Raw genomic sequence first — 72,089 nt, 5'->3', positions numbered from 1 at the left:
TAAACTCTTTTGAGGTGGCGCACATGAGTCCACAAATTCACCATACCAATACACCACTATGGATCCGCTCCCGTCTCCCTGCGAGAACGCCATCCATAGCACTCACGCTTATCTTGCGAGTTTTAGAGTATCCACTTTCACTTGTCTATGAACTATGCAAGGGGTCCAAGTTTCCATATCCAAGGAATCCGACTATTCGAATAGATAATGATAACCCTGCAGGGGTGTACTTCTTCACACACGCTCTCGTCACTTATCGCCCTGTACACGTCATGTACCTCAGAAACCTTCAAGCGGAAGCCGGGCGAGGGTGTCGGCCACGACCTGACTAACCACACAAGTCTCTCGTCCAGGTTTATCGCCTATTCGGGTTCCATCCGCAAGGAGATCCGGCCGGGGTGTCGCTCATGGCCCCAAATGATGTGTGTAGGGTTCCCAAGCCCACCATCCGGGTGCCACTTGGTACACCGTGCCACTGTGCCTAGTCTGTCCCAAGCCCACCTGTACCAGGTGCCACTTGGTAGACTACTAACACTACCTACAAACATCAGAAACTAGTTGCAACTCCTAGACAGAGATCGAGTTGATTAATAAGCCAAGAGGGGCCGAGTTATCGGAACCCAATGTCTGGTAGTAACTGTTCATGGATCACAAACACAGAACTCAGTTCCTGAGAACGACTGCAATGAGACAACCCACCATGTACTCCTACATGGCCTCTCACCGCTACCTTTACCAAATCATGTTCACACACTTAGCTCTCAACGGTAGGACATGTTCACCACGTTCCAATTCATTCCCGATGAATCAGACCTGACTCAACTCTAAGCAGTAGCAGGCATGACAACAAGCATGAATGAGTAGGCACATCAGGGCTCAAACAATTCCTACTCATGCTAGCGGGTTTCATCTATTTACTGTGGCAATGACAGGTCATGCAGAGGAAAGGGGTTCAGCTACCGCAGCATGTAACAGTTGAAACGTTGTTGTCCTAATGCAGTAAAAGAGAGCAGGAGCGAGAGAGTGGGATTGTATCGGAATGACCAAGGGGGTTTTGCTTGCCTGGCACTTCTGAAGATAGTATAGTTCTTCATCGGTGTCATCGATCAAATCGTCGGAACATCGTCTACTAAGAGGGGACAAACACCGGCAACAGAGAGGAAACACAATCAATGCAATGCAACAATATGATGCATGAATGTGACATGGCAATAATGTTATGATTTGCACTAATGCATCTACCAACAATTTAAATGAAGTCCATATGGACCAAGGGTTCATATGCAAACTCCATATTTAGCATTTAAAATGCCGCTATCATGTTTTCACTTATACAGTGGGTATAAGTTGGTTGATCATGCATGAAAGTAGCATAAATGGATAGATTGGATTTTTCTGATAATTTTTCATATCTAAATTATTTCATTTGGAGTTACGGTTGATTTTCTATGATTTTTAGAAGTTTTAGCTATTTTCTGGAATTTCTAAATCATTTCTAAATAAGAAAAACCAGAAAATCATTTACTACGTCAGCATGACGTTGGTGTGATGTCAGCAAGTCAACATGACCGTTCTTGGTCAAATCTGAGCAGTGGGTCCCGCGTGTCACTGTCTAGGCTAATTAACAAAGTTAGTTAACACTAAACTAATCCTAAACCCAGGTTAATTAGGGGCCTGGGCCCACACGTGGGTGACTCAGGGGAGTCAAACCCCGGGTCAAAGGTCAAACGCGCCGGCGGCTTGACGCTGGCGATGCTAGGCGCAGCGGAGTGCTGCGGAATCGCTGCTCCAGCCACGGTTTGATGCGTGGAGGGGTGCTACGCAGACCTGGAACCCGTCTGCGTCGTTTGGTGCAGGTGGCGTCGCCGTAGGTGACCTAGAACGACGGCGGCGTCCTCAAATGCGGCGGTCGGAGTTCGGGCGATGATGCAAACGTCGCTATGGTGCACGGCAGGAGCAACGGGTGGTTGCTCTGGGCCCGTGGAGCTGTGCTGAGCACGGTGACACGCTCGGTTTTGAGCCTGAGCGGCTGCGGCGACGGTGGTGACATGGCCGGCGGGTGGAAGCTTTCGGCTGTTGGGGAATGTAGTAATTTCAAAATTTTCCTACGCACACGCAAGATCATGGTGATGCATAGCAACGAGAGGGGAGAGTGTTGTCTACGTACCCTCGTAGACCGAAAGAGGAAGCGTTAGCACAACGCGGTTGATGTAGTCGTACATCTTCATGATCCGACCGATTCAAGTACCGAACGCACGACACCTCCGAGTTCAGCACACGTTCAGCTCGATGACGTCCCGCGAACTCCGATCCAGCAGAGCTTCACGGGAGAGTTCCGTCAGCACGACGGCGTGGTGACGGTGATGATGTTGCTACCGACGCAGGGCTTCGCCTAAGCACCGCTACGATATGACCAAGGTGGAATATGGTGGAGGGGGGCACCGCACACGGCTGGGAGAGATCAACTGATCAACTTGTGTGTCTATGGGGTGCCCCTGGCCACGTATATAAAGGAGTGGAGGAGGGGAGGGCCGGCCCTCTCTATGGCGCGCCCTAGGGGAGTCCTACTCCCACCGGGAGTAGGATTCCCCCTTTCCTAGTAGAACTAGGAGCCCTTCCAAGTAGTAGGAGTAGGAGGGAAGGAAAGGGAAGGAAAAAGGATAAGGAAGGAAGGGGGCGCGCCCCCTCCCTAGTCCAATTCGGACCAGCCCATGGGGAGAGGTGCGGCCACCCTTTGAGGCCTTTCTCTCCTTTCCCGTATGGCCCATTAAGGCCCAATACGAATTCCCGTAACTGTTGGAAATATTCCCTAGAGGCAATAATAAAAGCATTATTATTATATTTCCTTGTTCATGATAATTGTCTTTATTCATGCTATAATTGTGTTATCCGGAAATCGTAATACATGTGTGAATAACAGACACCAACATGTCCCTAGTAAGCCTCTAGTTGACTGGCTCGTTGATCAACAGATAGTCATGGTTTCCTGACTATGGACATTGGATGTCATTGATAACGAGATCACATCATTAGGAGAATGATGTGATGGACAAGACCCAATCCTAAACATAGCACAAGATCGTATAGTTCGTTTGCTAGAGTTTTCCAATGTCAAGTATCTTTTCCTTAGACCATGAGATCGTGTAACTCCCGGATACCGTAGGAGTGCTTTGGGTATGACAAACGTCACAACGTAACTGGGTGACTATAAAGGTAGACTACGGGTATCTCCGAAAGTGTCTGTTGGGTGACATGGATCAAGACTGGGATTTGTCACTCCGTATGACGGAGAGGTATCACTGGGCCCACTCGGTAATGCATCATCGTATTGAGCTCAAAGTGACCAAGTGTCTGGTCACGGGATCATGCATTACGGTACGAGTAAAGTGACTTACCGGTAACGAGATTGAACGAGGTATTGGGATACCGACGATCGAATCTCGGGCAAGTAACATATCGATTGACAAAGGGAATTGCATACGGGGTTGATTGAATCCTCGACATCGTGGTTCATCCGATGAAATCATCGTGGAGCATGTGGGAGCCAACATGGGTATCCAGATCCCGCTGTTGGTTATTGACCGGAGAGTCGTCTCGGTCATGTCTGCTTGTCTCCCGAACCCGTAGGGTCTACACACTTAAGGTTTGGTGACGCTAGGGTTGTGAAGATATGTATATGCAGAAACCCGAATGTTGTTCTAAGTCCCGGATGAGATCCCGGACGTCACGAGGAGTTCCGGAATGGTCCGGAGGTAAAGAATTATATATAGGAAGTGCTGTTTCGGGCATCGGGACAAGTTTCGGGGTTGTCGGTATTGTACCGGGACCACCGGAAGGGTCCCGGGGGTCCACCGGGTGGGGCCACCTATCCCGGAGGGCCCCATGGGCTGAAATAGGATGGAACCCAGCCCATAGTGGGCTGGGGCGCCAGCCCCTATAGGCCCATGCGCCTAGGGTTCCACCATGGAAGAGTCCATGTGGTGGAAGGCACCCCTAGGTGCCTTGGGGGGGAGGGAATCCTCCCCTTGGCCGCCGCCCCCCCTAGTAGATCTCATCTACTAGGGCCGGCACCCCCCCCCCATGGCACCCCTATATATAGTTGGGGGGAGAGGAGGGATTTTTACACCAGCCCCTGGCGCCTCCCTCTCTCCCCGTTACGTCTCTCCCTCGTAGTCTTGGCGAAGCCCTGCTTCTGTGACGCCCTGCATCCACCACCACGCCGTCGTGCTGCTGGATCTTCATCAACCTCTCCTCCCCCCTTGCTGGATCAAGAAGGAGGAGACGTCTCCCGTCCCGTACGTGTGTTGAACGCGGAGGTGCCGTCCGTTCGGCGCTGGTCATCGGTGATTTGGATCACGTCGAGTACGACTACATCATCACCGTTCTTTTGAACGCTTCCGTGCGCCATCTACAAAGGTATGTAGATGCATCCGATGACTCGTTGCTAGATGAACTCCTAGATGATCTTGGTGAAACGAGTAGGAAAATTTTTGTTTTCTGCAACGTTCCCCAACAGTAACTCCCCGGTACTCTCGAAAATACCCGAATCACTCGGAACCTTTCCGACGTCCGAATATAGTCGTCCAATATATCGATCTTTACGTCTCAACCATTTCGAGACTCCTTGTCATGTCCCCGATCTCATCCGGGATTCCGAACTACCTTCGGTACATCAAATCGCATAACCTCATAATACAATCGTCACCGAAACTTTAAGCGTGCGGACCCTACGGGTTCGAGAACTATGTAGACATGACCGATACACGTCTCCGGTCAATAACCAATAGCGAAACCTGGATGCTCATATTGGCTCCTACATATTCTACGAAGATCTTTATCGGTCAAACCTCATAACAACATACGTTGTTCCCTTTGTCATCGGTATGTTACTTGTTCGAGATTCGATCGTCGGTATCTCAATACCTAGTTCAATCTCGTTACCGGCAAGTCTCTTTACTCGTTCTGTAACCCATCATCCCGCAACTAACTCATTAGTTGCAATGCTTGCAAGGCTTATAGTGATGTGCATTACCAAGTGGGCCCAGAGATACCTCTCCGACAATCGGAGTGACAAATCCTAATCTCGAAATACGCCAACCCAACAAGTACCTTCGGAGACACCTGTAGAGCACCTTTATAATCACCCAGTTACGTTGTGACGTTTGGTAGCACACAAAGTGTTCCTCCGATAAATGGGAGTTGCATAATCTCATAGTCATAGGAACATGTATAAGTCATGAAGAAAGCAATAGCAACAAACTAAACGATCAAGTTCTATGCTAACGGAATGGGTCAAGTCAATCACGCCATTCTCTAATGATGTGATCCCGTTAATCAAATGACAACTCATGTCTATGGCTAGGAAACTTAACCATCTTTGATTCAACGAGCTAGTCAAGTAGAGGCATACTAGTGACATAATGTTTGTCTATGTATTCACACATGTATTATGTTTCTGGTTAATACAATTCTAGCATGAATAATAAACATTTATCATGATATAAGGAAATAAATAATAACTTTATTATTGCCTCTAGGGAATATTTCCTTAAGTCTCCCACTTGCACTAGAGTTAATAATCTAGTTCACATCGCCATGTGATTTAACATCAATAGTTCACATCACCATGTGATTAACACCCATAGTTCACATCGTCATGTGACCAACACCCAAAGGGTTTACTAGAGTCAATAATCTAGTTCACATCGCTATGTGATTAATACCCAATGAGTACTAAGGTGTGATCATGTTTTGCTTGTGAGGGAAGTTTAGTCAACGGGTCTGCTACATTCAGATCTGTATGTATTTTGCAAATTTCTATGTCAACAATGCTCTGCACGGAGCTACTCTAGCTAATTGCTCCCACTTTAAATATGTATCCAGATTGAGACTTTGAGTCATCTGAATCAGTGTCAAAACTTGCATCGACGTAACCCTTTACGACGAACCTTTTGTCACCTCCATAATCGAGAAACATATCCTTATTCCACTAAGGATAATTTTGACCAATGTCCAGTGATCTACTCCTAGATCACTATTGTACTCCCTTGCCAAACTCAGGGCAGGGTATACAATAGGTCTGGTACACAGCATGGCATACTTTATAGAACCTATGGCTAAGGCATAGGGAATGACTTTCATTCTCTCTCCATCTTCTGGCGTGGTCGGGTTTTGAGTCTTACTCAGCTTCACACCTTGTAACACAGGCAAGAACTTCTTCTTTGACTGTTCCATTTTGAACTACTTCAAAATCTTATCAAGGTATGTACTCATTGAAGAACTTATCAAGCATCTTGATCTATCTCTATAGATCTTGATGCTCAATATGTAAGTAGCTTCACCGAGGTCTTTCTTTGAAAAACTCCTTTCAAACATTCCTTTATGCTTTGTAGAATAATTCTACATTATCTCCGATCAACAATATGTCATTCACATATACTTATCAGAAATGCTGTAGTGCTCCCACTCACTTTCTTGTAAATACAGGCTTCACCGCAAGTCTGTATAAAACTATATGCTTTGATCAACTTATCAAAGCATATATTCCAACTCCGAGATGCTTGCACCAGTCCATAGATGGATCACTGGAGCTTGCATATTTTGTTAGTACCTTTAGGATTGACAAAACCTTCTGGTTGCATCATATACAACTCTTCTTTAATAAATCCATTAAGGAATGCAGTTTTGTTTATCCATTTGCCAGATTTCATAAAATGCGGCAATTGCTAACATGATTCGGACAGACTTAAGCATAGATACGAGTGAGAAACTCTCATCGTAGTCAACACCTTGAACTTGTCGAAAACCTTTTTGCGACAATTCTAGCTTTGTAGATAGTAACACTACTATCAGCGTCCGTCTTCCTCTTGAAGATCCATTTAATCTCAATGGCTCGCTGATCAATGGGCAAGTCAATCAAAGTCCATATTTGCTCTCATACATGGATCTCATCTCAGGTTTCATGGCTTCTAGCCATTTTCGGAATCTGGGCTCACCATCATTTCTTCATAGTTCGTAGGTTCATCATGATCTAGTAGCATGACTTCCAAAACAGGATTACCGTACCACTCTGGTGCGGATCTTACTCTGGTTGATCTACGAGGTTCGGTAGTAACTTGATCTGAAGTTACATGATCATCATCATTAGGTATCTCACTAATTGGTGTAGGTGTCACAGAAACCGGTTTCTGTGATGTACTACTTTCCAATAAGGGAGCAGGCACAGTTACCTCATAAAGTTCTACTTTTCTCCCACTCACTTCTTTCGAGAGAAACTCCTTCTCTAGAAAGGATCCATTCTTAGCAACGAAAGTCTTGCCTTCGGATCTGTGATAGAAGGTGTACCCAACAATTTCCTTTGGGTATCCTATGAAGACACATTTCTCCGATTTGGGTTCGAGCTTATCAGGTTGAAGCTTTTTCACATAAGCATCGCAGCCCCAAACTTTCAGAAACGACAACTTTGGTTTCTTGCCAAACCACAGTTCATAAGGTGTCATCTCAATGGATTTCGATGGTGCCCTATTTAACGTGAATGCAGCCGTCTCTAAAGCATAACCCCAAAACGATAGCGGTAAATCTGTAAGAGACATCATAGATCGCACCATATCTAGTAAAGTACGACTTCGACGTTCGGACACACCATTACGCTGTGGTGTTCCGGGTGGCATGAGTTGCGAAACTATTCCGCATTGTTTCAAATGCAGACCAAACTCGTAACTCAAATATTCTCCTCCACGATCAGATCGTAGAAACTTTATTTTCTTGTTACGATGATTTTCAACTTCACTCTGAAATTCTTTGAACTTTTCAAATGTTTCAGACTTATGTTTCATTAAGTTGATATACCCATATCTGCTTAAATCATCTGTGAAGGTGAGAAAATAACGATATCCGCCATGAGCCTCAATATTCATCGGAACACATACATCTGTATGTATGATTTCCAACAAATCCGTTGCTCTCTCCATAGTACCGGAGAACGGTGTTTTAGTCATCTTGCCCATAAGGCACGGTTCGCAAGTACCAAGTGATTCGTAATCAAGTGATTCCAAAAGTCCATCAGTATGGAGTTTCTTCATGCGCTTTACACCAATATGACCTAAACAACAGTGCCACAAATAAGTTGCACTATCATTATTAACTTTGCTTCTTTTGTCTTCAATATTATAAAAATGTGTATCACCACGATTGAGATCCAAAAAACCATTTTCATCGGGTGTATGACCATAGAAGGTTTTATTCATGTAAATAGAACAACAATTATTCTCTAACTTACATGAATAACCGTATTGCAATAAACATGATCCAATCATATTCATGCTCAACGCAAACAATAAATAACATTTATTTTAGGTTTAACACTAATCCTGAAAGTATAGGGAGTGTGCGATGATGATCATATCAATCTTGGAACCATTTCCAATACACATCGTCACTTCACCCTTAACTAGTCTCTGTTTATTCTGCAACTCCCGTTTCGAGTTACTGTTCTTAGCAACTGAACTATTATAAAATACCGAGGGGTTGCTATAAACACTAGTAAAGTACACATCAATAACATGTATATCAAATATACCTATGTTTACTTTGCCATCCTTCTTATCCGCCAATTACTTGGGGTAGTTCCGCTTCCAGTGACCAGTCCCTTTGCAGTAGAAGCACTTAGTCTCAGGCTTAGGACCAGACTTGGGCTTCTTCACTTGAGCAGCAACTTGCTTGCCGTTCTTCTTGAAGTTCCCCTTCTTCCCTTTGCCCTTTTCTTGAAACTAGTGGTCTTGTTAATCATCAACACTTGATGCTCTTTCTTGATTTCTACCTTCATTGATTTCATCATCATGAAAAGCTTGGGAATCGTTTTCATCATCCCTTGCATACTATAGTTCATCACGAAGTTCTACTAACTTGGTGATGGTGACTAGAGAATTCTGTCAATCACTATTTTATCTGGAAGATTAACTCCCACTTGATTCAAGCGATTGTAGTACCCAGAAAATCTGAACACATGCTCACTGCTTGAGCTATTCTCCTCCATCTTTTAGCTATAGAACTTGTTGGAGACTTCATATCTCTCAACTCGGGTATTTGCTTGAAATATTAACTTCAACTCCTGGAACATCCATATGATCCATGACATTCAAAACGTCTTTGAAGTCCTGATTCTAAGCTGTTAAGCATGGTGCACTAAACTATCAAGTAGTCATCATATTGAGCTAGCCAAACGTTCATGACATCTGCATCTGCTCCTGCAATAGGTCTGTCACCTAGCGGTGCATTAAGGACATAATTCTTCTGTGCAGCAATGAGGATAAACCTCAGATCACGGATCCAATCTGCATCATAGCTACTAACATCTTTCAACTTAGTTTTCTCTAGGAACATATCAAAAATAAAACAGGGGAGCTAAATGCGAGCTATTGATCTACAACATAGATATGCTAATACTACCAGGACTAAGTTCATGATAAATTAAAGTTCAATTAATCTAAGTGATCACGTGATCCAAATCAACTAAACCATAACCGATCATCACGTGAAATGGAGTAGCTTTCAATGGTGAACATCAATATGTTGATCATATCTACTATATGATTCACGCTCGACCTTTCGGTCTCAGTGTTCCGAGGCCATATCTGCATATGCTAGGCTCGTCAAGTTTAACCTGAGTATTCTGCGTGTGCAAAACAGGCTTGCACCCGTTGTAGATGGACGTATTCTGCGTGTGCAAAACTGGCTTGCACCCATTGTAGATGGATGTAGAGCTTATCACACCCGATCATCACGTGGTGTCTGGGCACGACGAACTTTGGCAACGGTGCATACTCAGGGAGAACACTTTTATCTTGAAATTTAGTGAGAGATCATCTTATAATGCTACCATCAATCAAAGCAAGATAAGATGCATAAAAGATAAACATCACATGCAATCAAAATAAGTGATATGATATGGCCATCATCATCTTGTGCTTGTGATCTTCATCTCCGAAGCACCGTCATGATCACCATCGTCACCGGCGCGACACCTTGATCACCATCGTAGCATTGTTGTCGTCTCGCCAATCTTATGATTCCATGACTATCGCTACCGCTTAGTGATAAAGTAAATCATTACAGTGCAATTGCATTGCATACAATAAAGCGACAACCATATGGCTCCTGCCAGTTGCCGATAAATCGGTTACAAAACATGATCATCTCATACAATAAAATTTAGCATCATGTCTTGACCATATCACATCACAACATGCCCTACAAAACCAAGTTAGACGTCCTCTACTTTGTTCTTGCAAGTTTTACGTGGCTGCTACAGGCTTAGCAAGAATCGTTCTTACCTACGCATCGAAAACCACAACGATAGTTTGTCAAGTTAGTGTTGTTTTAACCTTCTCAAGGACCGGGCGTAGCCACACTCGGTTCAACTAAAGTTGGAGAAACTGACACCCGCTAGTCACCTGTGTGCATAGCACGGCGGTAAAACCAGTCTCGCGTAAGCGTACGTGTAATGTCGGTCCGGGCTGCTTCATCCAACAATACCGCCGAACCAAAGTGTGACATGCTGGTAAGCAATATGACTTATATCGCCCACAACTCACTTATGTTCTACTCGTGCACATGACATCTACGCATAAAACCTGGCTCGGATGCCACTGTTGGGGAACGTAGTAATTTCAAAATTTTCCTACGCACACGCAAGATCATGGTGATGCATAGCAACGAGAGGGGAGAGTGTGGTCTACGTACCCTCGTAGACCGAAAGCGGAAGCGTTAGCACAACGCGGTTGATGTAGTCGTACGTCTTCACGATCCGACCGATCCAAGTACCGAACGCACGGCACCTTCGAGTTCAGCACACGTTCAGCTCGATGACGTCCCGCGAACTCCGATCCAGTAGAGCTTCACGGGAGAGTTCTGTCAGCACGACGGCGTGGTGACGGTGATGATGTTGCTACCGACGCAGGGCTTCGCCTAAGCACCGCTATGATATGACCGAGGTGGAATATAGTGGAGGGGGCACCGCACACGGCTGGGAGAGATCAACTGATCAACTTGTGTGTCTATGGGGTGCCCCCTGGCCACGTATATAAAGGAGTGGAGGAGCGGAGGGCCGGCCCTCTCTATGGCGCGCCCTAGGGGAGTCCTACTCCCACCGGGAGTAGGATTCCCCCTTTCCTAGTAGAACTAGGAGCCCTTCCAAGTAGTAGGAGTAGGAGGGAAGGAAAGGGAAGGGAAAAGGAGAAGGAAGGAAGGGGCGCCCCCCCTCCCTAGTCCAATTCGGACCAGCCCATGGGGAGGGGTGCGGCCACCCTTTGAGGCCTTTCTCTATTTTCCCGTATGGCCCATTAAGGCCCAATACGAATTCCCGTAACTCCCCGGTACTCCCAAAAATACCCGAATCACTCGAAACCTTTCCGACGTCCGAATATAGTCGTCCAATATATCGATCTTTACGTCTCGACCATTTCGAGACTCCTCGTCATGTCCCCGATCTCATCCGGGACTACGAACTACCTTCGGTACATCAAATCACATAAACTCATAATACAATCGTCACCGAAACTTTAAGCGTGCGGACCCTACGGGTTCGAGAACTATGTAGACATGACCGAGACACGTCTCCGGTCAATAACCAATAGTCGAACCTGGATGCTCATATTGGCTCCTACACATTCTACGAAGATCTTTATCTGTCAAACCGCATAACAACATACGTTGTTCCCTTTGTCATCGGTATGTTACTTGCCCGAGATTCGATCGTCAGTATCTCAATACCTAGTTCAATATCGTTACCGACAAGTCTCTTTACTCGTTCCGTAACCCATCATCCCGCAACTAACTCATTAGTTGCAATGCTTGCAAGGCTTATAGTGATGTGCATTACCGAGTGGGCCCAGAGATACCTCTCCGACAATTGAGTGACAAATCCTAATCTCGAAATACGCCAACCCAACAAGTACCTTCGGAGACACCTGTAGAGCACCTTTATAATCACCTCGTTACGTTGTGACGTTTGGTGGCACACAAAGTGTTCCTCCGGTAAATGGGAGTTGCATAATCTCATAGTCATAGGGACATGTATAAGTCATGAAGAAAGCAATAGCAACAAACTAAACGATCAAGTGCTATGCTAACGGAATGGGTCAAGTCAATCACATCATATCTAATGATGTGATCCCGTTAATCAAATGACAACTCATGTCTATGGTAGGAAACTTAACCATCTTTGATTCAACGTGCTAGTCAAGTAGAGGCATACTAGTGACATACTGTTTGTCTATGTATTCACACATGTATTATGTTTCCGGTTAACACAACTCTAGCATGAATAATAAACATTTATCATGATATAAGGAAATAAATAATAACTTTATTATTGCCTCTAGGGCATATTTCCTTCATCGGCTCCGGTGAAGAGCATGGTTAGGGGATGCGTTCGGCAGGGAGAAGAGAGGGGAAAAACGGCGGAGCTCATTGGGGGTCAGAGGAGAAGGTCAGCGGGCTCGGGCGCGCGCCAGACGTCGCGAATCGACGGCGGTGATCGGTGGCGCCCGAGGTGGAAGACGAGCTCGAAGGAGTCACCACGGTGCTCTTGGGTTCGGGATCTTCCGTGTGGAGGAGCTGTGCATCGTCACAGAGCTTTTGGACACGGGGAAGGGGCGAGAATACCACGGTGGTCACGGTGGCAGCGAACGGCGGCGACAGACCTGTTCGGGTGAGTGAGAGGGAGAGGTCCAGGGGAGGGGAGAGGCCACGGGTGAGGGAGAGGGGAGAGAGGCCTCTGGGCGTCTCCTTGGCGCGTCCAGAAGAGTCGGCGTCGCGGTGGAAGCAGGAGCTGGCGCGCGCGCAGCGACCACGCGCCCCTGCTCCTACTGGCAGGAGGTAGAGGACGCGGTGAGGAGGTGGGCTGGGCCCTTTACAGCGATGGGCTGCAGCTAGGCTGCTAGATGGCCTGCGTCAGGTAAGTCCACTATCTCTCTCTCTTTACTAATTTGTTCTGCTTTTCTTTTTTTTGTTATTTTGTTTTGATTTAGTTTATAACCCAAATCATTTTAATAAATCCTGAAAATAATTGTGGGCATTAAATGAATTATTACAGAGCCCCTTAACTATTTTCAGAATTATTGGGGCATTTAAAAATATTAATAGTATTTAAATCCCCCAATTCAAATACAATATGGGTTATTAAAAAATCCAGAATGGCCTAAAAAATATGTGCATCATTTTTGGCAGAGGTTTTCACCTTTATCAAAAAATGAACTTTTCTAAAGGGCATTCTGGGTTCATTGGAAATATTTTTATTTTGATCCTAATTGCATTTCATTTAGTGCTAGGGTTTGTCATCCCTATTTCAAATTTCAAACAAATATAGACATGATGCATGGATGCTTATGAAACTAATTGCAATCAAATTCTAGGGCTGTGACAACTCACCCCCACTAAACAAGAATCTCGTCCCGAGATTCAAGACGTGAGGTAAGAAGACAGAGGGAACACAAAGCTAATAACACGATCTTCATGATCCAACTGCCCTTCTCGTAGATGTTGATCCACTACATCATATTGATTGTGACATCCTTTCCTTCGAGAACTTCATCCAACATGGCGACAAGAGAGCAAGACAACCTCACAAGAATGGATTGTCGATCTTAATGAACACAAGATCAACTCACGGAATGAGGCGTAGAAGCATCCCTTGAGCTGAGATGCAAAACACACATCAGAGATGATGGATGAGAAACATATGACAAAGGTTCAAATTGGTAGGCAACAATTCAACGCTTAAATAGATGGTGAGGGGGGGTTTCAAAGTAGCGAGGAGTTAAGTTGCCCATGATACCATAACGGAACACCTCGGGGAAGGTGACTCATAGAATTATTCCATTAAGTGGCAAAAAGAATTACTTTTGATACAGAGATTATTGAAACTCTCTATAGCAGCCTGAGGTAATCACAATCGATCGTTAGAAGGGGTTCAAAAGAATGGCATACTCCGACTAGGATGGATGATGTGGACTACCTTGTTGAAGCCAACGTAATGGATGAATTTGCTTGCGCGTGCTCTCAAGAACTTGAGCATTTCCATATTCATCAAGGTTCTACCAACATCCGAGTCGAGGATCCTGGCAACACATCTTACTACCTTGCACTTGATGCTCCTTCTTGATTTCTACCTCCGCAGCCTTGAGCATTGCGAAGATCTCAGGAATCATCTTATCCATCCCTTGCATGTTATAGTTCATCACGAATCTCTTATAGCTTGGTGGCAGTGATTGGAGAATTTTGTCAATGACGCTATCATCCGGAAGATTAACTCCCAGTTGAATCAAGTGATTGTTATACCCAGACATTTTGAGTATATGCTCATTGGCAGAACTATTCTCCTCCATCTTGCAACTGTAGAACTTATTGGAGACTTCATATCTCTCAATCCGGGCATTTGCTTGAAATATTAACTTCAACTCCTGGAACATCTCATATGCTCCATGATGTTCAAAACGTCATTGAAGTCACGGTTCTAAGACGTAAAGCATGGCACACTGAACTATCGAGTAGTCATTAGCTTTGCTCTGCCAGACATTCATAACATCTGGTGTTGCTCCTACAGCAGGTTTTGGCACCTAGCGGTGCTTCCAGAACGTAATTCTTCTGTGCAGCAATGAGGATAATCCTCAAGTTACGGACCCAGTCCGTGTAATTGCTACCAACATCTTTCAACTTTGCTTTCTCAAGGAACACATTAAAATTCGACGGAACAATAGCACGGGCCATCTATCTACAATCAACATAGACAAGCAAGATACTATCAGGTACTAAGTTCAAGATAAATTTAAGTTCAATTAATCATATTACTTAAGAACTCCCACTTAGATAGACATCCCTCTAATCCTCTAAGTGATCACGTGATCCAACTCAACTAAACCATAACCGATCATCACGTGAAATGAAGTAGCTTTCAATGGTGAACATCACTATGTTGATCATATCAATTATATGATTCACGCTCGACCTTTCGGTCTCAGTGTTCCGAGGCCATATCTGCATATGCTAGGCTCGTCAAGTTTAACCTGAGTATTCTGTGTGTGCAAAACTGGCTTGCACCCGTTGTAGATGGACGTAGAGCTTATCACACCCGATCATCACGTGGTGTCTGGGCACGACGAACTTTGGCAACAGTGCATACTCAGGGAGAACACTTTTATCTTGAAATTTAGTGAGAGATCATCTTATAATGCTACCATCAATCAAAGCAAGATAAGATGCATAAAAGATAAACATCACATGCAATCAAAATAAGTGATATGATATGTCCATCATCATCTTGTGCTTGTGATCTTCATCTCCGAAGCACCGTCATGATCACAATCGTCACCGGCGCGACACCTTGATCACCATCGTAGCATTGTTGTTGTCTCGCCAATCTTATGCTTCCACGACTATCGCTACCGCTTAGTGATTAAGTAAAGCATTACAGCGCAATTGCATTGCATACAATAAAGCGACAACCATATGGCTCCTGCCAGTTGCCGATAAATAGGTTACAAAAAATGATCATCTCATACAATAAAATTTAGCATCATGTCTTGACCATATCACATCACAACATGCCCTGCAAAAACAAGTTAGACGTCCTCTACTTTGTTGTTGCAAGTTTTACGTGGCTGCTACGGGCTTAGCAAGAACCGTTCTTACCTACGCATCGAAAACCACAACGATAGTTTGTCAAGTTAGTGTTGTTTTAACCTTCTCAAGGACCGGGCATAGCCACACTCGGTTCAACTAAAGTTGGAGAAACTGACACCCGCTAGTCACCTGTGTGCACAGCATGTCGGTAAAACCTGTCTCGCGTAAGCGTACGTGTAATGTCGGTCTGGGCCGCTTCATCCAACAATACCGCCGAACCAAAGTGTGACATGCTGGTAAGCAATATGACTTATATCGCCCACAACTCACTTATGTTCTACTCGTGCATATGACATCTACGCATAAAACCTGGCTCGGATGCCACTGTTGGGGAACGTAGTAATTTCAAAATTTTCCTACGCACACGCAAGATCATGGTGATGCATAGCAACGAGAGGGGAGAGTGTTGTCTACGTACCCTCGTAGACCGAAAGCGGAAGCATTAGCACAATGCGGTTGATGTAGTCGTACGTCTTCACGATCCGACCGATCTAAGTACCGAACGCACGGCACCTCCGAGTTCAGCACACGTTCAACTCGATAACGTCCCGCGAACTCCGATCCAGCAGAGCTTCACGGGAGAGTTCTGTCAGCACGACGGCGTGGTGACGGTGATGATGTTGCTACCGACGCAGGGCTTCGCCTAAGCACCGCTACGATATGACCGAGGTGGAATATGGTGGAGGGGGGCACCGCACACGGCTGGGAGAGATCAACTGATCAACTTGTGTGTCTATGGGGTGCCCCCTGGCCACGTATATAAAGGAGTGGAGGAGGGGAGGGCCGGCCCTCTCTATGGCGTGCCCTACGGGAGTCCTACTTCCACCGGGAGTAGGATTCGCCCTTTCCTAGTGGAACTAGGAGCCCTTCCAAGTAGTAGGAGTAGGAGGGAAGGAAAGGGAAGGGAAAAGGAGAAGGAAGGAAGGGGAGGCCCCCCTCCCTAGTCCAATTCGGACCAGCCCATGGGGAGGGGTGCGGCCACCCTTTGAGGCCTTTCTCTCCTTTCCCGTATGGCCCATTAAGGCCCAATACGAATTCTCGTAACTCCCCGGTACTCCCGAAATACCCGAATCACTCGGAACCTTTCCGACGTCCGAATATAGTCGTCCAATATATCGATCTTTATGTCTCGACCATTTCGAGACTCCTTGTCATGTCCCCGATCTCATCCGGGACTACGAACTACCTTCGGTACATCAAATCACATAAACTCATAATACAATCGTCACCGAAACTTTAAGCGTGCGGACCCTACGGGTTCGAGAACTATGTAGACATGACCGAGACACGTCTCCGGTCAATAACCAGTAGCGGAACCTGGATGATCATATTGGCTCCTACATATTCTACGAAGATCTTTATTTGTCAAACTGCATAACAACATACGTTGTTCCCTTTGTCATCGGTATGTTACTTGCCCGAGACTCGATCGTCGGTATCTCAATACCTAGTTCAATATCGTTACCAGCAAGTCTCTTTACTCGTTTTGTAACCCATCATCCTGCAACTAACTCATTAGTTGCAATGCTTGCAAGGCTTATAGTGATGTGCATTACCGAGTGGGCCCAGAGATACCTCTCCGACAATCGGAGTGACAAATCCTAATCTCGAAATATGCCAACCCAACAAGTAACTTCGGAGACACCTATAGAGCACCTTTATAATCACCCAGTTACGTTGTGACGTTTGATAGCACACAAAGTGTTCCTCCGGTAAATGGGAGTTTCATAATCTCATAGTCATAGGAACATGTATAAGTCATGAAGAAAGCAATAGCAACAAACTAAACGATCAAGTGCTATGCTAACGGAATGGGTCAAGTCAATCACATCATATCTAATGATGTGATCCCGTTAATCAAATGACAACTCATGTCTATGGTAGGAAACTTAACCATCTTTGATTCAACGAGCTAGTCAAGTAGAGGCATACTAGTGACATACTGTTTGTCTATGTATTCACACATGTATTATGTTTCCGGTTAATACAATTCTAGCATGAATAATAAACATTTATCATGATATAAGGAAATAAATAATAACTTTATTATTGCCTCTAGGGCATATTTCCTTCATCGGCTCCGGTGAAGAGCACGGTGAGGGGACGCGTTCGGCAGCGAGAAGAGAGGGGAAAAATGGCGGGGCTCATTCGGGGTCGGAGGAGAAGGTCAGCAGGCTCGGGGGCGCGCCAGACGTCGCGAATCGACGGCGGTGATCGGTGGCGCCCGAGGAGGAAGACGAGCTCGAAGGAGTCACCACGGTGCTCTTGGGTTCGGGATCTTCCGCGTGGAGGAGCTGTGCATCGTCACAGAGCTTTTGGACACGGGGAAGGGGCGAGAAGACCACGCTGGTCACGGTGGCTGCGAACGGCGGCGACGGACCTGTTCGGGTGAGTGAGAGGGAGAGGTCCAGGGGAGGGGAGAGGCCACGGGTGAGGGAGAGGGGAGAGAGGCCTCTGGGAGTCTCCGTGGCGCGTCCAGAAGAGCCGGCGTCGTGGTGGAAGCAGGAGCTGGCGCGCGCGCAACGACCATGCGCCCCTGCTCCAACTGGCAGGAGGTAGACCACGCAGTGAGGAGGTGGGCTGGGCCCTTTACAGCGATGGGCCGCAGCTGGGCTGCTAGATGGCCTGCGTCAGGTAAGTCCACTCTCTCTCTCTCTCTTTACTAATTTGTTCTGCTTTTCTATTTTTGTTATTTTGTTTTGATTTAGTTTATAACCCAAATCATTTTAATAAATCCTGAAAATAATTGTGGGCATTAAATGAATTATTACACACGCCCTTAACTATTTTCAAAATTATTGGGGCATTTAAAAATATTAATCGTATTTAAATGCCCCAATTCAAATACAATATGGGTTATTCAAAAATCGAGAATGGCCTAAAAAATATGTGCATCATTTTTGGCAGAGGTTTTCACCTTTATCAAAAAAATGAACTTTTCTAAAGGGCATTCTGGGTTCATTGGAAATTATTTTATTTTGATCCTAATTGCATTTCATTTAGTGCTAGGGTTTGTCATCCCTATTTCAAATTTCAAACAAATATAGACATGATGCATGGATGCTTATGAAACTAATTGTAATCAAATTCTAGGGCTGTGACAACTCACCCCCACTAAACAAGAATCTCGTCCCGAGATTCAAGACGTGAGTAAGAAGACAGAGGGAACACAAAGCTAATAACACGATCTTCATGATCCAACTGCCCTTCTCGTAGATGTTGATCCACTACATCATATTGATTATGACATCCTTTCCTTCCAGAACTTCATCCAACATGGCGACAAGAGAGCAAGACAACCTCACAAGAATGGATCGTCGATCTTAATGAACACAAGATCAACTCACGGAATGAGGCATAGAAGCATCCCTTGAGCTGAGACACAAAACACACATCAGAGATGATGGATGAGAAACATATGACAAAGATTCAAATTGGTAGGCAACAATTCAACGCTTAAATAGATCGTGAGGGGGGGTTTCAAAGTAGCGAGGAGTTAAGTTGCCCATGATACCATAACGGAACACCTCGGGGAAGGTGACTCGTAGAATTATTCCCTTAAGTGGCAAAAATAATTACTTTTGATACAGAGATTATTGAAACTCTCTATACCAGCCTGAGGTAATCACAATCGATCGTTGGAAGGGGTTCGAAAGAATGGCATACTCCGACTAGGATGGATGATGTGGACTACCTTGTTGAAGCCAACATAATGGATGAATTTGCTTGCGCGTGCTCTCAAGAACTTGAGCATTTCCATATTCATCAAGGTTCTACTAACATCCGAGTCGAGGATCCTGGCAACACATCTTACTACCTTGACGAATAGTGGTGGACATGCAGATGCATAGAAAGACAACCCTTTCTCAGATTTCACCTTAGCGAGGCCAAGGGAATGAAATCTGGATGATCGACCGAGAGACATTTAGTACTCCGCTTCTAATGTTCTCCTTGATGTACTGGTTACCACGGTCATGCTTTAAAGCATCAACATAGTCATCAAGTAGTGGTCGGACTTCGGAATACAAAGGATCCATAAGAAAGAACTCCTGTAGTAAATCCTACAAAATCCTTATGGGGAGGTGGCCAACTTCCTCAATCAAGATACTACAATAATAGGTCTTCCGGCTGGGTGTGTTGGCCACGACATCCACTTTACCGGTTACAGAGAGACCAATATTATAGTTCTTGGAGTGTGTTCCAACCATCATATCTACCTGAGATTCAGATCTGGTTGGTGTCAGGATATTCCAGACTCATCAAGTCTAGAAAGAAAAATGAAAATTTGCAACACAATTCGACAATATGACGTTGCGAGATTCTCGGGGAAATGAACTACGGTAGTAAGCTCCAAAACATGAGCTGGTTCTGCTAACACATGTGAACATGTTGTCCCAGACAAGCATGACCACGTGGTAGTCTTAGAATAAAAACACTACCGAGTTCAGGTGGGGAACCATCATCAAGGATAACAAAGTCCTTGCATAAGGCATGCTCTTAAGAAGGAACTTCTTCTCCTTGAACAAATCAATCAGTGGCTTGGTGTGCTAGGGAATACATATGGAGTGGAGGTAATTAATCTACCAAACCATATAATACATTCGCACATGCATAACTAACTTGGGATGGTATCAGAGGAAACAAAACAATCTTTCTCGAACTTATGGCGGCAACTTGCTCCAAATGCACATGAATGTGAGGAAGTCACTTCTTCCATCCAAGCATAAGCTTCATGAATGGAACACGAAGGCATTGCTTACAAAGTTTCCAATACTAGGTTGATGTTCAACATGAATCATGGGGGAGACAAAATGCTGCTAATGGGTTCAACAGTAACTCATCGGAATTTCCATATCACTGGACTTCCACCATCATGTGAACACGGTGATAGCATTGGTCAGACCCAAAGGATGTAATGGTGTATGCTCGAGGGATCAACCACGAGTAAGACAACATTACGAACATCGTTGGTTCTGATTTGATTTGACGATAGCCCATACTCAAATCAAAGTTGATAAGACAATAGGTCCAACAACTGATCACAGGGACCAATCGATGAAGATATCATCTTTCTTCAACACACACACACACACAAAAAGATATCCCTTATCATGAACTAAGTCAGACAAGCTTCCATCTTCCAACTCTCCAAGTTGTTGTTTAGCTTAACCAACTAGCTCGGGGGTATCCAACACAAATTCTTGGAGAATGGATGGTTTAGAGAAAAACCAACATGATCACGAACTCAACATAGCGATTAGGGAACAACCTGGTAATACTTCCGAGAAGATATTCAAAAAATCACGAACCACCGATATGTTATTTAACTCGAGCACAATCTTGCTTTTCAGGGCAAGACGATATGATCAAGAAGCGAGGGATTGTGACAATCCTAACTCATTGGTCGATGAGTGCACCCGGAAATATGGACTAGGCAGCACGATCAATCTTAGGATGATGATTCAATAACCAGCACGCTAAGAATGAGAGTATTGTCCATTAACTACCAAGCAACAAGGTTGCTAGGAGTATTGATTTCACACCTCACATTTCACTTATCGGCAATCTTACAACAACACGGGACCGAGGAATGAATAATGACGGTGAGAAGTATCACTCTGTCAAGAATTCATAAGAGGTGGTGCAATTCTCATGACATTCTTGACAATAAGATGGTAACACTTCAAGGTAGAACAGAGCAAAAGCTAGATTTGCATTTTGATCTACGGAATACAATTGCTTTGACCCAATCCTAGATATGGATGAGGTTCTGGAGTTTGTTTTCTCCTAGTCATTCTGGAGTAGAATGGCTTGACGGACCACAAGAATAATAGACTTTGATGAACGAATGCAATGATATACCCTCGACTATCAATTGATAGACGAAGGTCAGAAACAACTAAGGAGGGACAACTCAAGGAACATATATCTTTCTGAGTTGTGGATGCATAGATTAGTATGTCGAGCAAAGCTCAACATTTCTTCCGGATAACCCATGTAGAAAGGTAGAACTGGCAGATTCACAATGTAGAACGAAGAACTCATCAAGAGCACTCTTATTGTGATCTTTTGGTTCAAAAGAACTTCTGCCATAAGCAGTTTATGGTACTTGAAAGAAGAAAATACCACAGACCTCGAGGACTATCACAAAGGTTACTAATATTCTAAAGGAACTAGCAAACACTATCAACATAAGGTAAGTGGAGTGAATCTTGGGTCAGGAACCCAAGAGTAGAATACCTACTACTAAATGGCATCACGGGATGCTTTCGAGAACAATGGCCAGAATCATCACTCCGGGAATACAAAGCATTGCTAGATTACTAGGTGACTCTCTAAGACACCTAGGGTCATAATAATAGCTCCAACATATATGTCGAGGCAACAGAGTACCTCAACTCACTGGCTAGTGTGCTTATTCTGACCAAAAGGACATCGGGAACGGAGGAAGGATTTGCAAATGCATCAGATTATTTAGAAACCTGGAATGACTCGGACAGCATAACGGCTGTAAATGCTCGAAAAGATTTGAGACATCCTGCAAAATGGTGGCATAACCACTTAACATCGCAATATCAAGTTTCCAAGTCCAACTAACAACACACTGGAGTAGTAGAAACTGGATTGAGGCTTAAATCCAACAATCCTAGGCAACTACGGTTTAGTAACACGTCATCCTGAGAGATAGAAGAGAAGCCTAGTTCTTAACCCCGTAGAAAAGATAAGATGACTCAGATCAGGAGGTCATGAGGATAAGGAGTAAAAAGAGCCTTACATTCCCTTCCACAATCAATTCCCTTACACAACTAAAGCATTTCTAGACTCAACTTCGACCGGTTTGGCTTGGTAATCCTACAAGCAGTCAGGCTCTGATAACAATGTTGTCAGGACCCCGATTCTAAGTCACACCGATCTAGCCTGTAACACCTCATATCACTTTGCGGCCTCACGCACGGTATTCCCACGGGTGTCGCCTTACCATGGCCCGGGACCGTTTGCGCCTTTTGGCTCACGTATATGATAGTGTCGCTAGCATCCATATGATAGAGAACCCGGGCCGACATGACTAGTCGTGAACCCAAAGTGGCACTAACTTACGGGGACAGGCATACATGAATCAACATCGAGCATGTCGGTCAGCAGCGTGTGAATCCGGGCTGTAGCACTGGGCTAACAGGACTCCGGTGAACCGGGCTGTAGCAGGCTAGGCAGGACTCAGGATGTCACCGCGTGACATTTCCCCGAAGGGACAGACACAGGAACGAAGTGAATCACATGCCGGCCAGTCAAGTGTTCCGGAGCAGTAGTGCTAGGCTAGCAGGACTCTGGTGAACCGGGTTGTAGCGGACTACTATGGCTCATGGAAGCACAAGACTACATTTCCCCATAAGAGAGGCTACCAAGGATAAACAACTAGGTTGTCGGATCCCACACATACCAAGCATTTCAATCATACACACAATATGCTCGATATGTGTAAATACAACATGGCATCACAACAAAACTCTACGACTCAAAGTATTTATTCATTAGGCTCCGAGGAGCAAGATATTACAAACATGGGTCTCATGACCCAACATTCAAAGCATACAAGTCAAAGCACATGTGGAAGCTTAACTTGTCTGAGTACAGACAACTAAAAATGAAGAAGGCTAAGGAGCCTGACTATCTACCAGACCCTCCCAAGGGTACAAGATCGTAGCTGAGGTAACAAGCTAAACGTCGAAGTCCACGTGGAACTACTAGCGAGACTAAAGTCTCTCTGCAAAACATAAAATAAGCAAACGTGAGTACAAGTGTACCCAACAAGACTTACATCAGTGCTAACTACACATGCATCGGTATCAATAAAGGAGGTGGTGGATTTTAACTGCAGCAAGCCAGCTTTGACTCAGTGGCTAACCTGAACTACGACTGCAAGTAAACTCTTTTGAGGCAGCGCACACGAGTCCACAAATTCACCATACCAATACACCACTATGGATCCGCTCCCGTCTCCCTGCGAGAACGACATCCATAGCACTTACGCTTATCTTGCGAGTTTTAGAGTATCCACTTTCACTTGTCTATGAACTATGCAAGGGGTCCAAGTTTCCATATCCGAGGAATCCGGCTATTCGAATAGATAATGATAACCCTGCAGGGGTGTACTTCTTCACACACGCTCTCGTCACTTATCGCCCTGTACACGTCATGTACCTCAGAAACCTTCAAGCGGAAGCCGGGCGAGGGTGTCGGCCACGACCTGACTAACCACACAAGTCTCTCGTCCAGGTTTATCGCCTATTCGGGTTCCATCCGCAAGGAGATCCGGCCGGGGTGTCGCTCATGGCCCCAAATGATGTGTGTAGGGTTCCCAAGCCCACCATCCGGGTGCCACTTGGTACACCGTGCCACTGTGCCTAGTCTGTCCCAAGCCCACCTGTACCAGGTGCCACTTGGTAGACTACTAGCACTACCTACAAACATCAGAAACTAGTTGCAACTCCTAGACAGAGATCGAGTTGATTAATAAGCCAAGAGGGGCCGAGTTATCGGAACCCAATGTTGTGGTAGTAACTGTTCATGGATCACAAACACAGAACTCAGTTCCTGGACGGCTGCAATGAGACAACCCACCATGTACTCCTACATGGCCTCTCACCGCTACCTTTACCAAATCATGTTCACACACTTAGCTCTCAACGGTAGGACATGTTCACCACGTTCCAATTCATTCCCGATGAATCAGACCTGACTCAACTCTAAGCAGTAGCAGGCATGACAACAAGCATGAATGAGTAGGCACATCAGGGCTCAAACAATTCCTACTCATGCTAGCGGGTTTCATCTATTTACTGTGGCAATGACAGGTCATGCAGAGGAAAGGGGTTCAGCTACCGCAGCATGTAACAGTTGAAACGTTGTTGTCCTAATGCAGTAAAAGAGAGCAGGAGCGAGAGAGTGGGATTGTATCGGAATGACCAAGGGGGTTTTGCTTGCCTGGCACTTCTGAAGATAGTATAGTTCTTCATCGGTGTCATCGATCAAATCGTCGGAACATCGTTTACTAAGAGGGGACAAACACCGGCAACAGAGAGTAAACACAATCAATGCAATGCAACAATATGATGCATGAATGTGACATGGCAATAATGTTATGATTTGCAGTAATGCATCTAGCAACAATTTAAATGAAGTCCATATGGACCAAGGGTTCATATGCAAACTCCATATTTAGCATTTAAAATGCCGCTATCATGTTTTCACTTATACAATGGGTATAAGTTGGTTGATCATGCATGAAAGTAGAATAAATGGATAGATTGGATTTTTCTGATAATCTTTCATATATAAATTATTTCATTTGGAGTTACGGTTGATTTTCTATGATTTTTAGAAGTTTTAACTATTTTCTGGAAATTCTAAATCATTTCTGAATAAGAAAAACTAGAAAAGCATTTACTACGTCAGCATGACGTTGGTGTGACGTCAGCAAGTCAACATGACCGTTCCTGGTCAAATCTCTCGGGGGCGCGCCAGACGTCGCGAATCGACGACGGTGATCGGTGGCGCCTGAGGTGGAAGACGAGCTCGAAGGCGTCACCACGGTGCTCCTGGGTTCGGGATCTTCCGCGTGGAGGAGCTGTGTGTCGTCACAGAGCTTTTGGACACAGGGAAGGGGCGAGAAGACCACGGTGGTCACGGTGGCAGCGAACGGCGGCGACGGACCCATTCGGGTGAGTGAGAGGGAGAGGTCCAGGGGAGGGGAGAGGCCACGGGTGAGGGAGAGGGGAGAGAGGCCTCTGGGCGTCTCCGTGGCGCGTCCAGAAGAGCCGGTGTCACGGTGGAAGCAGGAGCTGGCGCGCGCGCAGCGACCACGCGCCCCTGCTCCTACTGGCAGGAGGTAGACGACGCGGTGAGGAGGTGGGCTGGGCCCTTTACAGCGATGGGCCGTAGCTGGGCTGCGAGATGACCTGCGTCAGGTAAGTCCACTCTCTCTCTCTCTTTACTAATTTGTTCTGCTTTTCTATTTTTGTTATTTTGTTTTGATTTAGTTTATAACCCAAATCATTTTAATAAATCCTGAAAATAATTGTGGGCATTAAATGAATTATTGAAGAGGCCCTTAACTATTTTCAGAATTATTGGGGCATTTAAAAATATTAATAGTATTTAAATGCCCCAATTCAAATACAATATGGGTTATTCAAAAATCCATAATGGCCTAAAAAAATATGTGCATCATTTTTGGCAGAAGTTTTCACCTTTATCAAAAAAATGAACTTTTCTAAAGGGCATTCTGGGTTCATTGGAAATATTTTTATTTTGATCCTAATTGCATTTCATTTAGTGCTAGGGTTTGTCATCCCTATTTCAAATTTCAAACAAATATAGACATGATGCATGGATGCTTATGAAACTAATTGCAATCAAGTTCTAGGGTTGTGACAGTATCACAATCAGAACTCCTATCTTTACCATTTTTCTTAGTTCGATCCTATTAGTAGTATCTTGATCTAGTAGAATAAAGTTTATCGCATGATCTAGTTCTGAGTTTTGCTTTATGATCTCTCTATGTAATCGAGTCCGTGAGCTATATATAATAAAGATTAGTGTTGAGTCAAGGGCTTGATTATTTTGCCATGATCTTGGGTGAATAAAAGAAAAGAGAAAAGAAAAAAAGTTCATATTGATCTTATTGAGAGTAATGACTTCACATAGAAAGAGTATGATGATTAAAAGTTGTTGGGAGTTGGCAGACATAGCTTTGGTCATTGCTGCAATTAATAGGAAGTAATAAGGAAAGAGAGGTTTTTCACATATAGATATATTATCATTGACATCTTTTATGATTAGGAGCACTCATTAAAATATGACATGCTAAAGAGTTGATGTTGAACAAGGAAGACAACGTAATGAGTTATGTATTTCTTATATTTGAGATAAAGTATGTTGTCATGGATCCTCTAACTTGTTGAGCTTGCCTTTCCCCCTCATTCTAGCCAAATTCTCAGCACCAAGTAGAAATACTACGTGTGCTTCCAAATACCCTTAAACCAGTTTTGCCATGGGAGTCCACCATATCTACCTATGGATTGAGTAAGATCCTTCAAGTAAGTTGTCATCGGTGCAAGCAATAAAAATTGCTCTAAATATGTATGATTGATTGGTGTGGGAGAAATAAGCTTTATACGATCTTGTGATGTGGAAGTAATAAAAGCGACGGACTGCATAATAAAGGTTCATATCACAAGGGGTAATATAAAGTGACGTTCTTTCGCATTGAGATTTTATATATCCAACCATAAAAGCGCATGGCAACCTCTGCTTCCTTCTGCAAAGGGCCTATCCTTTATTATTATCTTCTACCTTATGCAAGAGTCATGGTGATCTTCACCTTTTCTTTTTCATTTTATCCTTTGGCAAGCTCAGCATGTTGGAAAGAACATGATATATATATATATATCTAATTGGATGTAGGGGAGCATGAACCATTATTGTTGACATTACCCTTGAGGTAAAAGGTTGTGGGGAAAAACTATAAGCCCCTATCTTTCTCTGTGTCCGATTAAAACTACGTAACCACAAGTATCGCGTGAGTGTTAGCAATTATGGAGGACTGAATGATAGTTGAGTATGTGGACTTGCTTTTTAGCTCTGACATAGACTCTTTCCGATGTTATGATAAATTGCAATTGCTTCAATGACTGAGATTATAGTTTGTTGGAGCCCAATAAGGTTTATGATTTATACTCTTGCATTGTGAATAGATCATCACTTGAACATAAGTAATCATATGACAAAATCTATATATGTTGCTGTTATGAGAATAATCATGATGCCTTCATGTCCGTATTTTATTTTTATCGACGCCTCTACCTCTAAACATGAGGACATATTTATTGTTATCGGCTTTTCGCTTGAGGACAAGCGAGGTCTAAGCTTGGGGGAGTTGATACGTCCATTTTGCATCATGCTTTTATATCGATATTTATCGTATTATGGGCTGTTATTTCACTTTATGTCACAATACTTATGGCTATTCTCTCTTATTTTACAAGGTTTACATAAGGAGGGAGAATGCCGGCAGCTGGAATTCTGGTCTGGAAAAGGAGCAAATATTAGAGACCTATTCTGCGCAACTCCAAAAGTCCTGAAACTCCACAGAACGTCTTAAAAGAAATAAAGAAAAATCCACACCAAAGATGAAGGCCAGGGGCCCCACACCCTGCTCACGAGGGTGGGGGGCGCGCCCCCTACCTCGTGGGCCCCCTGGTGGCTCTCCGACGCCCATCTTCTCCTATATGAGGTCTTTCGATGAGAAAAAATAGAGAGGAACTTTTCGGGACAAGACTCCGCCGCCACGAGGCGGAACCTTTGCGGATCCAATCTAGAGCTCCGGCAGAGCTGTTCTGCTGGGGAAACTTCCCTCCGGGAGGGGGAAATCATCACCATCGTCATCACCAACGCTCCTCTCATCAGGAGAGGGCAATCTCCATCAACATCTTCACCAGCACCATCTCATCTCCAAACCCTAGTTCATCTCTTGTATCCAATTCTTGTCTCAAAGTCCGGGATTGGTGCTAGTAGGTTGCTAGTAGTGTTGATTACTCCTTGTAGTTGATGCTAGTTGGTTTATTTGGTGGAAGATCATATGTTCAGATCCTATATGCATATTATTACCCCTCTGATTATGAACATGAATATGCTTTATGAGTAATTACGTTCGTTCCTGAGGACAAGGGAGAAGTCTTGCTATGAGTAGTCATGTGAATTTGGTATTCGTTTGATATTTTGATAAGATGTATGTTGTCTAGCCTCTAGTGGTGTTATGTGAACGTCGACTACATAACACTTCACAATTATTTGGGCCTAGAGGAAGGCATTGGGAAGTAATAAGTAGATGATGGGTTGCTAGAGTGACAGAAGCTTAAACCCTAGTTTATGCGTTGCGTCGTAAGGGGCTGATTTCGATCCATATGTTTCATGCTATGGTTAGGTTTACCTTAATACTTTTGTTGTAGTTGTGGATGCTTGCAATAGAGGTTAATCATAAGTGGGATGCTTGTTCAAGTAAGAACAGCACCCAAGCACCGGTCCACCCACATATCAAATTATCAAAGTATCGAACGCGAATCATATGAACGTGATGAAAACTAGCTTGACGATATTCCCATGTGTCCTCGGGAGCGCTTTTCCTATTATAAGAGTTTGTTACGGCTTGTCCTTTGCTACAAAAGGATTGGGCCACCTTGCTGCACTTTATTTACTTTTGCTGCTTGTTGCTCGTTACAACCTATCTTATCACAAAACTATCTGTTACCACTTATTTCAGTACTTGCAGAGAATACCTTGCTGAAAACCGCTTATCATTTCCTTCTGATCCTCGTTGGGTTCGTCACTCTTACTTATCGAAAGGACTACGATAGATCCCCTATACTTGTGGGTCATCACAACAGCAGAAGCTGCAGTCCTTGCTGGAGCTGGACTGGCAGCAGCAGAGGCTGCAGTCCTTGCTGGTGCTGGTGTGCTTCTACTATCAGGTGGGTAAGAGCTGGTGCTTGGCTGCAATGAAACAAGTAGTTTAATATTAGTAAGCAACAAAGTAACAACAAATTTAGTCTTTCTCATAGCAGAGTGGTTACCTGATGTTTGTTCTTTCTCATAGCAAGTGCAGGCTTTAGAGCATCATGGCAATTGGTGTACCTATGGCCCACCTTTTTACAGTTGGAGCAGGTAATTGAGGCCATTCTTGAAGTGTCTTTGGGAGCTGGCTTCTCAAATTGGCCATTTCTCCTCTTAGTCTGTGCTCTGCCCTTGTGTTCTTTGAAAACAGGAGCCTCAATGTCCAAACTATCTATCCTTGGCCACATGTCAGGGCCAGGTACAGGATATATTATAGGACTGTAAGCTGCCAGGTATGTAGGTTTTTTGAAGAAATCATGAACAAAGTCCTCTGGCTGAAGCTTAGCCTTGTGTATAGCAGAAACAACATGATTGCAAGGAACTGTTGTCATATCCCACTTCTTACAACCACAAGTCCTTTGTGCTAGGTTGACAACATATGTTCTCTCCTCACTAGTAACTTGGAAAAGGTTGGGGCCAGCCATCAATGATTGGCAGTTTCTAGACCACTTCTTTGCTTCCTCCAATTTCTCTGCATATGTTGGAAAAATCTCCCATCCGACAGTCTGAGTCTTGGTTCTATTTGTATTAAACTTGACCATTAATTTTGTTATAATTCCATCAACCATGGTCCTTATTGGCTTAGCCCTGACATCTAGAACCCACTTGTTGAAAACCTCACTTAAGTTGTTAACTACTAAGTCTGTTTTGCAATTTGTGTCCATGGCACGTCTGGCCCAAGTGTGCTTTGGGATTTTACTAAGCCAAGCCCATGCTGCCTCACACTCTCTCTTCAACTCATCCATTGCAACATTATAACCATGTTCAGTGTATGAGTAACTTGCTTCATCCATGTATTTCTCAATTCTGGCCCTCTAAACCCAGCATTTTGAAAGTTCTGGTAAATGTGTCTGAGGCAAAACCTTTGTGGACAATTGGGAAAGACTCTGTTTATGGCTTTAAGCAGGCCCTGTGTGAATTTAAGTAAAGCTAACTTAGTGACTACACCTAAATGATTGTGTAACTACTAGAAAGAACTAAATGATTGTGTATAGAAAGTAGCTACACCTAAATGCAAGTAACTACTAGAAAGAACTAAATGAAAGCTAGCACAAGTGGATTTCATTACCTTCTGCCTATCAGAAATTATTGTGTAGTTGCCAAACTTCCCAGATTGGCCACATAGTGCTACCTTCAGCTGATACAGAAACCAAGTCCAGGAATCTGTGTCCTCCTTATCAACAATTCCAAAAGCAATGGGAAATATATTATTGTTCCCATCTCTTCCAGTAGCAGCAAGGATCTGTTGACCAGTAGTGAGCTTTATGAAGCATCCATCCAGACCTATAACAAGTAAACACATTAGGCAAACTATTTGAAAACACACATTATTCAAACACACATTAGATACCAAGGAATTACCTATGAATGGTCTGCAGCCACTCAGAAACCCTTCTTTGCATCCATTTAGGCAATAGAATAATCCATGAAACCTAGGGTTTGTGCTTGGATGCTCCCTCAAATGTCTTGTTGTCACTATACACCTTGAACCTGGATTAGTATCTAGCACAGCCTGCAAATAATCCCTAATCCCGGTGTACTGGGCCTTCTGATCTCCTAACACAACATTCTTTGCTGCCTTCTTAGCCCTGTATGCCATGTGGGTTGATATTTCCACTCCATACTTGCTCTTTGCAGTGTTAATTATAGTAGTGATTGTTGTGCATGGGTCATTTCTGATTGCTTCCTCACAAAACTTTTCAACCCACTTAGCAATAACTTTTGTGTTCTCTGACACAGAAGGACAAGTGTGCACCACATACTGCTTCCTTATGGTAAAAGTCTTCTCATTTGCAATCTGAGAAGCTGCTATATAAAAAGGGCATGTCTCATCTATGCATTGTGCTATAACCCTGTCACTGCAATTTCTATGGTACTCATAGTTCCTGTTCTATGGAATGTGCATTGTTTGAAGTGTATTCCTGAACTGGTACACATCAATGAAGCAAAGATGCTTCACAAATTGCTCAGCTGGGTGAGCTCTATTCTCATCATACCATAACCTTTTCTTCATCTTCTTAGCTCTGCTTTTCCTGCCATTGGGCAAAACATATGCCAATGCCTCTGCACCATCATCATCTTCCACACCCAAGTCCATTGGTTTCCTGTCTTCATCAGAAGATGGTATCCAGTCCTCCTCAAACAACTCCTCTACACTTGCATGTGATCTGCTTGTTGGGCCTTTTCTGTGTTTCTTCTCCTTTTTCTTCTTCTGTCCATCTTGTCGTACCTGCTCCAGATTAGTCTCTTCCTCCAGAGTACTCTCTTCATCCTCTTCCTCCTCTTCCTCCTCTTCTTCACTTTCAGGCTCATATAGTGCATCCTCCTCCTCTGTCTCATACATTTCCTCAACATCTATGTCCCCTTCAAAATGAAGGAGTGGATCTTCCCTCTGTCTTTTCATCTCCTCAAGCCTAGAAAGGATATCACCATATTCTTCCAAATCATCATCATCACTGTCCTCCTCATTATCCATCACTGCAGCTTTTCTCTTCAAAGAAGTGTCCTTCTCTTTATTTTTCTTATTCTTCCTAAACATTTGAATTTCCTTCCTCCTTATCTCCTCCATAACCTTTTCAATTTCCATTTTCTCCTCTAAATTTTTTATAGGATTTTCTTCCACTTGCACATAACCTAAAGCAAGTTGCTCCTCCAAATTATTTGTGCTATGCTGTGTTTGAAACTGTATGGGCATTGGCTCCGGTTCTGCTGCTTCTGAACTTGTTGCTGCTACATGCACATTTCCTGCACTGAACAGCACTCCTCCTTCATCTATCTGATATAGTTTGGGCTCTCCAATTTCTTCTAGAAGGATTTGCTGCTCAATAACATTGGAGTTGGTGTTTATAGTTGCAGCATTGGGAGAACTGGCCCTAACAACTGTCACATTCAATATTTTTTGATTTTGCAATGCTATGTTATCTAGAATTTCCTCAAGCTTGTCATCATCTTCTATTTCTTCCATTCCTAAAATAAACTGAATAACAAAGCACAAACATGCATTTTTCTAAGTTAATAATATCATAATCATATACTATACCAGGATAACTTTGCTGCTCGTTTATAAAATCAACTAAATCAGCTTATTTGTTAACTAATCTAAAAATGTCAACCCTAGGGCACAGGACAAACAAATCACATAATCTGAACTAATCTAAATTATGTCAACACTAGAGCACATGACAACAAATCCACAGCATCTACTCTACTCCGTCTGATAGGATAGAGCAATATGGACCCTAACCCTAGAGTACACTAGCAACGCAATTGAATGGGAGTACTCATTGAATGGAGAACGGGAAGGGGAAGAGCAAAGAAAAGTGGATCTCACTATACGCCGCCGTAGGATGACCCGATGTGTTGGCTTCCCGTCGGATTGTCCTTCACCGCCGCGGCGAATGCTCTCGCCGCCCGGTATTCCATCGAATACTGCGGGTCCTCCTCCTCTGATTCCCCCGTCGGCTTGCTAGGGTTCGAGCTCCCGCAAAGCTCGCCTGGATCCACTGCGGGTCCTCCTCCGCTGCCGGGCGGAGCGCCGCCACCAGCAACTCCACCTTTCACCGGGCTACGCATCTCTGCAGTGCGAGGGGCAAGGGGGCGACGACGGCGGGAGCGAGGGGGCGACGGGGGGGGAGTGAGGGGGAGGGGGCGGCGGCGGTGGGAGTGAGGGGGAGGGGGCGACAGCAGCGGGAGTGAGGGGAAGGGGGAAGAAGAATGGGGAAACAGAGACGGATGCGGGGATGACTAAAGACGAGACCTAACACGCCGTCTAACACCGTCTGGCGGCTGTCGGGACGGCCTGGAGTGCCATGTGGGCGAAAAACGGGCCCCAGCTGTCATAAACTCACTTAACACGGCCCGATCCGCCGATCAGTGGTTGTCGGGGGTTGGGTGCGACATATGCCAAAGGATGGCTTATCATGGTGGGGGCGAGTAGAACGTCGCCGGTGCCTGGAAACGGGATGAGGCGTAGACATGCACGCTGGCGAATCTTACCCAGCTTCAGGGCTCTCCGGGGAGATAATACCCCTACTGCTGCTCTACGGGGTCTCCGCATGATCGCTATGGCAAAGTGTTTACACGATTGCTCCTTGAGCTGTTTCCTGGAGGTAGGAGAGGGCCTGTCTTGCCAGTCGGACAGCCGCTCTGTGGACTGCCATTGGATCAAATGCTTGGCTACTTTGGGAAGGCAAGTACTTAGCCGTTTTTAGAGTTTTTGAGCAAGTTGAATAGAAGGCGGCAAGCCGACTATTCAAGAGTCCGTTTGCGAAAAAAGGCTGGAAGCCGTCTTAAGCTATGTTTTATGCTTTGACTCCTTAGCCATTTTTCATGCGAACGCCCATTCTACCTTACTCCTGCCCACCGTACAGTCGCTCTGCGAGCTGCGGCTTCTGACAGGAGATGGCTTAGGCGCCACACACTACTTGTCCGGCTGCAGGAAGCATTTCATAGTGCAAGGCGGCAAGTCCCCGGGCCGACCTGTCGAGCCCGGTGCCAAGCGGCATAACAAAGAGTAATATACTCGTAGGCGTAATTTTTATCATATAGACAAAAGAGGGCAGTCCCCGAGCTCGTCTCGGGGGGCCCGAAGCCTTGGTACTTTAATACAAAAGGTAGCATGGTGCATACTGCATTAACTGTAAAATCTTCGGAGGAGATTTGCATTCCATGGCCGCTCCATCTCTTTGCCGGAGTCGTCCCTCTTGCGTGCTCGGGGCTTCTGAGCGTCAATCGGGTAGTAGGAGTCATTGCCCAGTACTTTGCTGATGATGAAAGGGCCTTCCCAAGGCACCGACAGCTTCTGCTGGCCGGCTGTTCGCTGGATCAGTCGGAGCACAAGGTCGCCCTCTTGGAAAGATCTCGGCTTGACCTTCCTGTTGTAGTATCGGCGCAGGTTCTGCTGGTAGATGCTGGACCAGCTGAGTGCCAACAGCCGACCCTCTTCCAGTAGATCGACGCCGTCTTGACGTGCTTCTTCTGCTTCCTCCTCGGTGTACATGGTGACTCGCGGGGAGTCGAACTCTATGTCCGTTGGGATGACGGCTTCAGCACCGTAGACGAGGAAGAAAGGCATGAAGCCGGTTGACTTGTTTGGAGTCGTGCACAGACTCCAGAGGACGGCTGGCAACTCATCGAGCTAGCAGCCAGCCGAACGCTCCAGAGGCTCGACCAGTCGGGGCTTGATGCCGGACAGGATGAGGCCATTTGCTCGCTCCACCTGGCCGTTTGACTGTGGATGGGCGACGGACGCTAGGTCCAGTCGAATGCCCTGTGTTGCGTAGAAACGGGCCAAGGCGCCTTTGGCAAATTTTGGGCCGTTGTCGGTGATGATGTTGTGTGGTATGCCGTACCGAATTGTGATATCGGAGAGGAAAGTCACGGCAGTCGGACCGTTCAGTTTCTTGATTGGCTTTTCTTCTATCCACTTGGTGAACTTGTCCACTGCGACAAGTAAGTGAGTTAAGCCACCTCGTGCCGTCTTGAATGGTCCCACCATGTCTAGACCCCAAACTGCGAAAGGCCAGGCAATGGGGATGGTCTTGAGTGCGGAAGCCGGCTGATGCGGCTTGGAGCGGAACTTCTGGCACCCTTTGCATTTTTGGACCAATTCCTTGGCCTCTTCTAAGGCCGTTGGCCAAAAGAAGCCGTGTCGGAAAGCTTTGGCGACGAGTGCTGTTGAAGCCGCATGGTGGCCGCACTCGCCTTGGTGGATGTCTTTGAGAATTTCTTGGCCTTGCTCTGGCTCTACGCAGCGCTGGTAGACACCAGTGACGCTGCACCTGACCAGCTCTCTGTTGACTATCACTAGTGCAGAACCGGGCAATAGCACCGGTTCGTAAGGCCCTTTAGTGCCGGTTCCATAACCGGCACTAAACTGTGGTCACTAAAGGCCCCCCCCCTTTAGTACCGGTTCAGCACGAACCGGTGCTAAAGGGCAACCACGTGGCACGAGCCAGCTCCGGGGGCCGGGAGCCCTTTAGTACCGGTTGGTAACACCAACCGGTACTAAATGTTTGTGGGTTTTTGTTTTATTCTGTATTTTTCAATTAAATTTGTGTTATCAATTTAATTTAGGATTGTTTTACGTTATAATGAGTTGTAGTCGTCATCATCATCATCGCATATTAATAAATAAATAAACTCTAGCTAGCTAAAAATCATCGTAGTCGTCTAATTACCACTATTTAATCATCATAGTCATTACCGCTAGCTATCTAATCATCACCAACACTGGCTAGCTTAAAGAGGAAACATTCACTTTGTAACAGAAGCAAAGATAGCATCGAGTTCAACATAATCATCACCAACATCGAAGTTCAGGACACGGACATGAGACACTAATTAAGAGCATGAACTAGTGCTGCTCCCTCTCAGGTAGAATAGCATAGAACATGTATAGCTCTCCTGATACATCATACTGGAGCATGCAGATGAATCTGTGTCCTAATCTTGGGTTGCGCTTCTCCTTGCTGCCCCCTAGTACTTCTCTGCGATCGTTAACAATTTTGCTCCAATCTTTCACTATTGAGCATTCTTCGCTTTCAGAAATCCTGAATGCACTCATGTGCAATGTAGGATATCTTGGTCGTAAGCTAACCATTGACATGTCACCTTTAGTCTCGATCCACTGAGGCACAACTGTCATCGGAAGTCCCTGTTGAAGAACATCGTATAGTAATTAATATACTAAGCAATGAAAGTTTAGCTTCAAAAATAATGTATGCAAAAGATGCACTAATTAAGGACAAATAGTTAAAATCTTACCATTTTTCGATTATAGATGTGACCGTAGTTCAATACGATCACCATTGGTCGCACGTTTTGAGTACTAACATTTCTAAGTTCAAGAAAAAAAATTTGTCTTGACAGTATTAAGATCCTCAAGCCATGAAACATAATGACTTATCTCCTCGCAGTTTAGTTGAGCCCCGGGGCAGTAGTAGGTCCTGTCTACCAAGCGCCGGACATGTTTGCTTGAACCGAAATAAGCTGACAATACAAATTAGTTGTCAACTATTTTTGAATAAACTGTATCAAAGACATAAACATATGCATGCATGGTTGAGAAAAACTCACATAATGGTAGAACTGGAGGCGTTTGCACATCGACCGAGATGTTTATATTACCTTCAATATCATCTTCCGGACGAATATCAAAGGTGAAAACCATACCAGGATCAAATGCATAAGCCTTGCATAGTGCTTGCCAAGTTTTGCATTCAAAATGGGTGTATGTGTCTCCATTATATAATTTGACGTTGAAAGTATACCCATGCTCCGTCTTCAAGTAAACTCTCTTTACCTCCATATCATCTATAGCACTAAAACATATCTTATCCAAGACAAAAATTCTTGCATGGCAGGGGATGCGCTAGTAGAATAGTGAAAATTTAAAATTATAAGTTGAAGCAAATGAAGCATAAGTTTTGCATTCAAATAATAATTGACAAAGTGACTTACTGTATCAACTTCGAATGTCTCATCCAGCTTGATGCTGAAGCGCCTACCATCAACAAGGAAATTTCTGTCGCACAGGCCGCGCTGGTCTTCACAGTGTTCGCACATAATGAAATCTTTTTCGTCGTCAGATGACATTTCCTATGTTCATATAGGTGAAACATTAAACACCTATTACTATCTAACATTAATTAATATCTAGTCAAATATATATTCATCTAACATTTCACATTAATATATCTAACTATATTATCTCTAACAATTGACATTACTATATATTTAACTTTTCTATCTAATTCATCTAACATTCAACATTAATCTAATATTTATATGAACTCAAAATATATAAAAAATTAAATAAACAGAAAAACTCATTAACAAATAATATTTTAATTAGATCATCAAATCTCAAATACCTAAATTTTCTTACTAAAAATAAACTAGTTATATTAATTATTGAACTAGTTCAAATCTCATATACCTAAATAAACTAGTTATATTAATTATTGAACTAGTTCAAATCTCATATACCTAAATAAACTAGTTCGACAATTTTCTTACTAAAAATAAACTAGTTATACTAATTATTGAACTAGTTCAAATCTCTAGTTCGACAATTTTCTATCTAGCTAATTCATCTAACATTCGACATTAATCAAACATTCGATCATCTAATTAACTTTTCTAAAAAACAGAAAATAAGTTAAAAAAATGTGTGTGCGTGTAGTGTGTGTAGTGTGTACGTATATATGCATGTGTGTGTATGTGTGTATGTGTGCGGCCCCGTACGCCGCCGCCCCGTACGTACGAGCGGGGGCGGCGGCGTACGTATGGGCGGGGGCGCCGCCATACGGGCCGGGTGCGACGACGACGGACGGCAGCGCGGCGGGTATACGCGAGAGCGAGAGACGTACGGGGCCGCGGCGGGACGACGACGGACGGCGGCGCACGGCGTTCGGGGCGGCGCCGCGAGACGGCGACGACGACGGGCGGCGGCGGGGACAGCGACGACGACGACGGACGACGGGCGGCGAGGACGGGTTCGAGCGGCGCGCGAGAGGTTGGAGACGAAAGAAGTGGGAGATGTAACTGAATTTTGGTAAGTGTTGTATATATAGGAGAGGCCTTTAGTACCGGTTGGAGCCACCAACCGGTACTAAAGGCCAACTTTGGCCAGGCCAAGAGGCGCAAGAGCAGGCCCAACCGGTACTAAAGGGTGGTCTTTAGTACCGATTGGAGCCACCAACCGGTACTAAAGGCCTCGCGCTGCCACCCTAAAGTTTAGTCCCACCTCGCCGGGCGAAGGGCAGCCGCACTGGTTTATAAACCCAGCCGCGGCTACCTCTTCGAACTCCTCTATATAGCAGGCTTCTGGGCCTAATTAATTAGGGCGCGCTGCCCTGTGAGCCTGTTGGCCCTTCTGGGCCTGCATTTGCACACCCTAGGTCTGGCAGGCCCACTGGGCAGCGCGCCAACAAATTTTTTATATAGTTTTTTCTTTTCTGCATTATTTATTTTCTTCTATTTATTTTTGAGTAGTTTTTTATATAGTTTTTTCTTTTCTGCATTATTTATTTTCTTCTATTTATTTTTGAGTAATTTTTTTGTATAGTTTTTTTTATTTTTTGCATTATTTCTTTTCTTCTATTTATTTTCTTCTGGAAATTGAATGCTGCATACTGAACAATTAGGTAAATGGCCGAAAAACGACAAATGATGTCAGAACATGTTGGAAATTGATGACGTCGCTTTGAATGCTGCATACTGAACACAAAAGAAGTCCGGAGTTCAAATAAGTTTAAAAAACATTGAAGTGGCCGTGTAACAGATGAGTTCTTGTCCGAAACCCTGATACTCCGAAAGAGTATGTCCAGTTTGTACACGAAGTGCGTCCAGTTTTTGCCGTGACCCTCTCTACTCTTTCGCGCATGCTATGCGGGTGATATGATGATACCATGCCAAGTTTCAACATTTTCAGGATTCATTTTGTAGTGATTTTCAATTTCACGGTCATTTAGCTCTCTAAATAATTAGGTAAATGACCGAAAAACAACAAATGATGTCAGAACATGTTGGAAATTGATGGCGTCGCTTTGAATACTGCATACTAAACACAAAAGAAGTCCGGAGTTCAAATAAGTTTAAAAAACATTGAAGTGGCCATTTAACAGATGAGTTCTCGTCCGAAACCCTGATACTCTGAAAGAGTATGTCCAGTTTGTACACGAAGTGCGTCCAGTTTTTGCCGTGACCCTCTCTACTCTTTCGCGCATGCTATGCGGGAGATATGATGATACCATGCCAAGTTTCAACATTTTCAGGATTCATTTTGTAGTGATTTTCAATTTCACGGTCATTTAGCTCTCTAAACAATTAGGTAAATGACCGAAAAACAACAAATGATGTCAGAACATGTTGGAAATTGATGGCGTCGCTTTGAATGCTGCATACTAAACACAAAAGAAGTCCGGAGTTCAAATAAGTTTAAAAAACATTGAAGTGGCCATGTAACAGATGAGTTCTCGTTCGAAACCCTGATACTCTGAAAGAGTTTGTCCAGTTTGTACACGAAGTGCGTCCAGTTTTTGCCGTGACCCTCTCTACTCTTTCGCGCATGCTATGCGGGTGATATGATGATACCATGCCAAGTTTCAACATTTTCAGGATTCATTTTGTAGTGATTTTCAATTTCACGGTCATTTAGCTCTCTAAACAATTAGGTAAATGACCGAAAAACAACAAATGATGTCAGAACATGTTGGAAATTGATGACGTCGCTTTGAATGCTGCATACTGAACACAAAAGAAGTCCGGAGTTCAAATAAGTTATTAAAAATAAAAAAGAGGTGCAATGCTGGTTAATTTGCTTCAAGCCATTCGGAATAGTGTAGACTGCACTGCACATAGCTCAGTGCAATCTATGCTATTCCGCAAGGCTTGAAGCTAATCAACATGTAGGTGAGCATTGCAACTCTTCGTCATTGTCTGTGCACTCACGGCTTATAAACCGCTCATACTGCCTCTCTCTTGGCGAGATGGGACTAAAAATCAGCTTACAAAGAAACTCTAGTACCGGTTCATGGCATGAACCGGTACTAAAGGTCTTCGTGGGGGCCCCAGGCTGACCATAGCCTAACACAGCCTCATTAGTACCGGTTCGTGGCATGAACCGGTACTAAAGGTTACCCACGAACCGGTACTAATGATGCCCGCCCGCCTAGCCGTTGGAACAGGCACTAATGGTCACATTAGTGCCGGCTCAAATTCAAACCGGCACTAATGTGCTTCACATTTGACCCCTTTTCTACTAGTGTATGGTGTAGGCTGCCGCTCGGCGTTGTACTTGTCGTGCTGAGGTCTCATCAGTCGGCAGCTCTTTGCTCGCCAGGAATTTGAGGATGGGCTGGGCCCATGAGGGTGCTGCTATTTCTTCGACTGCCAGAACTGCAACTTGGACGAGGGCGTATTTGAGCTTGTCGCCTTTAGGAGAAGTGAGGACGACGTCGGCTCCCAAGCCGGTGCGCGTCTTGGAGCCGTCAAAATGCATCCGCCAATGGGTGGAGTCGGGCGCTGGAGGTAGGTACTGGGTCTCGGCCCAGTCGACGAGAAAGTCGACCAGTGCTTGTGACTTGATGGCGGTGCGGGGCTGGTAGTGGATGGTGTAGGGAGCCAGCTCTATGGCCCACTTAGCCACTCGGCCAGAAGCATCTCGGCTTCCGATGATCTCGGCAAGCGGGGCCGTGCAGACCACAGTGATTGGATGCTCTTGAAAGTAAGGCTTCAATTTCTTGGCGGTAAAGTGCACGCCATAGCACATCTTCTGGTAGTGAGGGTAGTTCTGCTTGGAGGCCGACAGTACTTCGCTTAGGTAATATACCGGTCTCTGGACAGGTAGTGCCTTGCCTTCCTCCTTGCGTTCCACTACAATGATCGTGCTGACTACCCGGCTGGTGGCGGCGATGTATAGGAGCATAGGTTCCTTAGGAGTCGGAGCCGCCAGAACGGGTGGAGTAGTCAGCATCTTCTTCAGCTGGAGAAAAGCTTCGTCCGCCTTGTGGTTCCACTTGAAAAAGGTGGTCTTCTTCATGATTTGGTATAAGGGGAGAGCTTTCTCGCCCAACCGACTGATGAATCGGCTGATGGATGCCAGGCAGCCGGTGAACTTTTGCATGTCCAGCAGTCGGCTGGGTACCTCCATCCTCTCAATGGCCTTGATCTTTACAGGGTTGCATCCTATGGCGCGTTCAGAGACCAGGAAGCCAAGGAGCTGGCCGGCTGGTACTCCGAAGACGCACTTCTCGGGGTTGAGCTTGATCTGGAATCGGCGCAGGTTCTCAAAAGTCTCCTTGAGGTCTTCCAGCAGTGTTCCACGCTTTTCCGTCTTCACCACCACATCGTCCATGTAGACGTGGGCGTTTCTCCCGACTTGCTTGAGGAGGCACTTTTGCATGCAACGCTGAAAGGTGGCGCCGGCATTCCTCAAGCCGAACGTCATGGTGAGGTAGCAGAAGGCTCCAAATGGCGTGATGAAGGCGGTCTTCAGTCTGTCAGCCGGGTTCAGCTTGATCTGGTGATATCCTGAGTATGCATCCAAAAAGCTCAACAGCTCGCATCCGGCGGTGGAGTCTATCACCTGATCAATTCTTGGTAGAGCAAACGGGTCCTTGGGGCAGGCCTTGTTGAGACTCGTGTAGTCAATACACATTTGCCACTACTTGTTCTTCTTCAGTACCAGGACCGGATTGGTTAGCCACTCTGGAAAGAATACTTCCATAATGAAGTCGGCTGCTAGGAGTCGGGCTATCTCTTCTCCGACGACTCTTCTCTTCTCTTCTGATAGGCGGCGCAGGGGCTGCCTGACCGGCTTTGCATCAGATCGAACATGTAACTTGTGCTCGGCGAATTCCGTCGGTACACCTGGCATGACTTTGGGGGACCATGAGAAGATGTCCCGATTCTCACGGAGCAAATCGACGAGCTCGCCTTCCTATTTGCTGTCGAGGTTTGCGCCTACGACTGCGTACCTCTCTGGGTGCTCCGGATCCAAGGGTATCTTCTTTGTCTCCTTGGCCGGCTTGAACGAACCCTCAGCCTCCGACTCCTTTGGGTTGGGCGACACCTCTGGCTGCTTGCCGGCCATCGCCACAACCTGCTCAAGGAGCCGCTTCTCGACTGCGATCACCAAGGACTCGGCTAGCCGACTGCTCTCAGCCGCACAGGCAGACGACTTCCGGTAGTCGCCGGCTACAGTTAGAATTCCCCTGGAACTGGGCATCTTCATTTTAAGGTAGGCATAGTGGGGAACCGCCATGAACTTGGCCAGGGCGGGTCGGCCAAGTAGTGCATGGTATGGGCTCTCGAGGTCCACCACCTCAAACCAAACTGACTCTCGGCGGAAGTGATCTGTCTCCAAAGAGGACGTCCATCAGGATCTTGCCGATTGGTGAGCAGGAAAGCCCAGGAACAATGCCGTGGAACACAGTCCGGCTGTTCTGAAGCTGTCTTTGCTTGATTCCTAATTTCTCCATGGTGTCCTTGTACAGGATATTGATGCTGCTGCCTCCGTCTATCAGAACTCGCGAGAAACGAGCGGCTCGTCTATCCGTGGCAAAGGTGGCATCCAAGACCAAGGCATAGGAGTCCGGACTCGGCATCACCTCCGGGTGATCAGCCCTGCTCCAGCTGATAAGCTTCTCGGACCAGTGCATGAACTCCGGTGTCTCTGATGCTACTGCATTCACGTCTTGTCGCTGCAGCCGCCTGCTGCGTTGATCGTCAGCCATACTGGTAAACACCACGTAGGCTCCGTGCTCTTCGGGGTATTCGTCTTGTATCGCGCCGACTGGCCTGACAGCCGGCTGCTGGGGCGGAGGCGGCGGCGGCTGCCCAGCAGGCGGGGAGGTAGGAGGTCGTCTCCTTTGGCGATCCTGGTGAGCCAGTGGCACTTCCGGGTGGTGTGATTCGACAGCTTCGCGGTGCTATGGAACTTGCAAGGACCATCCAGGGTTTGCTCGTATGAGAAGGCCGGCAACCAGTTGGGCTTGCCACCTTTCTGTCGCTTGGGTGAAGGCTGCCCATCCGGCTGCTGGGCTTCGACTGTCGCAACCTGCCGGCTGCTAGAAGCCGGCTGCGGGGCCTTGCGCTTGTGGTCGCTCTGCTGTTGCTGCCGACTGGCATCTCCAGTTGGAGTTCTTGGAGCTTGAGGGGCCACTTTGCCAGTTGCGCTAACTTGAATCTCCGCCTTCATGGAGGAGTCGGCCATGGCGTACTTGTCTACTATGATCAGCAGCTCGTCGAGGGTTTCTGGCTCGTCGCAGAGGAGCTTGTGCTTGAGGAGGGTGCCTTCTCTGCACCCGGCGGTGAAGTACTCGATAGCCTGCACCTCGTGCACGCCCTCACAGGAGTTCCGAAGCTCGGCCCAACGCGTGAGGTAGTCGCGAGTCGACTCGTCGGGACCTTGCGTACACAAGGAGAGCTGACGAGGCTTGGGAGGACGCTTGTATGTGTTGGTGAAGTTGTGGACGAATGCTTCGGTGAAGTCGACCCAGCTGTTGATGCTGCGGGGCTTCAGGTTGTTCAGCCATGTCTGGGCCGTGCCCTGGAGCATGAGCGGGACGTATTTTACGGCGACACGCTTGTTGCCGTTCGCTATGCTGACAGCCGTGGAGTAGTCGACTAGCCGGTCTTCCGGCTTCACGGAGCCGGTGTACTTGGGCGTGTCTCTTGGGAGCGTGAACCCTTTGGGAAAGGGCTCGTCTCGAATGCGGGTCCCGAAACAAGGCGGACCCAACTCATCTTCTTCTTCCAGCGCCAGGGATCGGTGAAGCCGGTCGATCCGGTGGCGGGCGTCGTTTTCCTCGACTCCCTCTCGGCGGCCAAGGCGGTCGCCAAGAGTCGGATGATCAACAGGCGGCGGGGAGACTCGCCTTTCCCTGCGAGGAGGAGGAGGCGGACAGTCGTCCCGCCGTTCTACTGCTCTCGGGCGGCCGTCTCGGTCGCACTCTATGGTAATGCGAGTCCGACTGTGGCTAACAGTCGGATCCTTGTCTCTTCTTCCTCGGGCACCGCCAGTCGGCGTCCGAGACGTCGCGCCTTGATCTCGGCGAAGGTCGTCGTTTTGCCGCTGCGGCGCCTCCGTGCGACAGCCGGCCTCGTTCTGCGCGGCAGCCGCATCGAGGAGCCGCTGGACTCGCTCCATCATCAGGCGGCGCTCTTCGCCCTTGAAATTGTCCAGCTCGTCCGCCGCCGCCTGGGCGGCTCGAATGTTCTCCGCAGGCGTGGCGTACACAGGACGACTTGCCCCGAACAGGTTGGCGATGGCTACGCCGCGCTGCTGGACCGCGCCGAGGCGGCTGGGCCCAACTGGGGCTGGCGAGCCGCCAACAGCGCGATCCATCTCCCGCTGGTAGGCTTCTGACAAGCGTCTCATGCTAGCCAGCTTCTCCGCGCCTTCGACGAGCTGAAGGTGGCGCGCCTCCAACGTCTCCGCGTCAGCGTCTTCCGGAATGGGCGCAGACAAGTCTTGTAGCGCCGCACCAAGTGGGTCATGCGCTCCTCCACCGGGAGGCTCGTCATGACTAATGACGAGCACCTCGGTGACGGTGCTTCCACCGCTCTCCGCACGAGGGAGAGGCTCGTCGTAGACCACCACATTAGTGGGGAACGCGTCGAGCGACGCGGTGTCGGAGTCGACCAGCATTGGGTCGATGGAACTTACAGACTCCAAGTCGACGGCAGGCTCGCCGGCGACGTGGAGTTGATCGAGGAGGCCCGCGAGGAGGCTCTCGGAGCCGCCCGTGCCTGCGTCGGATGCAGGTTCGTCGGAGATGCGAACCTCGCCGACAAGTTCGGCAAGGCGGCTAGCTGCGCAGGCGATCTCAACGCCGTGCAGCGCGTCGGCGCAAACTCCGTCTGGCGTGCTTGGCTGGCTGCGCTCGCCAGGGAGGAAAAGGGTTCCCGTCCAGAACAGGTCTCCAGACGGCGGTGCACCAGGCCCCACGGTGGGCGCCAAATGTCGGGGGTTGGGTGCGACATATGCCAAAGGATGGCTTATCATGGTGGGGGCGAGTAGAACGTCGCCGGTGCCTGGAAACGGGATGAGGCGTAGACATGCACGCCGGCGAATCTTACCCAGCTTCAGGGCTCTCCGGGGAGATAATACCCCTACTGCTGCTCTACGGGGTCTCCGCATGATCACTATGCCAAAGTGTTTACACGATTGCTCCTTGAGCTGTTTCCTGGAGGTAGGAGAGGGCAAGGCTAGCTCTCTCCCTCCTATATGATCTGGTCTAAAGCTAATGGATTCCAACCCTTTGCATGGGTGCCCTGGGGGTTTATATAGGCCTACCCCCCAGGGGTACAATGGTAATCCGGCTGGGCGCGGGCCCAGCCGTCAGTGCCTCCGACCTCCGTCTTCTCCGCCGACTTCTGGGCCCCGCCGACTGGCCAGGTACGAAGCCGACAGGCCGCGTCCGCCACGGGCGGGTCTTGCCGGCTGCTGATTACTGTAGCCGTGCTTCTGATGACGCGGGCTTGGTCATGGAGTCGTGGCAACAGCCCCGCCGCCTGGCGGGCGATCACTATTGCCACTCTCCGTCACATCTGATTAATGGCGCGTGGGCCCCGAGGGAGGGTCTGGCCGACTCTCGGGGGCCGACTGGTGGCGCACTTGCCGTCTCCTGGGGTCCCACTGGCTGGTGGGACCCGCCGCCCCAGGGTCGTACAGACAAGCCATCGTGGGCGCAGGATTCGGTCCTTCGGCGCTGATGTCAGGGCCGACATGGCAACAGTGCCACGCCGAACGGAGATCTCCCCGGGTACGGCGTGCTGTGGCCATGCCTGCCCTTGATAAGGGGCGGGAGCGGGCTTTACTGTAGCCACTCCCCGGTCCTGTCCCTCCCGATGAGGATATGGGGTTTGTTGGAGTCGTGGTCCGACTCCCCAAGGTCGGCTTCTTGGGAAGTCGGCAGTCAGGAGTCGGCTTATCCTGAAGTCGTTCCTGGGACTCGGCCGCGAGTGGCTAGTCGGTTGCCTTGCCGCCGACTTCTCTAAAGGCGGCAGCGCGTCCTGAGATCTTGAGGGGCGTAGCCTGCCCCGATGTCTTGAAAGGTTCTGGGGCTCGGGTTAGCCTACCCGTGGCCCATTACTCCGACAGTGGTTTTTGCAAAAGAATTACGCTAGACGTGGTGCTGTCTACAGCGAATCTGTATCTTAGTGTTTTCCACAAACCTAGCCCTCGAAGCGGTGATTTTATGTAATTTACTCCATCCGGCAGAAACCACTTTATGTGGTTTTCAGTAGTTTCACTGGATATTTTCTCGATTGCAATTGTAAGGCTCCTGAATTAGTTTTGGGATTAATATAACGCGACCTTGAATATCTAGCCATGCAATCAAATTCAATTTCGATCAACCCCTAAACCAATGGTGGCGCTATGTGTAAGCTGTGAGTTCAGCTGACCCCACAGCTTTTTACAAACCCACTTCAGTTTATAGACTTTTACGCATTAGTCCTTTGGTTGTAAGGCAAATGACCCCATAGATATTTGGTGCTCACATTAACTTCCAAAATTTTAGGCCAATGATTATTTTTCAGTCAGTAAAAATGAGGATATGATGTTGCAAGTATTATACCTTTAATATAATTCTGAAGGTCTCCATTAGGAACATACTCAAAGCAGAGTAACCTTTGTGTTTCCTGTGCTATCACATGTGTTCCATTCACTTCCATCAGTTCACCGTGTGCAAGTGCATAATAGCCTAGAAGTCTGACTACATTACTATGATGCGCCTTTTTCAAACATACAATCTCGTCCACGAATGCACTATTAGATAAATCCTGCAATATAGAGAGCTTCTTCACCGCAACTTTTCCTTTTGGAAGAATTCCCTGTTTTCACTCACCGTACATGTTAGCATTGACATGAACATTTCACTTCAATGGGGTAACATATGAAAAATTGTGATTTGAGAGATGATCAGAAACAAAGTATATACCAGGTAAACAGCTCCAAACCCACCACGCTCGATCATTCGAGAAAAATTTCTTGTAACTGATTTTAAAAGTGCATATGATAGCTTTGTTGGCTCTGCACTTGCATCACTTAACATGCTCTCCAGGGCCTTCAGTTCATTTGCTTGATCACGCATTCTGCCATAGAAAACCCTCCTTAATAATAAGTACCATGGTAATAGTATTTCTCCTCATGAACTTCTAAATCATGTTATTTCGCCACTAAAAGAAGAAATTTCTATTATCAACCTAAAATGAAAATGTTACAACACCTCTAATGGATTCCATACCAATATATGGTCCCAAGTGCGCATCTGTTTATTTACTTTACCCTTTTCTACCATTCGTGTTTGCAGAGCTAATTACAGTGACCATAACAATTCAGTGCATATTCTAAAAGCATGGATTTTTACCATTTCTAAAAACAGAAGTTTTAGATGAACTGCACTAATTCGTGCGAGCTTTTGCACATTGTTGTACATAGGTACACTACACCAGAAAAGGTTTTGTGGATCATGGAGAAGTAAATGATAATAATGTTCCCTAGTGACTTAATTATCCTTTCCTTTTGCCGAACTAGTATTTTCCTTCCTGTGAAAGTGTAATCCATAACTACTAGCGTACAATAGATAATTATTTTCCGAATAACACTAACCTGAAGAAGACCATGCCGTGATGCTGCTCTCAGAAGACAGGATGAATTCTCCGTAGTGGTAATACTATCAAGCATACAAGGGTCATTATGTATATATACCAATTTTTTCAACGAGGAAAAACGATACGAAATTGCGATAACAAAAGGTGTGGACTAGAAACCCTTATATCCTTATGGTACAATGTTTAGAATAATCTGGCACTTTGGCACTTACTAAACCTGCCATAAGGCCACAATGGTCATGATGCACATTAGCACTTCTGGTTTCCTACTATCAGTTATTTGATTAAGTGGTCTCAATGTCCAGACACATACAAGTACTTTGTGCAATACAATATTATTAGGAATGATACATGTAGTGCTTTTCATCCATATTGCAATTCCTGTCCAATAGGACTAAAATGGCCATCGAAAAGCATAAGTGGTTGCACTTTCCTATTGCCATTTATCTCATCACACACAGAGTATGTACTCTTTACATACTCTTTTTGTTTGACTATATCTGTGCTGCCAGATGATCACTATACGCTCAAGCAAGCACGATAATATAACCTTAAATACACACTACACTCAATAGGCAATCGGCCAACTAACTAAATAGGAGTACAAAGTAGAAACATTGCACTAAGTATGGTCTTTCTCTCAGTAGACATATATGTTAAAGTAGAGTTGTTTCAAAAGCCAGATACAATGAAACAGAAATAATACACACAGAAAATATTGTGATTGTGTGTACTTTGCATCTTTTTAGGGGAGTTTGTGTATACTTTGCAAAGTCATACCTCTGGACTGGCAGATTCAGTCTCAAGGAAATGCATTATTTGCCCAATTGTAGGCCTTCTTTCGGGTTGGATATCCACACAATTCAGCCCAATGTTGATCCAACACTCCACTTGTTGGATGAAACCCGCTTCAAGTGATGGGTACTTCAATTCGACATTGGAACCTTGCATCCAAGTTTTTACCCCCTGGTAAATTGGATTAGGTGGCTATGGTTATGTCATATACTAAATACACTTATTCATTATTATAACAAATTTCACTCAACGATTGCCTGATTAAGACAAAACTGTCTTTTACTCATATTTCTGATTTATTCCATGGTTTATCCAGTTTAACAAATTTCCCCAACCTAATAGGGAAGCCCACATGTCAAGCGCATACATCGGCTGAAGCAGACAATCCATAGGTTCCATGTCACAAAATATTAAAATAATACTATCTCCGATCCATAATAAGTGTCGCAGTTTTGAACTAACCCAGTTCAAAACTGCGACACTTATTTTGGATCAGAGGGAGTAATAATTAATATGTTGAATCTTGAAAAAAAATTCTCACTCACTTGTTTACCATAGTTATGTGACAGTTGATACTTGACCTTTGTAAAAAAATAATTTAAATTATGCTTCAAAATGCATATTTTACATTTTTCATGATTTTAAAGAAATTCAATAGCTGCTTTCTAATATTTGTGATGCCATGTGTCATCTGACTCAACTACGACATACTCCTAGATCTTACAACTGGGTTAGCCGAGGAAATATTCTTAGAGGTAAACCCGTACAATATAGCACAAGGGAGGAGGGTTCACACTCTGCAGTACCTAGTGGGTAAAAAGGTAGAACTTACTCATACTCCCTCCATCCGGAATTAGTTGTCGCTCGAACGGATGTATCTACCAGTGGTAGATACATCCGTTTGAGCGACAACTAATTCTGGATGGAGGAAGTACTTAACATGTGCACAATGTGAACCATTTTGGCACAAACATAGAAAGAATCTGGGGAGGAAAGAACAATATTAAAGGACAAGTTAGAAGATCAGCGCATAAATTCTGTAGCGAAAGCAGATGTGCCAGGTGTGCTATTCGCTACTGGCGCTACCTGTAAGGAATTAATACAGCCTACAGAATCTGTCTGCCAAAAGCATGGCGACAAGGAGTTGTAAGAAAATATTCTTAAGACTCATCCATGTCGCTATGGTCAAGCCACAAGCGAACGCAATGTATTATTTAATACAAAAGTATGTTTGTATGCAGAAGTCTGACAGGTGGGCACCATCTAAAGAACCAGATAGGGTCTTCAACATTATAAGGTTTCCAGTGGTATACCATACATGGTGGGCCATGCCTTAAGGTCTACTTTAGATTTAAGCACTAGAGATGCCCTTATTCACACTGACATTGCCATAGAACCATATTGAAGGGTGTGAGTACCTTCTTAGAGTTCTATAGAAGAGTTAAGAGAAAAGACACAAATTGAATTTATTTTCTTAATTTCAAAATCAAAGAGCTTCAGTAAAAAAAAGCAGCAAAAATTCATATGGAATGAGCAATATTGATAAGATTGTCTTACATTCTCAATATATTACCGGCCTGATGATTCGTCGCAAGGACACCTGTCTCCGGTTGCGATCTCTATTATCAGAACACCCAAACTGTACATATTTGACTTGACTGTAACTTTACCGGTGTCCATGACCTCTGGTGCTATGTACCCTCTGCATAACGACATCTATTACTGAAAGATCATGGAACTACGCTAACGATATGCAAATCATGAAAGATCCAATGGGTCATCGAGAAGAACCATAAGGGGAGTGGTTTCCCCGGTTCAAGAAACCTGGGAGCAGGAGCAGACCGGTGTTCAATATGCTTTCCTGGCTTATCCTTTTTTTTTCCTTTCAAATTTTACTTTAGGCTTGAGTGTCAAGTTAGTAAGCACATAGGGATAAGGTGCTTCCAGTAGAAGGGATAAAAGGACTGAACTCAGTTACCACCCAATCCTGGATTCTAGATCAATAGGCCGCAGTTTTCTGAACCAGTGGTTACCTTGGTGTGACAGCCATTGAAGTGCAGAAATCCGCTAGCTTTGGGACCATGCCATTATCTAGCAAAACATTGGCAGGTTTGAAACCCTCATGGACAAGGGGGGCATCCTGGCATTCCACGTGAAGGTGATGCAATCCCTCACAAATGCCATGTATTATTTTGTGACGAGTTTGCCAATCGAGTTCGCAAGATTTATCTGCACGAAGAAAGTAATAGGTATGAAAGAAGTGGAAAGTAAACAAGAGCTACCTTGAGTTTCCATAACCATACCATTTAATATCATGTCCAGACTTCCATTTGGCAAAAACTCATAACAGAGCAAATTCTCTATAACATCCCACCATATGTACAGTTCTGGATTCTTGTCATCAGGAACTGGTACTTTTGTTGGTTCGTAGCAGTAGCCCGTTAATCGTACTATATTTTTGTGTCTGAGTTTCATAAGATTCACCACTCGCTCAAACTGCTCCTCTAGTTTTCTTAGTCTCTCATCGAATCTCTTCACAGCTATCACTTCCCCATCTTCAAGCTTTCCCTGCTCAACTGCTGTTATTAACACATGGAAATGAATTCTGGAATCTGTACTTTGTAGAAATCCAAAAGGAGGCGATGCTTTGAATCTGCACCTTATAAACAGCACCTAAGCCATCATGACCAAGTTTTTGAGAGAAATTACTCGTGACGTGTTCCATCTCTTGGAATGATATTCTCCTGACTTCATAATCATGAACAGCCTTTTAGATGACACCAAAACATTTCAAGTAAGAAACGGTGGATATGAACTGCTCTTCTAGTTGTTAACAATACTGGTGACTATGTCAAAAAGTAAAACAGGAGAGTGCCTACGCTACATGTGTATGTAAATTATGGACTTCACAGACATCTTTTTCACCATCCGGCATACATCCTATGAGTGCAAGCTTCAAAATATAGTGAGAGGTTTTAAAACCTTCTGAGATCATATAGAATGTTCATACCTGTTCTACCCGCGACGACAGGTAATCTTCCCTAGTTTCTACTTCATATAGTTTACGAACAATATCCTTCATCAGTGGCCTTTCACCTGGGTCTCTGTGCATGCAGGCTACTGCGATTCCGATACAAGTCCTCACTTGCTGGCAATCTGCTTCAAATGAGCGATACCTCCTTATCTCTTGTAGCCTTTTCCTCCAGCTTTTGTGTACCTTCAAAGAGAGAGTACAAGCGTGTATACATAGGTAAATGACACATTATGAAATCTTATGACATTTGAATTTCTAGCACAGGGTCAAGAGCAAAGTTGTCAAGAGAAAACTTGGAGTAGCAACAGTTTTAAGTGACAATTTAGACTTGAGTTCTACGAACAAGTGACAATTTTAAACTTGAGTTCTACAAACCATATATAGAGTAAACTTTTTATTGCCATATGTCTGATAATCTTTAAAATAGAAACAAAAAATAGTTTATTCATACATGCTCAACACATTTAGGACCATCCATGTGATGAATGCTCGAGTCTGTAGTTCCAGCCATTATACTTTTAATTAGAGCGCCCAAGCTAAAGATGTCAGACCGTTCTGACATTTTTCCATAGCAATATATTTCTGGTGCCATACTGCATCATAACACAAACGATACAAAGTGAGAATAAAGACAACCCAAATTAGCTGATTAAAAAATTGCATGTCAAGCAGACATCAACTTACTATCTCAATCTGTAAGTACACCCTCGAGTAACTGTGGCTCCGTCGTTTACTGCCTTGAACATCTCATATAAACCAAACTCTGTGATTTTTGGTATCTTTCCATTGTCTAGCAATATATTACCTGGGTTGAGATTAAAGTGCACAATGCCAGCTTCCTGAAGGTATTGTAAACCCTCACAGATCTCCTTTATTATTTTGAAGCGTATACTCCATCCGAGATGTTGTTCTACAGTCAGGGACTGAAGATGATTATTTCCAGAATGTAAATGTTTAAGGATCATTTTGGTTATATGTTCAACAACATACATGCGTTGGAGCGCTTGCGCACCTGAAAGAAAATTGGCAAGACTTCCGCCGGGTACATACTCGAAGCCGATTAACCTGCGTTTGTATACACCGCGTATTACTCTCCCATCGTACAGATGTGATTCTTCATGTTCTCCGTAGGAATAGCCCAATAGTCTCACAAGATTCTTATGGTTGGTGCTCATAAGTTGTGTACAATGATGTGAGAATTGCTCGTCATCAAACTTCGACATCTGATGGAGCAGCTTCACGGCGATCACTTCCCCGGTTGGAAGATATGCCTGTTCAACAGCTTGGATAAGTTAAATTTATATATGATTCGGCCTGCTTTGTGACCGCAAGGAGTAGAGAAGGATTCATGTTTCTCACCTTGTTACTAAAACTCTACGAAACTATTAATTCTTTTCATGTGGGAAGTGGTGAGAGACAGTGGACCATATTATAGTAAGTAAACGTATTTGACAAGATCAGGAAATGTGCTATGTGTGCCTGTAACTCGTAATGGGATACCTTGTAAACTTTTCCAAATTGGCCCTTGCCAATTTTTTTTGAAAAATCACCGGTAGCCTGCTTGAAGAAATGATAACCTGGCATCCTGGACTCACCACTTGTCCCTTGCGAGTTGGCCTGTAGGAGCATGGATGAGTATGGTTTTCCTATTTTAGATAGAATTAAGAAGCATTACAAAAGTAGTTAGTTGCGAGCAACTTTTTTTTAGGCAGTTGCGAGCATCTGATAGGTGTATTTCCTTAACGTCTCGAAACTTCATATCAAAATATTGTCTACTTCTAAGTCGGTTGATAAGTTATTATTTCTAAGTTAAGAATCTTGGATGTTGATTCTTTATGAAAAAAATCAGGTAGTTTCACAAAAAAATAATAATGTGTATTTCTTAGTTGTGTAAATGTACCCAGGAGTTGCAGAAAATCATTATTATTTTCCTTTCTAAATGAAGACTTCATGATGAACAACCTGACCGACTTAGAACTAAATTTCTCAAGTGACCAAAAAATAGAAATCCACAAGAATAAGGTATGTACAGTGAAGACATGGCGAGCAAATACTACATGTAGAACCATGAAACTATTGATAAAGTAGGAAGGATCAGTGGCGGAGACGGGGGGGGGACCAGCAGGGGCCCTGGCCCCCCTTGACATTAGGAGTTTGCTACTAATTCACTGATGAACAGTGCATGATTAGCAATTTTTTTATGCTTAAAGTCTATTTTTTCTATGCTTTGGCCCTCCTCAACCTATTTTGACTGCAATCGGCCCCCCTAATTCAAATTTCCTGGCTCCGCCACTGAGTAGGATGATGTTGTATGTATCACAGGGCTATCAGGTTGAAGATGTTAAATAAATCACACCTGAAAGGGGAAGTTTGGTGTTCCGAAACCAGAACACGGCTCCGGTGGCGGCGAGGACATTCTGGACTTGGAGCTGTGGAGAACTGCACACACGGGTGAGGACGGGGTTGCAGAATGCAAATAGTGGCAGGATTACAGATAAAGGTACAAAGATGCATGCGCTTACCTGAGGAGAGTATCAACCAGCAGTGTGCAGACCAAGCAAGCAATCAGAGTGAGCTTGGCCCTTGAGGGGTGGAGGAGTCCACATCTGGATCTTAAAAATCTGAGCCGAATAGTTTGACTCTGCCATTCGTCCCATTAGTAGATTTTTCGTAGAAGTTAGCCCAACTTGACTCAGAGGTCGGCTTCGTTTCAGACATGGGCAGTCACAATGTGTGTGACAGGCGGGGCCTATTGCCTATCCACACCACCGCAGAAATTTGGTGAAAAATCCGCAACTTGTCCAATCCAATCCAATAAATAAACACCTGAAACAGCGAAAACAATTTTTTGGTTTAACAGAAGCAACAATGCCATCCGCAATTCTACTTCGTTTCCCGTAGCTTATTAAGGACAGCCAATGGAATTAACAACAGCAGAAGAAGAAAATAGACGAGGGGGGCATCTAGGAAATCACCGATTGCGCAGTCGGTGCTCGCCGCCGCAGCAAGCCGTCGTTTCCCACTCGCGGTGGAAGCGCAGGCCGGCAAGCGTGCCGCCGCCGCTAGCACCCCGCGCGCCCAGCTCGTACAGAAGCGGCCATCGAATCCCCAGCTGCACAACTACTCTACTCGCTCGTGGGCGGTGTGAGTGAGGAGGCTAACCGCTAGCTGGGCGCGGAGCCGCCTCCGCCACCGGAGGAGGACTAGGACCCGCGTCGCCCCGAGCCTGAGCCCCCGACGGTGGACGCCGGCGGCCGGCCGCCCCGACCAACGATCCCCGCCCGCGAGCTGCCGGGCCGCGCTCTCTCGACTTCCCAGCGTTTGTCGTGACAAAGTCAGCCCAGCCCACGAATCCATTCGCCCTCATCTTGCCTTTTTGGGCCAGACTTGTGGTTGTTGGTCCGAGCTCCATTTTTTCCAGTTTGTGCTTTTATAAACTTTATTTATTTATTACACAAACTAAAACTAAACAAACGAAATATCAATATGGATAAGGGGGTCATTGATTTTAAGAAAAGTAGAGCTGTCCATGTTTGCCTGAAAGCCACACAACTTGTTGACACCATGCATATGGAAAAATTGAAATACATTCAATATTTGTGGGGTGTCGTAGTCTTTTGCCTCCTGCATCTATATTTGTGAAAATTGTCGATACAGACCATGAGACGCCGATGGCCACCATCTGTGAAGAAAATCGCCACCCAAAAGAAAGAAAACACATCGATAAGGGCTCCGAAAAAACATGAAGACCACGAAAGCTGGATGAATCCAGATGGATCCATCTAGAACCTAAACCGATCAAATCTCTAAAGACCCACTCGAGCCACAGCTCCACATGCCCTCCACAAGTGAAAAACACACCAATGGAACGAAGACAGGGCAAAGAGAACTACCCTGGGGCAAAGCTGCCGCTTCGTCGCTCCAAACCAAACACAAAAACTCCCTAAAGAAAAACTAGGGAAAACACCCATGCCACTGTACGACAGGTCTAAGTTTGATGTTGAGCTCGCAGTCGTTCAAAACCATAGACCGAGGCCTTCTTCTCTGATGATCTGGCCAGGCCGGGCCACTAATGAAGACCTCCGTGCTAGATCCCTCTAGCCACCGCCGGCTTCACCAACGCCAATGTCGTGCAACGCTCGAGCACCACCCATCTCCTTCGCCATCCCACAGCCCCCCCCCCCCCCCCCCCCCCCCCCCCCCCCCCCCGAACTCCCAGCCGCCACCTAGCGGCGTCAAGAGGGGTAGATGAACGGGTTGGGCTAGGTTTTATTCATCGCCTGCTTAGTTGCCTGTCTTTGGAAAAACGAATCGCTACATACCTATGGCCCAAACATTTTCTTACTTGCCCTGACAACCTTAGGGCTTTGAGCATGCCAAAAAAAAAAGAACTTCAAGGCTTTCACACTGCTGCCAATCATAGAAAAGTGTTCGAGTTAACATAGAAAACGTTACAAATGACCCACCCTTACAGACTTACAGTGTAAATAACATAATTATAAGGCATGTAGACAACATGCTTACTCATTGAAAACTATTTGGATAAGTTGCATATTATAGAGAAGATGTGTGCTACTCCCTCCATCCCACAATGGAACACGCTTTCGCAAGGTATGTCCTCCGTCCCACAAAGTAAGACATTTTTGCATAGCTTGCAAAAATGTCTTACTTTGTGGGATGAAGGGAGTAGTTGAGAACCAAGTATATACAACAGTATAGCGCAGGCATCACAAGTTCAGGATTAATGGTTTTCCCAGCATGCAAGCAACCAACCAAAAGAAAGAAAGAATATAGCTTAGCTAGCACCAGAAGTTCAACTTGAACATGAACTTGCATGCATGCTGTGCTTCTCACGAAATGAAACCCAGCCTTAGTTCCTAGCACATACCAATCTCTCACTCTCACTGAATTCATTACACAGGCCCATATCCAACTGTCTGACTGAACACCCAAAACGATACAGGTCATACAGACAACTCAGTCCTTGCAGCTTAAACAACAAAGATGATCCGAAGAAAACAGGATCATTCATGGAAGATCACTCGGGGCAAGGGTTTGCCGTCTGTGATTCGCCTCACCACCATTTCTTGATCAGCCTCACTCTTTGGAAATAAAGACTCTCTTGTGAGGGCGACACAATCCCACACGCACTCTATGTCTCCTTTCAGGACAATCGTCTGCAAGTTGGGGGCTCGCTCCAGCAAGGCCCTTATAAATGTAAACTGCTGTTCCAGCGGCCTGAAGCCAGAGATCTGGAGCTCCTTCAGTAGCCAGTTCTTGGAGCTGTGCGAGTCCATCTCCCACTCAGGATTTTTTCTATCGGCGAATAGCAACTTTCTGTTATAATTTTCGTCCCAACCGCATGTGTCATGGTCCAATACCTAGATTGCATGAGGAAAACATACGAATATAGTTGACTTTCCTGGAATTGAAAAAACAAATCCCTTTTCATTTGCGATAAAACAAGTTGCTCTAAATGTACAGAATAAAGGGATTTGGGGGGGGGGGGGGGGGGGGGGGGGGGGCTAAAAGAAAGGGACCTTTCATTTCAATTTACAAAGATGAAAGGTGAAGATGTGTTCATAAGTTGTGTAGAGTGAGAGAAGGTTACAAAGCATTATTTTAGAAGGGTAATAAGAAACATACTTCAACTGGAATACTAGACTGGAACTGCACAAGTTACCTCAATACATAATATTTCAATGGAGGGTGCCGCCACAAGAAAGGCTGTCGTCCATATAATGTCAAATTCAACAAAGATACCACACACAGACAGCTTCCTTAGCTTGTTGAATGCGGTGCAGAGTTGCTTCATTTCAGGTTGCATCCAAAGCTGACCACAAGATAAAAACAAAATAAGAAGAAACAGTTTAAAAGCATCTATAGAAAACAGTACATGTATGGAGGTTCTTGAATTATTTACAGCTCTATTTGTACTCTATCATGCAAAAACTCATCCATGGTATATCCCGGATAAATATGACCACACAGAAAATACAGAGGCGTGACAAATGTAGTGAATACAAAAAAAAAAGTGGTACTTTTTCTCCTTGGAAGTCCAATGTCAGAGTATGTATGCTTGTGGTTCCATGTAGAACCTCACTTAATTTAAATGGTACATGCTTTAGTGTTAACGCAGATGAGAGTTCTAATTCCCCAAGAGATGGGACATAACACAACAGCAAGGGGCTATATTCAGACAACCAATGATACCATGTGAGCTTCTCCAGCTTTGGAAGGCAGACCAACTCAAGCATCTCAAAGCGACAGAAGTGGATTTCTAAAACACTGAGTTTTGAATTTGGTGCATCTATCTTACAGAGAGTGTGACGGCCAGTATCACAGTAAATGAGGAATAGATGCTTCAGTTCCTTGCAGCTGTCAAACAGGACACGATTGATGTCCAGTTCACTGAAGCATACATTGTACAGAGAGAGCTTTGTGAGGCAATGGAGCACACTAGGGTAGGCAGTGAAAAACCCATATATATCCTGCGCTCGCTGAAGCATATACTCTTCATTACGGTCAAGAGCATCTGTCCCGTCATGAATGGTGAGATCCAAATCTTTTAACAAACCACAATCGACTGCGTCACCCACCAGTGGGCCAAGGTCAGACAAGAAAGTATTGATCAAGTAGATCACAAGGTCCAGCCTCGTGGTGGTGGATCCTCTATGAGGCTTAGACAATAAACTCCTGGTTGCTTTGGTTAGAGCCACCATAGCTTCCTGCATGTCATTTGCCTCAATCGGGTCTGAGCGTGGAGCAGGTAGGAAACAGCTGACATCAATGTTGAGCTCAGGCAGCAGCCAGGGCAGCTGCCTCCACCGTGTTGACAGTGAACTTGTTCGTGCGGCCGTGCTTATGTCGACTTTCCGCAGGATAGACAGTAAAACATCATCTGGCAGCACGCTCAACCTATCTTCCTCCTCTGGTTTCTGCATACAGAAATATGGATCAGGTTACTTTGTTGCCGATTAACCAAATTCAGAGACTCGAAATAGTTAACAGATATAAGAACAAACAGTAGTACCAAGCCATATAGTGACAAGAACTACGAATGTGCGTCTACGTGAGACCCAAATTAGCACAAAGTTATCCCAAAGCCCACAAAGGCATGAATTTCCACCTCATATGAGCAACCCCAAAAAATCCAATCTCACTACTCCCAGTCAGTGTCACTCCCATTCCAACACACCAAACCCGCAGGTCCTTACGGTGCTCAATGACATCCTAGTTGGGAGCAAGGTTCGAGGAAATGCGGCCGACAATGCGACACCGGTCAAATACCCCAGATCTGTTCCGATTACAATCACCACTTGTTCATTTCCCTTGGATTCCTATGCGATGTCAGCACGCTCTTGCCAAGAAAGTACAATCACTTGGTCATCCACCGAATCTACCGGCGGTACAAGAATAAGAACGGCAACACGAAAGGCTATGGGATTCTCACCGTCGCCTTCTTCGCCATGGGGGAATCCATCCCCTCGGTCCCTCGCCAAGGCGTGGCGGCTCGACTCCACGGCTGCAGATCCTGATCTTGGCGCAAACTTTCCCGGCCGGAGGGGGCCCCGGCGTCGCTCCTCGAGCGCCCAGCAAAGGCTCAGGAGGCCCCGGCCCCAGAGCACCAGCGGAGACGGCTCCCAGCACCGACGGCGGCCTACAGTAGACGCCACGTACCCCTCCCCTACCCGCCACGGTGGACAGTGGTGATGGCGGCGCAGAGAAGTCCTCCGGCTCCGGCGCGACTGCTCTCTCCCAGCGGCGGTCGATTGGGAGATTTTACGGGAGGAAGAAAAGCTCGATGCCTCGATCCCAAACTGCGAGAGAGAAGACGGGGCTTGTCCTTTCGTGACAATTTCCATTTTACTCACTTCCTTTTTTTTGTCCATTAAAAAAATTTATTCACTTTCTGTTGTTTTGGGATAAGTCACATTTTGTACCATCTAAATATTCTTTTTTTTTTCAAGTGCCCTTGCATCATCTAAAATGACTAACAAAATATGAAGTAGAGTATATGCTATGAAAAGTATACTACTCTGTACTGGATTGTATTTGAAAGAGGTTCTTATGATATAATTTTTCAGGCAAGAGACGACTCGGGCGGCGCCTCTGACACCATCCACCGCTTCTCCTCCCCTCGCCGTCGCCAATGGCTCCACCGGGCGAAGCCTGCGCGGATCCGGCGGCGGCGAGGGTCTCTTTTTCCCGACGGCTCGCTAACAAGGGGGAGCTTGCGGCGGCGGCCGGCGAATGGCTGCCGGCGTGCGGTGACTCGCATCGGCTGCCGGCGGCGAGTGGGGGCGCCAGGGCAGCGGCCTGGTTCCAGGCTCTTGCGTGACCTGGGCGTGGACAGCTTGCGTGGATGGCGTGTATGCGCGTGATGATCCAGATGTGTGCGTGGAGCGCAGGTCGACGGCCGGCGGCTGGCGCTCGTCGGGCACGACTGGTTGTGTTCCCCGGGGCGCGAGGTGTGGTGTGGGTCGAAGGTCTGCTCCTGCCCAACGGCTTCCTTCGAGCAGCTTAGATTTGGATCTCTCTGATCTGGGTGTTGCTCGTTTGCATTGCGGTGCTGGTTTCTGTGGCGGTAGTGGTCGGCGGCTATGGCCAGGGGTGGTGCGTATCTGGGCGCGTTGGATCGTGGGATCCTGCCACACAAAGGAGGCTAGCCTCGGCAGGTGTGATGGTTGGTGGGCGGCGGTCGGTGGTGGTAGAGGTGGTCGACATGTCCCAGGGAGAAATCCTTGCTCCGTTTGCATTGGAGCCGGCGATGGCGGCGCCCGCGGGTGTTGTGCCCTTTCTTGGAAGCGTCGTCATGGAGGTGTGCTCCTCCTCTCCATGGCTTGGGCTTCAGAACGAAACCTCAGATCTGCTAGATCGGGCGATGAAGGCGTCTTCGTGTCTCTCTCCTCCTTGGGGGCATCGTCTTGGAGTCGGCTACGACTGGAAGACCGGTGGATGGCGGCATCTTCGCCGCGTGGTTAGCGGAGGCGGGGCGCTGGTTTTCTGTTCTGGCAACGATGATGGCGTCGAGTGGAGCTTCGGTCGCGGCATGGACTTTGGTAGTGGGTTCTTCCCGGCATGTCCGAGGTGCTCTTTAGTGGATTGCTGGGTTGCTTTGAAGTCGGAGCTGCGGTGGAGCGGGTCCAGGTGGTGACGATGACAGGCACTCGATGGTCGTTTGCAGAGGGTATGGTTGGCGCAAGTCCTGCATATCTTCCTTGTAATGCTCGTGGTCAAAGTCGAAGTTGTCGGTTGCTTGCGCGTGTGGCTTTTTGGTGGCATGTGTCGTCTTGGCTTCTGCGCAGCTGTTTCTGGGTTGGCTTTGATTGTGGAGCTCTATGGTGAAGCTGGAGTCGCTCGTTCAAGACAACCGGTGATGACGATAACGCTTGCGACTCCTTGGCGGATGTCTTTCTTCTTTGCAGCTTTGTGTTCCATGTCTGTGAGCAGGTTGGCTGGTGGTGCCCATATCATGTGGCTGGGTTGTATCGGTTTTAGCCCGGTTTTCCATTAATTAACCAGGCAATTCTCTTCTTTTTAATCAATGAAATGGCAAATCTTTTGTCTTGTTTCAAAAATAATAATTTTTCAGGCAAAATGTCATATATTTAGGAACAGAGGGAGTACTTTATTAATTAAATCTATGGTTAAAATTTGATGTCAAATAAAAGAATCCTCACAAATCCATATGGAGGGAGTAGTGTCTATCACATCGAAGGTAGAATCCATGTCAGTAGTAGTGTTAATCACCTACTAGCGTGTGGTCTATACCATGTCGGGGTTTTTTAGTAGCAAGCTCATAGTATTAGTCATTGGTTGTGATTAGAGTGTCACATACTCCATTAAAAGAATCCAACACAACGACTGCATTGCATGTTATGCTACAAAGGTCAATGCATCGTAATCGAAGACGATTTTGTGATGTATACCGCCTCCAATGTATCCATATTAGAGGCGGTTTCCATCTCGAACCGCCTTCAGTTACGCACTAGCTCATTGGAGGTAGTTTACTTTTTTAAACCGCCTGCTAAAAGTTTTAATGTTTATGACCGCCTCTTTTAGTCGCCTCTCACATTAGTAGTGAGAAGAGATATTTCAACTCTGAATTTATAATAGTGACAAGAGATATTTCAGGGTTGGGCTGGCGAAGATGGCTATAGCCTAGCCTACTAGCTACTCGAGAGTGTGGTTGCATCGGTTGTGCACGTGGATTGGTCTAGGTGAGAGATGTAGATGGGTTCGTAGGTTGGGACAGTGTGGGATAGAGAGTAGAGGGGGGGGGGTGATCATTTTTGGCTCTTTAATTGTGATGACCAAATTAGGGAACATTTTTTTGTTCCCATCCGTTCAGGTTTGGTAACGGTTCTTTGTTGGTAGATCAATTCTTGGTCATATACCATGCATTTAGTTTATTTATCTGGGTCACTTTTTCATGGTTCTGCCGCTGGGTACAGGTTGCGGAGGATTGAGTTCTTCAAATAGGCCATGCGATCTATGAGGCATGGGAGGCTCGGGGAAGGATGCTAGAGCTAATAGGTTTCACCAGAAACTAAACTCCAGGCTCATGTGGTGTTGGAATGCTAGTCTAGAGGAGAAGGGGTGAGTAGATTTTCCACATAGAGGTAGGCTTGGAGGGTGCAGATGCACCTTGCAGGTGGTGCCCGCATGTAAGTAAAACAAGATAGAAACCATGGATCAAAGTAAAAAAATGGGTACACGAGGTGATATAATTAGATGCCAAGTTGGAATAGCAGTTATCACCTCAAGGAAAACAATCAAACCATTCCACCTCATCAAAGAAACCACTTCTAGTGGTTGAGGGGCTGAAATTGTCCAATTTAGAAATGTTTTTAAAGAAACACCCACAGGTATTTCCATATTCATATATGATAGTACATCAGGGAATAGAACGATTTAGAAAGGACTCTAAATACAACAAATCCAAAAAATGGAAAACAAGGTCTCAGACTCCATCTTCGCCGAAGCTGCAAGCCAAGAACGAGCTACCTCGCCTCTTGGTTCGGTGCCCAAGGAACCTAACAACACTAAAGACCGCTTCCCCGGTTCCAGGAGCACCAACTCGCCAAACATGGCCATATATGTCGTAGTAGAAGGCCACCACTGAAGGCAAAGCAAAACCACCGGAGAAACCCCATCGGTGGGGCGACGCCCCAGAGAAAGCTCCTCATTGACCCACCGTCGAAGAACCAGCTGAGAAAAGGAGGAGGAACCCCAACTTGAAGCCTCACAAAGGTAGGAGCATTAACCATTGCTCCTTGGCATATCTGGACTTGAAAGCTCATGCAATTTTATTTCTTCAACCTCTACCATCACCACTGCCAAAAGGAGGCCAAATCCGCAGAACAGAGAGAATCTCATGTACAATGCTCGTCCAGATGCATACTACCAGATTCAGAGAGGACGACCTCCATGCGCCCAACGACAGAACTGGAGAGAACACTACCAGGAGTGGGACGACCTTGGGAGGACCTTATTCTATGACGACGAGGTCTCCATGAACTCGTCATCCAGACACTATACCTCCCAAAAGTGAAACCTACCCTGCCCAACCGATGAGCGCCCGCGGCCAGATCCACCTCGAGCAACCAAGATGGGCATCGAAGGTGTGGAGGACCGCCAGTCTCGCTGACGGGAACGGCGAGAAATCGCCTTTTGCCAACAATCTCTAATCTCTTCTTTAAGGTTCTCAATTGTTGGGCAAAGTTCCTTCACATGGAGGTGTGTTGGCAGCCCAACATCAGCCCATAAGTCCAACACATGTCAGCGGTTGATCTTCGTTGCATCTTACGGTTGAGAGCGCTTCCAAGGGAAGTGAAGCAAGGAGAAAACCCTAGCCACTCAACCCCTGCTGGTGATGGCTGCCATTCTTGATAGTGTGAGAGAGCACACAAGAGAAAAAACACAGCATGTGAAAGAGAGGAAGAAGAAGAAGAAGAAGTGGAGGTTCTATCCAGATTTGCTGCATCTGACTAGACAGTGTTTAAGATGGTGATTGGAGACTCAAACGTGCTTGGATTGGCACCAAACTTGGTGAGCTCATTCCTTACTTTGAGTACTTCGATCTGCTTAGCTGGTTTGAGGATTGGCTTAGTGGAGCATCAGATTTGAGAGTGGTTCTGTCAGCTCTGACTGCTGCAGTTTCATAACAGGGTAGTTTTGGGAGACTAACAGTTTGGGTAGGCAAACGGTGGCCGATTGAGCTGAAATTTTGAAGGGATCTCAAGAACTCGTGTGTCTACTTGTCTGCCAAATTTGGTGCTATTTGGTCTAGCAGTTTAAGAGCAATTTTGCAAAACACTGAAGGATACAGAAGCTGTATAAACTTTGCTGTGCTGAAATCTTGCCTCTGGTGGTTGTTGTTGTTGCTATGGGTTGGCAATGTGGAGAGTGTGTTGTAAATCTCTCTAGGTGTTCTAGAGAAGACCTTTTACTCATCATTCTCATAGTGAACGTTTGTGGACCAGTCGGTCCACAGCCATGGTTTTTTACTCCTCAAGTTGAGAAGGTTTTTTCACGTTAAATTCTGTGTTACAGGTGCATGTTGTTTGTATTATTCCACAACTTATTTGTTGGTTGAAGCTGTCCTCAAAGTTCATCATAGTGAAGAGGTCTGTGTAGTCTGCACATTTGCCGTGTCGGTGAATTTGTACAGCACGTTGTTGCTCTCCATCCCCAACATCAATTTGTAAATGTTAAGGGTCAACTTGTCAGGTTTTGAAGTCAATGGACTAAACACACTTGTCTGCAGGTTAAGCGATTAAAAACGTAGCCATCTCCTTCATTGTAGAAGGGCTAAGCAAAATCTATGGATAAACCTCCTTAAACCCGAAATGACCATCTACACACACACACACAAATGCTACTCAAACAACCAAGCAGAGGGAGCTCCATGGCGGAGCACCAGATGTTGCCGATGAGTTCACAACCTGTCACAATTAAGTTACTAAATTTGTATTATTTGTTTTTTTTGGGTGTACTATTTGTTTTTTTAACACAATACAATGCATCTTGGGTCGCGCTATTCGTCACCTTGGATGAGGAATATTTATTCTTCACCCCCTCTCTATTTTGACATTTATGCACCATATTTTTACGTTACGTAAAATTTGCCTTATTTCATACATAAAAAGAGAACGTAAGAAAATATGTACTTTCCGTAAAAAATATTTTATGTTACGTAAAATTATAAATGTAAAAACATAGTGTAAAACATATATAAAATGTGTTTTTTCTGATCTTATAACCTATATTTTTGTTTTTGTACCAAATTTTACATATTGAATCAATATGCATGTAACTATCTATATTCTAAATGTAATTTATTTAGGAAGCGATTGTAAGATTACCTCGGGTGAAGAATAAAGCATCATCCGCACGAAGAAGAGCAAGCTTGAGCATCGCCGCATGCATCGCAGAAGAAGGCAGATGTTTGAGTCAAGACAGAATGTGAGTAACCAAGTTGAAAAGGCCGCAATGCAAGTAACGAGGAGCTGAGAAGGCCGCAATGCAAGTAACGAGAAGCTATCGTCCGCTCTCGTGAAGACATCCTTATCCTCGCTCCAAAAAGCTCTGCCATATGAATAAAGAAGAGAAGGCTCCCTAGCGCCTCCCTCGTGACTATAAAAGGAGGGACTGGCTTCAGGAGAGGAGGACAGGAGCAGCGACGGAGTCCAGAGCCTCGAGCAAGAAGAGCAGCCTCGAGAGCACTCTTAGTAGTAGCAGTACCACCACCACTTGTAGAATCGCCACCATATCAAAGGCGCTGTAACCGCCAAGAATAAGAAGGTATCCTTCCTAGTTCGTGTAATCCCTTCGGGGCTTCCCGAAATGGAAAGCCATATGTAAATTATGTTATTGAAATGAAGTAGTTTTGTGCTTCACTTGATACTTTTATTTATGAATTTATGGGACGAGTTCTTATGCTAGGGATCCTATAGGAGAAACCTCTGACAGTAGTTCTATGTGTAGCCTTGTGTGGCGCTTCAAAGAGAACCTTATGGCCGTAGAGAAGTGTTCACTTCGGGTGGAACTGCTTGGGAAGATGATAAGAATTTACCCCATAAGTTTGAATTCAAAAATTTCAAGTGAACGAAATTAGCTTCATCTGATACAATGAGAAATATGGTGAGTATTGCGTAGGATATCACACCACTGCGAACACCACCGGTTGTACTGTTGGCCTCGCCAGCCCACGATAGATCCTGCATAAAATATAAACAACCCAGTAAAGAATAGATTGTGCAAACAACAATGAATTAAATATTGCAGTGAATATAATATTAGACTAATCGCACATTACCTACGCATATTAGCTTAATTACACATTAGCCTAAACGCATATTAAACTAATCGTATATTAACTTAAATGCATACTAACCTAAGCGCATACTAATTTAAAATAATGTTATCCCTATATATATAACATGCTTATGAACGCATGCGCGTACATCCTATCCCTATGAACCTATAAAATATTGAGCCGGCATAACATCTTGAGATTTATGGCTTTAAAATTATAATTCTGTAGCGAACCAACCTGTGGTTGGATGGTTAGAGGGACTGTGGTATCTCCAGCATATCATGGTTCAAATCCTGGTGCTCGCATTTATTTCTGGATTTATTTCCGGCGATGCACATTTAGTGGGAGTCTCGTCGAAGACGAGGTGCCTACGTGACTTCGTAAATTTGAAAATGATATGTCGGCTCCGTTTTTCGGAGGTACTCACAGGGATAGGGTATATGTGTGTGCGTTCATAAGGGTGAGCGTATGCGCGTGTATATAAGCGCTTGCATTTGTACAACATACAATTTTTTTATAGTTCTATCATGTCTTGTGAATTATATCTCACAGATAAATAAACAAGGAAGACAAAAATACCTCCTAAACCGAGGATAACACCCACGCAAAAAATAACCCCCAAAGATATAGTAACTTTTAGTCCCGTGGATGCTCCAAGGATTCTGCAAATCCCCTTAAGTCTTCGTGAATTTGATGGTTTCATCACATGGCATCCCGATAAAAAAGAGATTTTCTCCGTTCGTACAGCATACATAATCCAATGGTTACATAAATTTGGGACGCATGCAAATGACATCAGTCGACCAGGAGGTTCTGCTACTCTAGTGGTGTGGAGTACATTATGGAAGCTACAAATTCCACGTGAAGTTTCCATATTTTGTTGGCGTTTACTGCACAGAATTCTGTATACTCGCTAATAGACATGTCGGGGTAATCGGAGGGTGCCCAATTTGCCACCAGAGCTCTGAAGGTATTCGCCATCTATTCTTCACGTGTATTCACTCGAGAGATATGTGGAACCGGCTTGTATTGGCAGATTTTATCAACACTGTAGCAAATGTTGATAGATCTGGGTCGGTCATTATGGAGTATATCTTGTCTATTGATCAAACGCCACAACATCTAATGCCGACATTGGACATTAAACAGGTCATAGTGGTGGGATGTTGGTATCTCTGGTGGACACGCCGCCTTATAACACATAATTAGAGTTGCCCGCCACTGGTAAGATGGTCTTTCTCGGTCTTAGCGATTACAAGCAACTACCATCGAGCCACGGCGAAGATAGTTGTGACAGAGGAGGCAAGATGGTTGAAGCCGGACCCAAAGTTTGTCAAACTTAATGTGGACATGGCGTTTTTTGGGACGAAGGAGTTGGAGCTACGACATGAATTATTAGAGATGAACGAGGTATTTTTCTCGCAGCTCAATGTAAGTTTACCCCCTATGCAGCGGACGCAATGTAATCAGAGGCAATGGCGATGAGGGACGGACTAAACTTGGCAAATAGCCTAGGGTTCCAGCGGGTTGAAGCGGAATCCGACTCGCTAACGGTGATCAACTGCTATTCCGGTCAGAGTACTTGATGGGACGCGACAGCAACGATATTCGTGAAATGTATGGACATCTCTACCTTGATTGGAAAGGTCAAGTTTAAGTATTGCTTTAGATCAGCAAATCAAACGGGGCATGCGCTAGCTAGGTTTAGTTATTATAATAAAGCTTCTTCTAGTTGGATCGACGAGCCTCCAGATTGTCTGATAAGCAAACTCGTAGATAATGTATCTCTAGTGATTAATCAATAAAGCTAGCCATGATGGTCTTAAAAAAAACACGTAAAATCAGTGGAACGTCACCGGCCAGGACTGATATGACGTAGCGCAGAGCAGCAGCAATTAACCCAGGCATAAACGAAGCACAGGTGGCCGGGTGTCGATCGAAATATACAATTGTAGACCATGCTGGACTCCAACACATCATCTTCTCTCATATATGCAGTCGATCGCTCGATCGAGAGGAGAAAGCAACTAGCTAGGGGGACGACCACGGCTCGGCCATGGCGACGCAGCACAAGACGGCGTCGACGCACAGGTCCGCGATCGTCCGCGGGGCGCACCAGCTCGACATCGTCGGCTACAGCACGCGCCGTAATGTTCGGCGCCGACAACACCATCAGGTCCCGGAGTTTCGACGCCGGCGGCTTCGTCTGGGCCCTCGTATGCCGCTTCGTCGCAAAACCAGAGCAAGCGCGGGGCCTCACCCTAGCGTCAATCTCCATAGAGCTCTCGAGGAACCAGACCGACGAGGACGTCGTCGCCATGGCCAGCGTCCGGATCGACGACCCCACAGGCTGTGGCCGCTACCCCGGCGCAGAGTGGCACAGCGCCGAGCCCCACATCTTTCCGGCCAGGTCCAGGAAGGCCGTCGCCTGGGAGCTTTCCGTCCCCGACATGTTCCTGGAACACCAGGAACGCTACGTCATGGACGACTGCCTTACCATCCACTGCACCGTGGACGTTATCCGGGAGGAGTCTGTAGATGGGACCACCAGGAACTACTCGGTCGTTGTGCCTCCGCCGCCGAGCCTATCCCAGGACATCCATAGGCTCCGGCAGGAGATGTGGTGGCCGGACGTGACGTTCGTGGTCGACCAGACCAAGATCCAAGCGCACAAGCTCGTGCTAGCCATGCGGTCGCCGGTCTTCGCCGCACAGTTCCACGGGGAGATGAAGGAGAAGACCATGCGCAGCCTACGGATCGACGACATGAGCGCATCGACATTCAACGCCATGCTCCACTTCATTTACACCGACGAGCTGGCCCAAACCAACAAAGGAACATGCCACTTGGCAATGGTGCGCGACCTCCTCGTGGCCGCAGACCTATATGACCTGGAGAGGCTTAGGCTCATGTGTGAGAACATACTGTCCAAGAGCATCACGGTTGGCAACGTCATGTCGACGCTGATGCTGGTGCACAACAGGCACAGCTGCCGACAACTCGAGGCCTCGTGTGTTGAGTTCATAGCGTCCGACCCTGACATCTACAACGCCGTGCAAGCCACCAATGAGTACAAGGAGCTCGAGAAAGAATGCCCCTCTTTTATATACGAGATCACTAAGAAATTAGCCACGACGTGCGGTGGCTCGCAACAAATCTCCATCTACTTCTTCCACCGGTTGTGGCACTGATAGCAGCAGAGAGAGCGTGTCGAGGTATAACCCATCAGCGGTGATGATCGGCACACACGAGTTTAGGATCGAAAGCTTGAAAGCCATCAGGAAGACGCACAGTGGTGGTCAATACATCCAATCTGGCAGTTTTCAAGTGGGGGGATACGAGTGGGCCATAAGTGTGTACCCATCCGGGTTTGAAGGGGACGAGACCGAGTACATTGGCCTCTTCCTTAGGCGGTTGAGTTATAACAATGACGACGAGGATGCTGATGATGACAACGACGATGGCGGCGGCGTGGACGGCGACAACAATGATGCTCATGCTGATGACTACGTCAAAGCTTTGTTCAGCTTTAAACTCAAAGACCCCACTGGTAACTCACCGTCACGCCAAAAAATAATTTCACACGTCTATGATAATGGCTTAGGTGAGGGCTACGGATTTTCAGACTTCATCACCATGGAATTAGTGAATTCACACTACGGGTCTCTCACTGTCCAATGTCGAGTTGAGGTAACCACAATGTCCTGCACTAGCAGCACCGTCGTAGCCGGCACCGTGATACCCGTGCCACAGTCCAACTTGGCACTACACCTCGAGCAGTTGCTAGCGAGCGAGAGCGGCTGGGATGTCATGTTCCTCGTCGAGGACAGCGAGATCCCCGCGCATGGGCTTGTGGTCGCCACACGGTCACCGGCGTTACACGAGGAGGTGGAATGGGCTACCGGCATGGACCATGTAAAAATTGATGCCATGAGAGCCACTGTTTTCAAGGCCATACTCCACTTCATCTACACGGATGAGCTACCTCATGTCGATGACCTTGTCCCCGTTGTCGGTGGTGATTCCACGATGATAGCAGGAGAGATGCTGGCGGCGGCGAGCCGGTTCCGACTGGAGAGGATGAAGCGGCTGTGCGAGAACCTGTTAGCGGAGAACATCACGCCGAAAAACGCACTGGCCACGCTAAGAATCGTGGGACGCCACGGTTGCACCGAGCTGGAAGGTCACTGCGTTGAGTACATGTCCCTGCCACACGTCGCCAAGGACGTGATGAAATCCCTCAAGTCCTTTCTGTAAGGTGGAAACGTTGGTCGTGAAAACAAACATGTACTCCTTGTAAATTTATAGCACCTGCCTAATAATAGTAATTAACACAGTCCATTATTTACTGCTCCCTCACTATTCTACTCCACGTCGATATGACCGGCGGCTTCGCCTGGCCTCTCAAACTGTGGTGGCCTACGTGTGCACTCGTCTATGCGATGCACCGATCTGAAACTGCCAGAGCGCAATTTGTATTTACTTTTTTTAAGTCAATCACCTAGCATGACTCATTTGAGAAAACAGTAACATTCTTAGTAAACGATTCAGGATATATATCCCAGGTACTCCTTCCATCCAGAAATATTTAATAAAGAAATGGATGTAAGGACAAGTATTTGCCGATGGAGGGAGTACAAGATACTACTATATGCGAAGAGAAAGCATTCCTACATAGCTCATGGCCTACAAACCTGAACCTTATCAGAACCAAACAACATAGTATATAATATTGCATTCTACATGTATATAGTTGACAACGTTGTTGCCGAGAAGCCGCCGTTCTGCATTGTTTTCACTACTTGCATGCTGCTGTTCAAGTATCAAACCCTACATGAAAGCATCAGGTATCTGTGGGAGCTTGCAGTGTCCATGACAATCTCTTATCACCACCCATGTTCATAATTAATCAACATCGTACCTTCAACTGGTTTTCTCCATGGGACTTGTTTGTTTCACTGTTTTTCGGTCGGTACCATGATTATGGTACTATATCCAAAACCTTTACTGTCACCCCTCATCGGTTGTACCACGTCATCTCACCGTTTGCAACATCCTTCATTGACAGTTGTAGCATTTCAGATAGAACGGTTGTAGCATTTATTGTTGTTGCTTGCAATGCCGTCGCAACATTTTTCGTCGCCGTTTGTAGCATCCAGCCGTGCCGCTTGTAGCAAAAAAAACACGCTAACGTCACTCGATTGAGACTTCGTTAAGTCTCCATCGACTGAGTTCTAGACACACCCTTTAGTTAGGCTGGATTTTTTTCCGTCCATATTTATTAGCAAACCGTGTTTTTTCAGTAGGCCTCTCATGGAAGAGGCGATTAGATGATGGTCTAGCTACCCTTGGCCGCCGGTGCCACCGCCGCTGGTTCCTCTGCCCTCCGCAAGCCGTTGCGGCGGCTGGAGAGTGGGGGAATCTCAGATCAGATGTCCGGTCCCTGTAGGGTCTTTGAGTTATTTGTCTTCGGTGTAGGGGCATCGGAGGTGACAAGAATAAAGGTCCTTCTGCCCGCCCCAAATCAGTGTTCTTCCTCGGAAGATTGTTGATGGGCTGGAGTTTGGAGTCGATCGTCGGGCTTAGGTCCGGCATGATAAGTGTCGATCTATGGCGGCGACATCATGTGGAGGGGATGGTGTCACAACATATTGGTGTCCTCAAGTTCCGCCTCCGTCTGATGAAGCTCAGCCAGCTACGGCTTCGTCGGGGAACTTGCGAGTTTGGTGTCCCTCCCCTCTGTCGGGATGGAGATAGGATTAATATCCCAGGCCTTCTCGGTCCTGGCCAATGATCTCGAGAGATCATGGTTGTGAGCATCTTCTGGTTTACATCGACGACTTCCCAACCGTGCTGCTACAAGCACCTTGGTTTTTTCAAGCTTTGTCCGACACGAGCTTTGCTACGTCAGAAGCCCAGAGGCGGCATCAAGCTCTGCTCACGGTGCGCCGTTGAGGGCTGCAGAAGGAAGATGGTGCTGCAATTTTCAAGTCCGGAGTACAAGTTGCACTACCCAATGGTACACTGCTTGTGGAGACTACATGTATGTTTTTTTTTGTGGGGTGAAAGAGAGTTTTATTCCATAGAAACAAAGTTACAATCAACTGGCAAAAGCTCAGTGATACAAGATGGATAATTCTATAGCTAACAAGCCGTGATACACTGTAACCTCCCAAAGTTTGCCACGCAATCTGCTACTCTGCTTTGGCTTCTAGAAATCCGATCCAAAATATTCGGGGCCAATGAAGAAAGAACCATAGAGGAATTAGACTGGATTACCAGCTGTAGGGTTGATCGCTCCATGGTGATAGTAAGACCACCTCTCAACGCATGTAGTTCCGCTTCAAGCTTATCGTTACAGAAGAAAAGGTAACGCGTAGGCTGCAAAGATCGGTCCACCACCTGAGTTTCTTAGGATCAGCCCTGAACTCGCGGTTCCATCAAAGTAAAATGAGCCGTCGATCG

At 45.9% G+C, this 72,089-nt stretch overlaps 2 protein-coding genes and 1 pseudogene across 8 annotated transcripts; 1 reads left to right on the top strand and 2 right to left on the bottom strand.

Moving 5' to 3' along the window:
* Positions 1–46,416: 46,416 nt before the first annotated feature.
* Positions 46,417–54,719, bottom strand: LOC125553102 (cysteine-rich receptor-like protein kinase 26). 3 transcript variants are annotated; one of them, XM_048716872.1, is made up of 16 exons: positions 54,277–54,718; positions 53,824–54,127; positions 53,658–53,740; positions 52,802–52,918; positions 52,314–52,572; positions 51,986–52,211; positions 51,753–51,894; positions 51,278–51,484; positions 50,927–51,034; positions 50,571–50,835; positions 50,301–50,496; positions 49,825–49,969; positions 48,253–48,438; positions 47,471–47,534; positions 46,800–46,953; positions 46,417–46,692 (listed from the first exon to the last, which is right to left on the bottom strand). In XM_048716872.1, the coding sequence occupies exons 3-12, from the start codon at positions 53,715–53,717 to the stop codon at positions 49,837–49,839; spliced, it is 1,713 nt and encodes a 570-aa protein (XP_048572829.1). In that variant the 5' UTR covers positions 53,718–53,740; positions 53,824–54,127; positions 54,277–54,718; the 3' UTR covers positions 46,417–46,692; positions 46,800–46,953; positions 47,471–47,534; positions 48,253–48,438; positions 49,825–49,836. The 3 variants fall into 3 exon arrangements, with proteins under 3 accessions (XP_048572829.1, XP_048572830.1, XP_048572831.1); XM_048716873.1 differs by having other exon boundaries at positions 47,471–47,493; XM_048716874.1 differs by lacking the exon at positions 49,825–49,969 and having other exon boundaries at positions 54,277–54,719.
* A 1,298-nt stretch (positions 54,720–56,017) lies between these two features.
* LOC125553101 (putative F-box/FBD/LRR-repeat protein At5g44950) lies at positions 56,018–59,153 on the bottom strand. Of its 5 annotated transcripts, none has more exons than XM_048716868.1 (4): positions 58,755–59,151; positions 57,515–58,239; positions 56,985–57,134; positions 56,018–56,723 (listed from the first exon to the last, which is right to left on the bottom strand). In XM_048716868.1, the coding sequence occupies exons 1-3, from the start codon at positions 58,782–58,784 to the stop codon at positions 57,113–57,115; spliced, it is 777 nt and encodes a 258-aa protein (XP_048572825.1). In that variant the 5' UTR covers positions 58,785–59,151; the 3' UTR covers positions 56,018–56,723; positions 56,985–57,112. The 5 variants fall into 5 exon arrangements, with proteins under 5 accessions (XP_048572825.1, XP_048572826.1, XP_048572827.1 ...); XM_048716869.1 differs by having other exon boundaries at positions 56,018–56,682; XM_048716870.1 differs by having other exon boundaries at positions 57,621–58,239.
* An 8,789-nt stretch (positions 59,154–67,942) lies between these two features.
* LOC125554364 lies at positions 67,943–69,881 on the top strand (annotated as a pseudogene).
* Positions 69,882–72,089: the final 2,208 nt, after the last annotated feature.

Source organism: Triticum urartu, chromosome 4, assembly GCF_003073215.2.
Source record: "Triticum urartu cultivar G1812 chromosome 4, Tu2.1, whole genome shotgun sequence".
NCBI classification, from domain to species: domain Eukaryota; kingdom Viridiplantae; phylum Streptophyta; class Magnoliopsida; order Poales; family Poaceae; genus Triticum; species Triticum urartu.
The sequence above is the reverse complement of the archived record's forward strand: the minus strand, read 5'-3'. Positions and strand labels throughout refer to the sequence as shown.

Excerpts from the sequence above, each read along its gene's own strand:
- LOC125553102 (XM_048716872.1), bottom strand. The coding sequence starts at position 53,717 with ATGTCCTCGCCGCCACCGGAGCCGTGTTCTGGTTTCGGAACACCAAAC. Across the intron at positions 52,573-52,801 it reads AATTTGGAAAAGTTTACAAG|GCATATCTTCCAACCGGGGA; the intron begins GTATCCCATTAC and ends GCTGTTGAACAG. Across the intron at positions 51,035-51,277 it reads TGTCGTCGCGGGTAGAACAG|GCTGTTCATGATTATGAAGT; the intron begins GTATGAACATTC and ends GTCATCTAAAAG.
- LOC125553101 (XM_048716866.1), bottom strand. The coding sequence starts at position 58,784 with ATGGATTCCCCCATGGCGAAGAAGGCGACG. Across the intron at positions 58,240-58,754 it reads CCATGGCGAAGAAGGCGACG|AAACCAGAGGAGGAAGATAG; the intron begins GTGAGAATCCCA and ends TTCTGTATGCAG.